This window comes from Pseudophryne corroboree, chromosome 2 (assembly GCF_028390025.1).
Source record: "Pseudophryne corroboree isolate aPseCor3 chromosome 2, aPseCor3.hap2, whole genome shotgun sequence".
In the NCBI taxonomy this organism is placed as follows: Eukaryota; Metazoa; Chordata; class Amphibia; order Anura; family Myobatrachidae; genus Pseudophryne; species Pseudophryne corroboree.
The window spans coordinates 475,769,361-475,841,449 of NC_086445.1; positions in this window are offsets into that span (position 1 = coordinate 475,769,361).

Here is a 72,089-nt window from a genome sequence, read left to right on the forward strand (position 1 = left end):
ATAAATAGAAGATATGGGTTGGGGTGTCTCAGGACAGGAGCCGTTAAAAAAGTCCTGTTTAAACGACTGGAAAGCATGCTCCGCCTGTGGTGGCCATTCAGATGGATCAGTACCCTTTCTCGTCAATGCCACAATGGGAACAACCAATTCTGAGAAGGCGTGATAGTTGGCAAAACCCAAAAACCTCTGGATAGCCTTCAGGTTAGTGGGTTGAGCCCAATCCAGGACTGACTGAAAATGTTTGGGTTCCATGAAGAACTTGTCAGGGAAAATTATATAACCTAAGGAGGACACCTCCGTGATATCAAATTCGCATTTCTCCAGTTTGGCGTAAAGATAATTCTCCCGCAACTTTGGAGCACCTGCCAAACATGGAGACGATGTTGTTCTGGGGACTCAGAATAGATTAAAATGTCATCCAAGTACACCACCACAAACCTCCCCAGGAAGTCGCGAAGGACATCATTTATCAGATCCTGGAACACCGCGGGGGCATTAGAAAGACCAAACGGCATCACAAGGTACTCATAGTTCCTGGATTTTGTACTAAAGGCCATTTTCCACTCATCCCCAGATCTTATTCAGATGATGTTGTATGCTCCCTTGAGGTCATTGCAAAGTTGGGTCAAACAACACGGAAATGAGGGGTAAAGAGTAGGTGTTTTCACTGTCATTTTATTCAGGGCACGATAATCAATGCAGGGTCGTAGAGAACCGTCCTTATTTCTGACAAAAAAGAACCCTGCACTCAAAGGAGACTTAAATGGCCTGATGAACCACTTTTTAAGACTATCTCACACGTAGTCGTCCAGGGCCTTGGTCTCTGGACCAGATAGTGCATAGAGTCTCTCCTTTGGTAACCGGGCATCAGGAACCAGATCTATAGTGCAATCATAGGAACGATGATGTGGAAGGGCATCCGCTTTACCTTTAGAAAATACATCTGCAAAATCCTGGTAAATGGCAGGAGAACCCACCGGAGCAACTACTGCGACTTGCACAGGACGAGTAATACATCTTATCGAGCAGTCAGTACCCAAACATGAAATCTCCCCTGACATCCAATCGATGGCCAGATTGTGGTTAGTGAGCCAGGGCTGACCCAAGACTAATGGAACAGCAGGTGAGTGGGTGAGAATGAGTACAATCTCCTCGGAGTGTAACACACCAATAGTCAACTGTAAAGGTGGAGTCTGGTGAGTAATCACCCCATAAGAAAGGGGGTTACCATCTAGACCTTGCATATTAATGGATCTATTGAGCTTGAGCTGTGGAATACTGAGTGTCTGGGCCAAAATTACATCCAAAATATTCCCAGCAGCTCCACTATCCACAAATGCAGATAAAGAAGAATCCCGAACCTCGAAAGATATCTTAGCAGGAACTAACAAAGAGTCATGTGAGGAGATAAGATGAAGTCCTAAGTGAACCCCCTCAAAGTTCACTTGGCCAGTGCGTTTCCCTGCTTGTTAGGGCAGAAACGTGTCACATGTCCCTTGCCGCTACAGTATAAACAGAGACCTAGATTCAGTCTCTGAGTTCTCTCTTCATAAGAGATTCTGGACAGACCCACTTGCATGGGTTCCTCTGCTTCCTCAGAGAGAGCATACACACATAAACTAGGCCTAAAACTTGCCCCTTTTTCAGTTCTCCATTCCCTGAGATGTCAATAGATCTTAATAGTAAGCTCCATGAGCTTTTCAAGAGTTCCAGGAACTGGGTACTGTATGAGATGAGACTATCTTTAATATGCTCTGATAAGCCGAGGTGAAACTGACTGCACAAGGCAGGATCAATCCAGCCACAATTGTTCGACCATCGGTGAAATTTCATACAAAACACTTTGGCGGGATTCTAACCTTGTCTTAATGCACGTAAATGGCTTTCGGCAGATGCCTCTCTGTCTGGGTCATCATACAAAAGACCTAAAGACTTAAAAAAGGCATCTACAGTGAGTAAGGTTGGATCATCTGCACTATGACCAAAGGCCCATGTATGTGGATCCCCCTGTAGTAAAGACATCACTATGCCCACCCGCTGAGACTCTGAACCTGAGGATCAGGCCTTAAATGAAAGTAAAGCTTACAACTCTCCCGGAAGTTAAAAAAGTATTTTCGGTTGCCCGAAAAGCGGTCATAGAGGTTCATCTTAGGTTCAGGAGAAGCACCCTGGGAAGTTCATGAGAGATCCTCCTGAGACCTAACCCGTAAGGAGAGATCCTGCACCATTTTAGTAAGATTCTGGATCTGAGTAGCCAGAATTTGGCTGGGATTTTGACCTTAGGATTCATAGAAAAAAACTCAAGGCCACTCTGTCTTGTGGCCAGTGATAATGTCTTGGGGTCTGTGATAATGTTATGAACTGAGTATCTGGAACTCTGGAGACTGGGTGGCAACTGGAGAGTTCCAGTACTCACATGTGGAGCTGCAGCTGGAATAGATAATTGCAGCTACATCTACTCTAGCCACCAACTCCATTATTCCTCTCAGTAGTCGATTGGTGCCTGCAGAGCTAGTCTTCTCCTTTAGCAGCCGCATTTGAATGGGCGAATTAGGTCTGCCCAGACTCCGATGCCCCCAGGTCTTACAAGGTAACAAGGCACTAACCGTGACTGAGAGTGAATAAGAGTAAGCTAACTAAGACTAAAGTGACTACAAATCAGTGAGAATACTGAGAAAATAGCAAACAGATTATGTGCAACACTGCCACCCAAACCCAAACACAAAAACTAAGGCAAGCGGCCGAACCACAGGATGCAACTCCATCGTGAATAAGCAAATAAAGGCTGTGCGGAAACCACGGCAGAAACAACACAACTGAAATAGAAATGGAGTATGCGGTCTCTGTCACAAAGTGCGGCAGAGCCGCTGGACTCACGGTGCCACGAGAGGTGCAAACAGAGACAAGCGGATGTCTGAGGTGTTCTGGAATCAGGCTTAATTCCACTGGAAGCTGAACAGGAGACAAGCTGAGCTCGATCCCTCCGACTGGATGCGGGGAACAGGAATACCAGGAGTAACAAGCTGGAACTCAAGAGTAACCAGAGGCTGGCAGACTGGCTCACAAGAAGCTATCACCGGCAGGGCTGCACTGTCCTGAACCTCATAAAAAGGCCCTGCCAACCAATTAAGGGAGAACCAGGCAGCCCAGCCCACCCAGACCCTGATTAAACCAGCTGCTACTTGGCGCGCTGAGTGCGGCATCCCGGCTGCTTAGTAACTGCTGGGACTGAATTACAGAGCGGCCGCCTGGCGTCTCTGGTCGCCTGGCAACTGGCCGGACCAGGACACCCGTGCGGCGGAAGTGACGCGCCGGCCCCATTGCATAGCACTGGCCGGGAGACGGCGTGTCCTGTCACCGCCGCAGCGGCTGACAACTGGCCCTGTCTTGTATGCTGTAAAAATACAGGAGTACAGTGAAAATAAATGTACACTAACCCTGTCCTGTATGCTGTAAAAATTCAGGGGTGCTGTTTTTAAAATAAATGTACACTGGCCCTGTCTTGTATGCTGTAAAAATTCAGGAGTGCTGTTGTTAAAATAAATGTAAACTGGCCCTGTCTTGTATGCTGTAAAAATTCAGTGGTGCAATGAAAAATGTATACTGGCCCTGTCTTTTATGCTGAAAAGATTCAGGGGTGCTGTTGTTAAAATAAATGTACACTGACCCTGTTTTGTATTCTGTAAAAATTCAGGGAGTGCAGTGAAAATAAATGTACACTGGCCCTGTCCTGCATGCTGTAAAAATACAGGGGGGCTATTGTTAAAATAAAAGTACACTGGTCCTGTCTTGTATGCTGTAAAAATACATGGGTGCTGTTAATATAAAGGGGTGCTGGCCCTGTTTTGTATGTAAAATTCAGGGTTGTTGTGAAAATACAGGGGTGCTGGCACTGTCTTGTATGCTGTAAAATACAGGGGTGCAGTGAAAATAAATGTACACTGGCCCTGTCTTGTATGCTGTAAAAATTAAAGGGTGCAGTGAAAATAAATGTACACTAACCCTGTCTTGTATGCTGTAAAAATTCAGGGGTGCTGTTGTTAAAATAAATGTACACTGGCCCTGTCTTTTTTGCTGTAAACATTCAGGGGTGCAGTGAAAATAATGTACACTGGCCCTGTCCTGTATGCTGTAAAAATGCTGGGGTGTTGTTAAAATTAAAGTACACTGGCCCTGACTTGTACGCTGTAAAAATACATTGATGCTGTGAATATAAAGGTGTGCTGGCCCTGTCTTGTATTTAAAATTACAGCGATGTTGTGAAAATACAGGGGTGCTGGCCCTGTCCTGTATGCTGTAAAAATACAGGGGTGCTGTTGTTAAAATAAAAGTACACTGGCCCTGTCTTGTGTGCTGCAAAACATTTTTGGGGAAAATAGTTAAAGATCGGGAACCACTTCCAGTTCCTAGTACTAGTGCTGAAGCTGCTGCTGCCACCAGTCATGACATTGACGGTGCAATTCCATCAACATCATCTGCTAAGGCCAATGCCCAATGTCATAGAGGGCATGTAAACTCCAAGAAGCATAAATTAAGAACCAACATTTTTTTTATCTGAGACGAAACGTAAAATTGAAAATATGCCATTCACGACACGAAGTGGAAAGGAAAGGCTAAGGCCTTGGCTTATGTTCATGACTGGTGGATCAGCTTCTCATTAAGATGGAAGCCCTCCTCCCTCTCGAAAAATTAAAAAAATAAAGCTTGTTAAAGCACAGGAAAAAACAATTGTGTATTCAGAGATGTCACAAATTCCCAAGGAGAGTCCAAGTGTGTCCGCGTTTGCGATGTCTATGTTAGACCTTCACAACACTGTATGGGAAGAGGAGGCTTCTAGCAACATTTGCACACCCTCTGCAAGTGCTGTGAGGAGCATCGCCATTCCAGTTGCTTATATTGAGATCGAGGATGTCACTGTAGAAGTACACCAGGATGAGGAGGATATTGGTGTAGCTGGCATTGAGGAGGAAGTTGACGATGAGGATTCTGATGGTGATGTGGTTTGTTTGACTAAGGCACCAGTAGATACATTTGTTGTCCATGGGATGAAAAAGCCCATTGTCATGCCTGGGAAAAATATTTAAAAAAGCCACCTCCTTGGTGTGGTATTATTTCTCCACATATTCGGACAACAGGTGTCAAGCCATGTGCTGCCTTTGTCAATCTATAATAAGTAGGGGTAAGGATGTTAACCACCTAGGAACATCTTTCCTTAAACGTCACTTCAGCACTCCAATGACTGGCTCCAATCAGTCAACCTTAATTTTTATTTCTTTTTAATGTTCCACATTTTGGGATTATTTATTTACAAGATGCGCATTTGTTGTACAGGGTTCTATTCCTTTTGGCAAACTCAAAAAGGCACGTTTTGAGTTTGCCCAAAAGGCATGTGGACAACTCCCCAAATTTATGGAGGAAGATGCTCTGGTCAGATGAGACTAAAATTGAACTTTTCAGCCACTAAGGAAAATGCTATGTTTAGCGCAAACCCAACACTACCCATCACCCCAAGAACACCATCCCCACAGTGAAACATAGTGGTGACAGCATCATGCTGTGGGGATGTTTTTCAGCAGCAGGGACTGGGAAACTGTTTCGAGTCGAGGGAAGATGGATGGTGCTAAATGCAGGGATATTTTTGAGCAAAACCTGTTTCAGTCTGCCTGTGATTTGAGATTGGGACGGAGGTTCACCTTCCAGCAGGACAATGACCCGAAGCATACTGCTAAAGCAACAGTAGTGATTTAAGAGGAAACATTTAAATGTGTTGGCATGGCCTAGTCAAAACCCAGATCTCAATCCAATTGGGAATCTGTGGTCATACCTGAAGATTGCTGTTCACAAGCGGAAACCATCCATCATGAAGGAGCTGGAGCAGTTTTGCCTTGAGGAATGGGCAAAAATCCCAGTGGCGAGATGTGGCAAGCTCATAGAGACTTATCCAAAGTGACTTGCAGCTATAATTGCCGCAAAAGGTGGCTCTACAAAGTACTGACTTTAGGAGGGTGAATAGTTATGCACGCAAACGTTTTCTGTTATTTTATCCTATTTGTTGTTTGCTTCACAATAAAAAAAAACATCTTCAAAGTTGCTGCCATGTTCTGTGAATGAAATGATGCAAACCTTCAAACAATCCATTTTAATTCCAGGTTGTGAGTCATCAAAACATGAAAAAAAAGCAAAGGGGGGGGGGGGGGGGGGGATTGCATGGGTTTTCTCAGAGTATTCCAGTTTTCTCCCACAATCAAAAAATATAATGGTAGGTTTATTGGCTCCCTAGACAATAATTATTAACCCTAGTGTTTAAGTGTGAACATGTATGCGTGTAAAGAACAGACTGAATGGGAAAAGTGTTTCTTATCTGCTGTCACATTCTATGTATCTTTGTTTCTATGTAACTTTGGGGAGAGAATTGTGGATCTGACAATAATAATGATAAGGATTATGAATGATTTGTAGTCGAAAAAGCTAAAGAGGATGATGTTGAATGCTTAAAAGTAAGCCAGTGACCAGTGGTCTCATCTCATGCTCATGATGAGCACAGTGTCATGTTTGACCAAAAGACTAAACAATTTACCTCTGCCATATGGGAATAAGGTTACCCAACAAAGGTAACATTTTTTCAAGGCATCTTTAGTCTTGACAAATGTACAGTAAGTAAAAGTAGGGACAGTAACCATCTAGACACGTCCTCTCTGTTAAATTATTTTCAGTAATTTGATTCTAGTGTTTCAGCAAAAGGAGTTCCATCACTTGTAATGGTAGATGGAACTACTGTAGTTCTATCTTTGCTACAGCCCTGCACAGTAATTCAAGCAGAGAAGCCTGCCACCCATGTCAATAGATGATGCGAGCAGCACTAGTGTCACTGATGAGCTGCATCCACCTCTCCTTACTCAGGTCCTGGTGGCTCCATGGTCCTCCTTCGCCTGCGGCTCCCCCTTCTGGTACTCATACATGCTGTGTCTGTCAGCTGCTGTCCGTCCCCTCCTCATGTCCTAGTGGCTATCATTTTCTGGCATGGTGTATTTGATGTCATGCCATCACTGCTGCTGAAATGAAGAAAGGCCATAAGGAGCTGCAGGCTCTGTGCATGCTGAAGCCAAGATGAGAGGGGGCTGGAGGGACACAAAGAGGTGGGGGAGCTGTGACAGAGGCAGGAACTCTGTGTAGATTAAGTGTATAAGGAGCAATTCTACTGTGGGCATTATGTGTATTAGGGGCACTACTGTGGGCATTATGTGTATAAGTGACAATGCTGTGGGTGTTATGTGTTAGGCAATACTACTGTGGGCATTATGTGTAAGGGCACTGCTACTGTGTGCATTGTGTATTAGGGGCACAACTACTGTGGGCATTATGTTTATAAGGGGCACTACTGTTGTTTATATATGTATAAGTGGTACAACTGTCGGCATAACGTGTAGGGGCACTACTACTATGGGCATTATGTTTATAAGCAGCACTAGCACTTTGAGCATTATGTGTAAGGGGCACTACTACTGTGAGCATTGTATATTAAGGGCACTATTACTGTGGGCATTGTGTATTAGGGACACTACTGTGTGGTGTAACATGTATAAGAGGCAGACTGGGTAGCGTAACGTGGATAAGGGACACTACTGAGTGATGTAATGTAAATAAGTGGCGCTACTGCATGTTGCACTGTCAATAAGAGGCACTGCTATGTGGTGTAATATTAATCTGGGCACTACATGCCGTGTAATGTTAATACAACTGTGCTATTGCATGGTATCATTTTACTTGGAAGTACTATTGTGTGACCATGCCCATTCCTTGTGAGACCACACCCCTATTTTGCAATGCACCTCTTTGGTGCACACTGTCCCTTTGTGAAGTATGGTATATAGGGCACAAATTTATAGTTTGCAGGGAGGTGCCACAAACACTAGCACTAGTCATGGTGCTGCCTAATGGGAGGAAGGTGGTGTCAGGGGAGATTAGTTCCATCCCCTCTCCAGGACCACTTTAAGTCCTGTGTGCATGTATATATAAAGCTGTGACCAGACTCTGAGTGCCGCCGCTTGCTGGGCTTACTGTACATATATATATATATATATATATATATATTAGAGATGAGCAGGTTTGGTCGTCCCCCCCCCCCAAACTTCCTGAGCTAGGATCCAAAATGAGGCAAAACGTCATCCTCCCACTGTCTGATTTGAACAGGTTTTGGATTCTATATAAATCCCCAGTGATCTTGCCGTCTTCACTCCGGCATTGGAGAGTGTACTGGACAGAAGTATCCGTCTAAGTACTGGGTGGTATGGCATGGGGGGGTGCTCTCTGTCTACTGTATCTGAAAAAGGGGTGCTCTCTCTGTCTGCTGTATCTGAAAAAGGGGTGTTCTATCTGCTGTATCAGAAAAAGGGGTGCTCTATCTGTCTGCTATATCTGAAAAAGGAGGGCTCTCTCTTTGCTGTATCTGAAAAAGGGGTGCTCTGTCTGCTGTATCTGAAAGGGGTGATCTTTCCATCCATCCAGGGGCTCTTTCCCAGTGTAAAATTAATATAATAAAAACTAAAAACAAAAAGCCTAAATTCTGAAAAAAATATTTTTTTTTGTTTGTGCTGTACCCCAGTGTACTATACAATTTTTATTTTATTTTCATAAGTATTGTGACACTACTGGTCAAACTGCAGTATATTATTCCCTACTAATACACAAATTGTGCAACGCTGTCGGTGAAATCAACCACAGCGTGTAGTTATTATTATATATATTTCTGACTCATTTGTGTGGCACTGTCGGTGAAGTCTACTGAAGTGTGTAATTATTATTATTATATGTATTTCTGGCTCATTTATACGATGCTGTCGGTAAAGTCATCCACAGTGTGTAATTATTATTATATATATTTCTGACTCATTTGTGTGATGCTGTCGGTAAAGGTAACCACAGTATGTAATTATTATTATTATTATTATTATTATTATTATTATATTTCTGACTCATTTGTGCGATGCTGTCGGTAAAGTCAACTGCAGTGTGTAATTTTTATTATATATATTTCTGACTTATTTGTGTGATGCTGTCGGTAAAGTCAACCGCAGTGTGCAATTAGTATACATATTTCTGACTCATTTGTCACTGTCTGTGAAGTCAACCACAGTTTGTAATTATTTATATATATTTCTGATTCATTTATGTGACACTGTCGGTGAAGGTCAACCCCACTTTGTGTTGATAGAAATGGAGGCTACTACTAGTGCTGAAGCTGCTGCCACTAGTCATGACATTGACAATGCAAGTCTGTCAACGTCATCTGCTAAGACAGATGCCCAGGGGCATAGAGGGCTTAAGTAAGGGTATGTAAAATCATTTAATTTTAGAGTGGTAAAGAAAAAACAATCAAAAGAAAAGTTAGCTGCAGAAGCAGTAAGACAAACTGTGCATTCAGAATCCTAACCATCAGACATTCTTGAGTAACATTTAGGGGTGTCCACGTCAGCTATGTGGGATGTGCCACGTGTTTGTGCAGCCCACTTCTGTCGCTTAGCTTAGTCATTCAGCTACCTCGGAGCAACCTTTGGCCTAAACTGGATGAAAACAATATTGTGAGCTGTGAGGTGTTCAAAATAGACTGGAAGTGAGGGGAATTGAATGTTATTGAGGTTAATAATACTGTACGAACAAATATAACCCCAAATTCTGTGATTTTAGCTGTTTTTATGATTTTTCAAAAAAAATGCAGATCTGAAACCAAAACCCACAAGGGTGGTTTTAGCAAAACCAATACAGATCCAAAACACAAAACCGGAAAGACGGGCCGGCGCTCACGCCCAATTTGTTTGTGTGTGTGTTTGGTGTGTGTGTGTAACAAATCAGGGGCTATCACCGTGTAAACTAGAGATGTGCAGCGGGCACTTTTCGTGTTTTGGTATTGGTTCTATCCTCGTGTTTTGGATCTGGTTTGGTTTTGCCAAAACCACCCTTTCGAGTTTTGGTTTTGGATCTGGATGATTTTTGCAAAAATATAAAAATGGCTAAAATCACATAATTTGGGGGTAATTTTGATCTTACGGTATTATTAACCTCAAGAACATTCATTTTCACTTATTTCCAGTCTATTCTGAACACCTCACACCTCACAATATTGTTTTTAGACCAAAAGGTTGCACCGAGGTGGCTGTATGACTAAGCTAAGCGACACAAGTGTGCGGTACATACACCTGGCCCATCTAGGAGTGGCACTGCAATGGCAGACAGGATGGCAAATTTAAACAATAGGCCTCAAACAGCACATGATGCAAAGAAGAAAAAGGTGCAAGGAGGTAGCTGGATGGCTAAGCTAAGCGACACAAGTGTGCGGCACAAACATCTGGCCAATCTAGGAGTGGCACTGCAATGGCAGACAGGATGCCACTTAAAAAAACTAGTCCCGAAACAGCACATGATGCAAAGAAGAAAAAGAGGTGCAAGATGGAATTGTCCTTGGGCCCTCCCACCCACCCTTATGTTGTATAAACAGGACATGACACAGGACACTACCACTGGTCTGATGTAGCCCAACAGGTTGTTATAATTGTTATACTGCAGCAGTGGATATATAGCAGCAGCGTATATCGTCACTGGAATTATTGATGACACAGGACACTACCACTGGTCTGATGCAGCCCAACAGGTTGTTATAATTGTTATACTGCGGCAGTGGATATATATAGCAGCAGCAGCGTATATCGTTACTGGAATTACTGATATATATACTGGAATTACTGATATATGGCAGCAGAGAAAACCAACACTGTGAATGGCTGGAGTGATACAGCACAATACACTCAATACACTGGACTGGTCTGCACAACACAGCACCACTTTACAGCTACACTGGATATATCTGCCTGGACTGATACAGCACAATACACTGACTACACAGGACTGGTCTGCACACAGCACCACTTTACAGCTACACTGGATATATGGACTGGACTGAGCAGCACAACACTTGCCACCCCACTTTCCAGCCTCAATAAACAGACACTGAGCACACTGAATACACGTCCTCTCACTCTCCGAGACTGGAGTGAAAATGACTGCGACGCGCGGCTCCTTATATGGAATCCAAATCCTGCGAGAATCCGACAGCGGGATGATGACATTTTGCCGCGTTCGGGTTTCGAGTCAAGAGGAAATCCGGACTCGGAAGGCAAAGTTCGGGGGGGGGGGGGGGAGAACCGAACCCGCTCATCTCTAATATATATATATATATATATATATATATTCAGTACATTGATAATTGATATACAGTGCTTTCCAACACCTGAACAGAACAAAACCAGCATTATCTTGTCTAAGTGATCATTTCATATTGCAATTAAAATGTTTTATTTCAATTTAAGACAAGTTTAACATCAATATGACATACACTGACAGATGTAACTTTCAATTTAAGATTAACTGTAAAAATGTAAGCTTATTGAGCTTCATGTAATGCGCACGCAGAGTTTAGCCTTGTGCTTGCGCATTATGATCCGTACACATTCACAGTCGGTCGATAATCGTCAGCCTTGCGAATTCGCTCAACAGTGATCAGGTCTGAATTAGGCCCACTATACCACAGCAGTATACCTGGAGGTGAATAGTGGTGCATTAAACATAAAGAATACCAGACAAAATAACACAGCAATACACATGGGTAAATAGCGGTGCATTACGAATAGAAAAAAAACAGACAAAATACCACAGCACTACACTGGGCTGACTATAAAGTGCATTTATATAGATGAAAATCACCAGGCAACAGTATGTGTAACACCGAGGGGGGGTGGGTATGTCTAAGTGGTTGAGAGAGGTATCACAGATGTTTGGTGACTATGTGATGGACCTTTCCCCTGAAATGTTTCTTCCTGTACTTTGTACTGTAGTAACATGATAAGAGAGGTAGGATAGATTGATACAAAACAGGAGTGAGTCAGCAATTCCAACAGGATATCTTTTTATTGAGCGGCAATGAACTCTGGATTGAACATGTTGAACATGTTGATCGGTTAATTGGCATGAAATATGAATAATCACAAAAAGAATAATTTGGGCATAAAAGATGAGCAAAGATAAGACAATTGGCTACAGTTCACACCACAAATGAGCTTTCAATATGCAAAAGATAATTAATTTAAATCACAAAAGAATGGCAGAATATTATTGGAATCAAGGTTGAACATATTAAGTAGATTCACAGATATTGGCATAGGATAATTGGAATCACAGTCTATAATGTGGTGATGAGAAGAGTAATGAAAAACACATTTAGCAATAGCAAACACTAACTTTCTAGCTTTACCTAACCAAGGTATGACGTTGGAGCTCTATTATACTTCTGCAGTGTCACAGTGTATGGGGAAATACTGGGTGGTAACGGAGACAAATGTTCACAGTTCTATTCAAAGAGGATGTAGCTAGCGTAGGGATGGTAGGGTCTCTTGACAGATTCAACTCGCTTAACAATAAGGGTCTTTTCAGTGGAACAAACTGTCTCTTTCATGTTTACTTAAACTTGACACAAATGTCTTTCAGAATGAATGTCTGCAACACAACTCAGTCTTACATATTCTCACAGTCTCAATGTGGGAGGGGAAGAGGGTTGCTTTAATAACCTCTTTGTGGGATGTGGCGTTGCGGTGTTTAACTTATGGAATGTGGTACTATGCCATCCGTGCATTTTAACTGCTGGTGATAATGGTTTCTTAGACTGGGTATAAAACTTGCCAGGGGTTTTGGTTACTTAGTCACTCATGTACTCACTCATACCATTTTAAGCAGAGGTATCCCTTGCTGTACCAGTCCTTAATGGTTCATCACAGTCAAAAGATGGCCGTGGCATCCACGCCATCTCAACACCCATTCAATTGGCACTTGGCTTTCCGGCAGCACCCCGATGCTTGTACTACTGCATCACTGCTCTCACCACTCAGCATCCCATGGCTGGCATTTGTCTTTAGCTCCCGCTCTGCTCTGTGTGCAGCATACATCCCAGCACCTCCTGTCTCTCACATAACTCCTTCCTCTTCCCACAAGGTTCTTTGTACCCAGGCTGCCCCTGCCCAATCAGCGTTCCGCATCCAGACCATGCGATCCGACCAGGGTCCCTGCCTTAACTCGTGCTGTGCCGCATTCTACCTTTGTGCTGCTGTTGACCTGTAAGTATTTTCTTAAAGGGGCATACACACCATTTTCTGGGCTACCACATACAGTATATACACATATAGTGAATAGCAGTGCGACATACGAGAAGTGTATAAACAGGTTGTGAAGGACTCGTGAGCTCCAAACAAGGCAGAGATGCGCCAACTAACCTCTTTTCTCATCAAGCGATGAGCTGATCACAAAAGGGTGGAACTGGGAGTTTCTGAAGTGACATCAACATCGGACAGGTCAGAGCGATATATTGTTTGTCATCTGGTATGCCTGATATACTGAAAATTGTTGACAATATCATCTGATTGAGCTGATTGCATAACCAACCTAAAGACGTAATGAATGACTCGCTAGAGCACACAACAGTTTGTACACACTGGGCCTAATTCAGATCTGATTGCAGCAGCAAATTTGTTAGCTAATGGGCAAAACCATGTGCACTGCAGGGGGGAGGGGGGCAGATATACCATGTGCAGAGAGAGTTAGATTTCGGTGGGGCGTGTTCAAACTGAAATCTAAATTGCAGCGTAAAAATAAAGCAGCCAGTATTTACCCTGCACAGAAACAAAATAACCCACCCAAATCTAACTCTCTCTGCAAATGTTATATCTGCCCCCCCCCCCTGCAGTGCACATGGTTTTGCCCATTAGCTAACAAATTAGCTGCTGCGATCAGATCTGAATTATCCGCACTGAAAGATGTGAATGATTTTAGAGTCTCGATCCATCAGAATCGGGCACATTGTTATAAAAATTGTCTAATGTGTACCCAGCTTAATACTGTTGTTGCCTGTAATTTACTGTATTCAATATAAAACTCCTACACTTACACATAAAGCTATTAACAAGACTACATTAACATACCTCTCTTTGAGTATGCCTAAGCATTTCCCAACTCAACCTCTTCGCTCTGTGCAAGATCAGCATCTCCCATCCACTTTCATTACCTGTTCCCATTCAAAGCTACAGGACTTTTTTGGAGGCTTCACTCACTCTGTGGAATGCCCTCCCACGCACAACATGATTTTCTTCCACTTTCCATATCATCAAGAATTCACTGGAATTTTACTGTATGTCTTCAGACAAGCTTATCAAATGTCACAAAACATCCATAAGCTACTATACTTAATTACCTACCCTCTGCATGGGAAGCGGCGGTTGATATACCGATGCTAAGATGCCTAAGGATGCCGCAATGCCAGCATTTAGATACCAACGCTGCACGGGATACCAGCGTCACAATATTGACAGCCAGAATCCCAAATGTCCATCCCGTGGGACATGCTGGCGTCCTGCTGTGGGTTGGGGGGGCGGGGGGATGTTTAGGTTTAGGCAGGAGAATAGGGGTTAGGGGTAAAATGTGGGGATGGGAATGTTAGGGTTAGGAACCAGGGAGGTAAGGTTAGGGTTAGGCACATAGAAGGGGAGGTTAGGTTTAGGCACCAAGCTGGGAGGGTTAGGTTTAGGCAGTGGGTAAGGAAGGGTTAGGGTTAGGCAACAACTGGGAGGGTTAGGTACCCACAAGAGAGGGTTAGGGTAGGGTGAAGAGGAGGGTTAGGGTACTTCAGAGGGGGCTGTCGGGATTCTGAAGGACAGGATGCCACTGTTGGTATTCTGACCGCCGCTATCCCGTCCATCGAGAAATCATACTGAACCCCCCTGCACAGTTTGAACAGACCTTACATAAATTCTCTTTCTACATTCACAGCAATATTGCTGTGTTGCCAACCAAGGACCTTTGCAATCTCTGTGGACTAATTTGCAATACTGTATATAGCACTTATCCTCATGTATCAAATGCCTATGTCCCTATAGATTCTAAACTTGCAATCAGAGCCATCTTGCTTCTTTGAATGTTTAGCTCCCATTTATAAAGCTCAATGCTGGCACTATGGGGGTAATTTAGACTTGATCATAAATGTGTTAAATTTAGCACATCTACGATCACTTTCACAGACATGCGGGGGGACGCCCAGCACAGGGCTGGTCCGCCCTGCATATCTGGCTCTTTCTTAGTGGTACTGAGTGTCTAAAAATGGGTGTGGTCACGTGCTGTGAGGGGGCGTGGCCACATGCTGCTAGTGGGAGTGGCTACATGACACTAGCAGCAGGGCCACATCACAGCACCTTTTTTGGAGGGAATCTGGAGGCAATGCTAAAAATATATAATGATATCTCCAGTATAATAGAAATATATAATGCCCCTAATTTAATAACAATATATAGTAATGCCTCTATTATAACAGGAAAATACAGCCACTGTCACACTCCCAGTAATCCTGACAAAGTGGGAGGAGCCGTCATGCTGCCAAGCACCATGGTCTTGTTGCTTTGTGGCACATTATAATTGTGGTAATGGCAAAGTGTGTGCCAGGTGGTACTGCGTACCCACTGCCAAATTCTTAAGGGTACTCAGAACCCGAGCATACCCGCATACTTGCACCGCTGCCTCCAACACATACTGGGCCTTATTCTGAGTCACATTTACTGCATATTGTTGATATGTGTACACTACAGTATTCTGTGGTGTACAAATATGTTAAACAGTAGACACCAGCCGAAAGAAATTTGGTAGACTTAGCAAGGAGCTTCTATTTATTATAGTGCACAGATTGGATACACACCTACACACTCTTGCCAATCCATGCTGGTCACGTATTTATTCAGTGCTTATTGTTGCATCAATTATTGTCCGATGTCTTTGCCCTCAAACCCATTTGTTTTTTCTTATCTGCAGTATTGTACTAATTAAAGAGCAGGGTCAAAGATTAACTTAGCTGTGTGTAAAACAACAGCTGATGTTTTAGAGTTTATAGAATTCAAGATCGAAGATTACGTTGAGCTCAATTTGCAGCAATATTGTCACGTCCCTACGGTGTGGGAGCCACACACAGGGCATTATTCAGGTTTAGATTATTTAATATGTTTTTCATCATCAGAAACTCCAGTCCTCCCGTATTGAGTACTTTATCACACAAATTGCCCATTCCATTGGCGTATTTATAATGGGTTCAGTGTGTGCGGCACACACTCTGTACCCATTTTTTTCAATACTTACCCACATTAGCAGCAGCAGCACTGCAGAAATCCCCAGGTAAAGAACATCACTGGGAAAATGGCCACAATTTTTCCGGAGACAAGCACCTGCACCCTAGACTTTGGGACAGCACTAGGGTCCCCTAGTGACCCTGGTGCCCAGTGTCTACAGAGTAGATGACTAGAGAGGAGGGGGCCCAAACTGAGTCTGCACAAAGACCACCTCCTCTCTTGAACTGCCCCCGGCCCATGCCCACACTTCTGTGTAAGCTGACAGAACTTAGGTCTGAATTGCAGTTAATTTTACCAGAATGTACTGGACACAATTTGAGATAGCGCTAAAAACTATTTTAAAATAGAAACATTCAAAGTTTAATATACAGATAAATATTCATTCATAAATGTATATCATACATAAAAATTACTGTTGCAACAAATAAAATTAAATACACCAGAGTTGAGATAGGGCAAATGGCAACACAGCTGATTTTGCTAGATTACTTCTTGAAATGCTGGGAATATTATTTGAAGAAAAGCCTGACTCCTAGGGAGGTTTTAGTACCAAAGTTACCAGTTCCACTTGAATGAGTCCTCCAATAGGTTAGCACTCCTGTAGGAAGTGGAGATCCTCTTACTGGTGGATTTCCCCATACCGGTACTGTGCTATAAAAGATGGACCAAGGCAAGGTCCTGTCAATGTTCTCCAGGATAATATCCCAATGGACTGCAGTTCCCAATTCGTGGATCAGGCTGATCTCAGAGATTCAAGGTCCCAGGTGATAAGACTTTATATTCAGCAGCTTGAAGATTAACAGCATCTGTCAGTGCCATTTTCTACCTTGGTAGTTTCCTTTACAATTTGAGATAGGCTAACCAGAAGTTTTAATAAGCTTTTTAAACTACCCATGACAAAAAAAAAAAAAATGAAATTACTTTATGATCCATCTCAATTTCATTGAACCTGGACAAACAGGAAGATGCTGTGGGTCACTTAGCTGTTATTACTGACTGCTTGAACACAGACACCTTTCATTAATTGAATTCGATCTCCATGTGTTGTCTTAATTTATTATTTATTATTATTATTATTATTATTATTTATTACCAGTTATTTATATAGCGCATACATATTCCACAGCGCTTTACAGAGAATATTTGACCATTCACATCAGTCCCTGCACCAGAGGAGCTTACAATCTATATTCCCTCCCACATTTATACGCACACACACATTCACACTAGGGTTAATTTTTGTTGGGATCTAATTACCCTAACAGTATATTTTTGGATGGTGGGTGGAAACCGGAGTACCCGGAGGAAACCCACGCAAGTACAGGGAGAATATACAAACTCCACACAGTTAGGGCCATGGTGGGACTCCAACCCATTACCTCAGTGCTGTGAGGCAGTAATGCTAACCATTACACCATCTGTACTGCCCAATATTAATGCCAATATTATGATGAATAGCCTCAGGGCTTGCGAAGACTGGAATGCCATCAGACTCCGTACAGCACAGGCCTCCTTTAGTGTTGCTATTAAGGAGACCTTATACAAAATATGCTATCACTGGTACTTAATGCCCACAAAACTGCACACCATTTTCCCCCGTACATCCAATCTTTGCTGGAGACAATGTAGGGAGTTTGGCACTTTCCATCACATCTATTGTTCATGCCCTGTTTCTCAGCAATTCTATACAGTTACCTGGTCTCTGCTCACTTCTGAATTGGGTCTGTCACCTCTTTTGACCCAACAGTGGCTCTGGTCAGCTGCCCGGTCCACCAAAAATCTAAACCCTGTGACAGACTGTTGATGCATGTCTGCAGTGCAGCCAAAACACTAATAGCAAAAAAATGGAAACAATCTGCCCCCCCGACCAAACTTGCTCTGATTCATCAGCTGGGTTTGTTGTTTCCATTAAATATACCACTTGTATTAAGAATGGTATGGTCCACAAGTTTCATAAGATCTCAAACCCTTATTTTCAGTTTATGAATTCTACACTTCCAGGCGTACATTAATCTGCCTATTAAACCTCTAATGGAATTGGCACTTGAGGGGAGATGTACTAAGCCTTGGAGAGTGATAAAGTGGAGAGAAATAAAGTACTGGCCAGTCAGCTCCTAACTGCCACGTTACAGGCTGTGTTTGAAAAATGACAATTTATCATAATTTATCTCTCTCCACTTTATCCCTCTCCAAGGTTTAGTACATCTGCCCCTTGTAGTCTCTTCTGACTTCTCTTCTTTCATGTCTTTTCTCTTCCTCCCTACCTTTTGCCGTTTTCTTACCTCATTCCTTCTTCTCTCACTTCTTACTTTTTCTATTCTTATTTTCATTCTTCATACTCCCTTCTATTTTTACATATTTTAAATACCTATTGTGGGTAAAATGTGACAATGTCGCTTTCTTTTTCTTCACTTAGCTTTGGTAATCCACGATTTTTAACAGTATTATTTTTACCATTTTATATTCTACTCTCTTTATACTGTTCTGCTTTACCAATTGAAAAATATAAAACCCAACAACAATCTTGTGTTAACTACACTATATATATATATATATATATATATATATATATATATATATATAATTGTTTTCATTTCTGGTGCTTTTTCTTAAATTATTTATACTTCCTTCTATGCTTGTGATTTCCCCCTTTTCTCCTGGGTTACTCTTTGTATGGTTATATTTGTAGTTGTACAAAAAAAAGCAACTAAAGACAAAACAGCAAAAAATAGCTGTTGTTTTGATGGCTACAATAAACAGAATACTTGAAAATAATTTCAATTGGCTATTAAATTCCTGCAGTGGAAAACTAGCAGATTATCTGTTCGATGCAGCAAGGAAACTATTCTCAGTGGTGAAGCTTGGCTTTCTTTCACAGAGGCAATGACTCAACTTGCCCCCCTACCATCCCTCAAAAGATTGTCATTGTAAAGACTGAAATGTTTAAAGGGTGAGGCCAAATCCCATTGCATACAGATGCCAGCTCCTGTTGTATTTACTCTATGGTCCTGGAGTGTGTTCACTTCAAATAAAGAATGCATGCTGCCTGTACTACACTACCCAACCCACCATATAGTGGCATCATCATATGACGAAGAGATCATCACGATGACCAACATATAATGTAGAGTGCATTAAAGTGACCATCATCTCATAATAAAGCATCAGTGATGGGCAAACTGTATCAATGACCTCCATGCAATACAGAATAGGTGTGACAGCCATATAATACAGAAAGCACGAGTTACCATTATAAAATACAGAGTTGTTACAATCGCATTGCCTCATCAATAATTAACCCTACCTCAAAAACATTAACTACCCTAGTATTATTGTAACAACCCTATTCAATATTATAACTATAATTAACTTCTTTCTACAGTAGTCATTACCTCCATAATTACCATTACTGATTAAGCCCAATGTGCACTATGCCCACCCTGTCTCTAGTACAGCTGCAACTGAGATATACTGTATATATGATTCTGAAACGCCGTATTTACTATGTTGTGTACAGTATGCAGGTCTTGACACTTGTGCAGTCTGCTAAAAATAGTAAGATCCGTACACAGACGGAATTGTGTGCAACTCAGGCCCTGTTGTTTGGCTATATAATAGCAAATACATACAGTACTTCCCTGGACTGTAGAGATGTTACATTGATTTTGTTCTAGCTTTTATTATCCCTTCATAATATACTTCTGCTGGAACTTTGGCTTTAAGAAACACCTACTGACACCATGCACATTAGCAGATACTGTATGTATGGCTTTAATATAGCTATAGCCAAAATAAATCAAATTTACATTGGTTCCGCATTTTCTGGATTCTTTTGCTGATTTACTGTACTATTAAATCATTTACCTCCGAACATCTTGAGGCTTGGAGATAACCTACAGTATAGTTACTAAAATATGTTGTAAAACAGTAATCCTCAGTTAATTGAAATACTGAGTAGGAGAGATGAACTGCTGAGGTCAGGGCTGGAGCAAGCTCTGGGGGTGCCCTAGGTTATTGCCCCACCTTTATTTTTGAAAATTACCTTCATTTAGCTCTGCAACAGGCACAGGGGGGTATATTTACTAAGGTCCCGATTTAATATGAGTTTGTATTTTTCTTCTAAGTGTGATCACGGGAATTTACTAAACGCAAATCTCGGCAGTGTTTGGGCTATTCGTATTGGTTTTTTTGGCAGAGTTCACAAATACGAATGAATAGACCATTGGTCAAATACGGCTGTTATTTTATACAACTCGGTTATTTACTAAGAATTCGTATTCTCAATCACTGCCGACAATAGCCAAACACTGCCGGGAAAGCATAGAATTCATAAAAAAAAGGAGCTTTCAAATAGACCTGCTTTTTGCTGGCGTGTTCAGATAGTCATGCACGGATCAGTGAGATCTGTGCATGCTAATCTGTGTAAAAGGGTCTGAAATAGTTAAGAATCATAAAAAACAAATTGCGTGGGGTCCCCTCTCCTATGTATAACCAGCCTTGAGCTCTTTGAGCCAGTCCTGGTTGTTTAAATACCGGGGAAAAATTTACTGGGGTCCTCCCGTATTTAGACAACCAGCACCGGGCTCTTGGGCCGGCCCTGGTTCCAAAAATATGGGTGACCAAAGACGTAGGGGTCCCCAGTATTTTTAAAACCAGCACTGGGCTCCACTAGCCAGGGAGATAATGCCACAGCCAGGGGACACATTTATATTGGTCCCTGCGGCCGTGGCATTACCCCCCCCCCCCCAACTAGTCATCCCTGGACGGGGTTCCCTGGAGGAATAAGGACCCCTTAAATCAAGTACCAGCATGCGGGGAAATAACGGGCCTGCTGGTACCTGTAGTTCAACAAAAAAAGAAATACCCAAATAAAAATAAGACACACACACACACACACACACACACACACACACCGTGATAGTGCAAATTTATTAAAACACACTTACACACTCATACATACTTACCTACATCCCACGCCGCCCAATCACATCCCCTTCTCCATGTAGAATCCAAACGTTTACCTGTAAAACCAAAATTCCAATATACTCACCTATTATCCAGTGATGTTCTGTCCTCTTCGTTCCTGCAGTAATCCACGGCCTTGTCAAAAATTAAAAAACGAAAGCCCGATCCACACCACTAAAGGGGTTCCATGTTTACACATGGAACCCCTTTCCCCGAATGCCGGGACCCCCGTGACTCCTGTCACTGGAGATCCCAGCAGCCAATCAGGGAGCGCCACATCATGGCTCTCTCCTGATTGGCTGTGCGCTACTAGCCTGTCAATCAGGAGTAGCGCACCGGCTAGAATGGAGGATCGCGCTCCTCCATTCTAGCCTATGATGGGAACTTTGCGGTCTGCAGTTAATCGCAAAGTTAAACACTGCCCGACAATACGAATAAAATCGACATAGTACTGTATAATACGAAAAACCAAAACTCGGCAGCTTAGTAAATTCCCGAAAATGATTACAAAAAGTTGCAGAAAAATACGTCCGTTAAAATTCGAGTTTAAACTCCCACCAATTCGTCAGAACACAAATCTTAGTAAATATACCCCAGTCTGTCTTTTCTGATTCCCCTCCATCTCTCAGCAGAAAGGACCAGGCCGCTGAAACTAATAGTAAATGGCCTTTTTTCAATGGTCTGATGTTGTGCTGATTTTCCTCAAAGAAAAAAAATATTATCACACTGTGTTATGTCTATTTATAAACTTGAGCCTTTTTGCATACATCAGCCCCATTATCGCAGCTTGTATTTGCTGAGAAATGTCAATTAGTCATATATACATTGCCTACATAAAATCATTTTTTTTTTTTTTAAACTCAAGTGAATCATTGTTAATACTTCCTTTTAGACCTGTGTAACTGGAAATTTCAACTTATTTAGTCTCAATGTAAATCATTATTTTTAATGGTGCTGTTAGGTACTATAAGTAATTTTGTGAAAAGTGAACCCGGAGATAAATTATAATTTCAACTTCCAGTTATTTTAAGCTTTAGATTCATAATCCTCAGGTTATTATATATCCGTAACTTTCCAAAAAATTCACTTTAAACTCAAAATAATTTTAAGTGAATTGTATTTAACAAAATAAAGCACACTTTCAGTAGTAGAAGGTACACTTAAATATTGTTAAATACAGTTCCAGAAATGTGTGACGTGTTGCATTAAGGTAGATTCTAGAAGTGGTGAACATCTAACAACACTGCTGTCATTCTTGATTTATAGAAACACTTGACTCTTATGGTTTAAGTAAACACTTAATTTGCATGTTTTTCCAATAACAGTTTATATACAAATTTCATGTGTTCAATTTAATGGATTATAATCTGGCTCTGCTAGATTCACATCACTATTACATTGCCGTTTCATGCCTGTAGTACCATGTCTCACCACTGTGTTGTATTATTTACTGTGCTTTTTTGCAGCCTGCTGCAAAACGTGTTGCTTTATGTTTGTTTTCAGTTCAGTAAAGTGTTTGACAGCATGCTGATCACAGCTCCTGGTCTCCATGTACGTTTGTATGCCTGAGCACATACACCGACACTACAGTCTCTACATTTATTTGGGATTCGGTGAAAGCCGGACCGGACCAAGTTCCGGAACGCCGGACGAGACCTGCTCCCTGCAGCGACCCCTGTCGCTGAGGAGCTTTGTAAGCGCCCGATACCCCATTTATTTTGTGCTTCTCTGTGCTTTTTAAGTTTGTGTTTTTTAGTAATAAGAGCACTTATAGAAATGAGTTGCTCATTTATACATATAATCTAGCTGTATTGGCCACACTATCAGTATCTTTGTGCCCTTAGTGCTGGGTGTTGGTTTTGGGAAAGCTTCAGCACAGGGACCCAGGATCTACCCTGTTTAGTCTCATAAATGTAAGAAATAAGTGTGATACAGTAAGTGGAAACAATCCTCAACCTACAGTGGCACCACTCACACACATTACTTACTGTACATGCCAACTCCCATCTCCCATGGTGCACTAGCTGTGAACAGACTGCACATTATAGGCTGCTGCGAAGGAGGAGGTGGGTACTGTCTGTCTGACATGCTGAGAAGCCAGGCAAGAACCACACCAGTATTCACAGACTTCCAATTCAGCCAATACATGCAGACACTCTGGACATCCAACAACACACTAAGCAGTATCTGCAGATATGAAATGATGCACTGAACAGCTTATTTAAGAAATAAGGTGTGAGCACAAACTTCCATTGTTTATCTAGTGTTTCACTTTTTTATACCACAAGGTGCAAGCTTTAAAGTTTAACATTATAATGTTGACAGATACTTTCTGAGTGTAAAATTATATAGCGAGTTTATAAACATAGCTAAAAACAATGTGACTTTGATACAGTTGTCTGACAGACAAGTTCACAGGAAATTAACAGTTATTTATTGTCCTCTATAAACTCTTTGGTGAAGAATTGCTGGAGGCACAAGTCCCAATATGAAAAGGTGTGTGCGGGAATAGTGCCAAAAGTCAGAATTTCCAATAAGGAAACAGCTAATGTACAGCTGACAATTCAACACTGGTGGTGGGCTATGAGGGTTAGAAAGCTACCACAGACAGTTCAGCCATGAGCAACCTTTCTCCAGGCAAGAATTGCACCTGTGGTAGAGATGTCTCATATGAGGGTGGCCTGATGAATATGTAAGGGGATGTGGTGACATCTGATGGCATATCAGGTTTGAATGTCTGATGGTTTTATAAAAGGCAAGTGTTTAGCTTCAATGGGAATTTGAATGGAGTCTGGAGTGAACATGGGTGTGGCAGATGAGTATATGAGTAGTATGATGGCATGTGGGGGAGGCTGATGTTATATAGTTAGATCTGAGGGACATGTAAGGAACATGGTAAAGTGTGATCTGATACAGTTGTTCCATAAAGAAGTTCTGTACAAAAAAATCATTTTTTTTTTCATATCTGTCCACTTTGGGAAACATAATACTCTTAAAGGACAAAAGATTAGGTAGGTTTTTGTGTGGGAGGCGGAGGCGCTGAGCTGAGTCTTTGCTCCTGGTGAAAGAAAAACATGACATGGGCTTGTCAAAGTAAAAGAGTCATACAATGATGATAATGATGGTATAATGTACATATCATATGATGTAATCTTTTCTTTATATCTGCTATGTGTCATGAATTTGAGCAGGCTTCTGCTTAGTGTGATAAAAGCAATGGAAGTTTGTTTGAGGGCAGGTGTATATGTCCAAGATTTCTGTCCTATGAGTTTTAAACCCCAGGAAATGGACTGTTTATGCAAAGCTGACTTTATTGGAGAAGGATAATTAGTGCTGACATCTGCATGGGTGTAAAAAAAAAGCCTGTCAGGCTGGACTGGAAGTTGCTCATTGCCTGGGTAGCAAGCTGTTGGCTTGCAGAGAGAGGCAACATTACTAGTTGAAGTGAGTACTGTGTTGAACTGCTGATTTGGTGAGTTGGACTGCAGGTCCTTCCAGTGGCGGATTTAGCGGGGGGTGATTAGGGCGAACGCACCCCCTACACATACCGGCACCGGGATGGAGGCCGGGTCCCGCCGCGGTGTTGGGAACGAGGTGGAGAGCGGTGCAGCGCGGCGGGGGAAGGGGAGAGAGAGAGAGCGTCCTCACGCGCATACAGCAGCTGAGCGGCCTCTGTTCTGACCATGCCCCCTCCTTCCTGTACGCGCGTCAGGACACTCTCTCTCACCCCGTCCCCCGCCGCGCTGCCCGCTCTCCACCTCGTTCCCAATGCCGCCGCGGCACCCGGCCTCCATCCGACTCCTCATGCTGCTGGCTGCAGCAGGTGTCACTGTCTGCCAGCCATGTCTCCTACCCTCCAAACTTTAAGTAAGTGTGTGTGTGTGTGTGTGTGTGTGTGTGTGTGCCCCCTCTGTGTTCCATGTCTCCCCCCTCCGCTCCTAGCTAAAGTGCCTGTGTTCCATGTCTCCCCCCTCTTCTCCTAACTAAAGTGTATGTGTCCCTGCATTATTTTGGCTCATTCAGTGTACTGTAATGTGAATTTCGGCTCATACATTGTGCTATAATGTGAATTTCGGCTCATTCAGTGTGCTATAACGTGAATTTTGGCTCATTCTGCGTGCTATAATTTGAATTTCGGCTCATTCAGTGTGCTATAATGTGAAATTTGGCTCATTCTGCGTGCTATAACGTGAATTTTGGCTCATTCAGTGTGCTATAATGTGCATTTCGGCTCATTCTGCGTGCTATGATGTGTATTTCGTCTCATTCTGCGTGCTATGATGTGCATTTCGGCTCATTCAGTGTGCTATGATGTGCATTTCGGCTCATTCAGTGTGCTATGATGTGAATTTCGGCTCATTCTGCGTGCTATAACGTAAATTTTGGCTCATTCTGCGTGCTATAATGTGAATTTTGGCTCATTCTGCGTGCTATAACGTAAATTTTGGCTCATTCTACGTGCTATAATGTGAATTTCGGCTCATACAGTGTGCTATAATGTGAATTTTGGATCATACTGTGTGCTACAATGTGAATTTCGGCTCATTCAGTGTGCTATAATGTGAATTTTGGATCATACTGTGTGCTACAATGTGAATTTCAGCTCATAAAGTGTGCTATAATGTGAATTTCGGCTCATTCTGTGTGCTGTAGAAACAGAATTTGTCGGCAGATAAGAACCACTTGGCCCATCTAGTCTGCCCCTTTTTTTTTACATTATTTTTTATCTCTAACCTTATCTGATCCTTATTTCTTTGTAAGGAGATCCTTATGTCTATCCCATGCATGTTTAAATTGCCCTACTGTCTTAGCCTCTACCACCTCTGATGGAAGGAATGGCGATTCGCCAGTCTGTATCACCAGTGCGCAGGGTTCTCTCCACTAACTGGCAACATTTTATTAGTAATGGCAACAATAGGAAATTTAGAAGTGAACAGGAAGGGCATTACTAAGTGGGAGGGGCTATGATTAGGGGGAGGAGTCATAATTCTTAAACCGCCCCCCCTAAAAGTTAAGTCTAGATCCGCCACTGGGTCCTTCTCACACATAGAGAAGAATGGAATCGCTCAAAATGCCGACAGTCAGTATCCCAACATCAGAATCCCAACACTGCTTGGAATGCCGGTGACTAGGGACACATTCTGCAACTAGGGACACAATCCTGGCACCAGAATCCCGATCGCCGCGTTCCCAATTGACTGTTTGCCGGGCTGCCGATCAGGGAAGCCACACGGACCAGGAGGGTACGGTTTAGGCTGCAGGGAAGGGGGAGTTAGGCACCCCTGAGAGGGTTAAGGTTAGCCTGGGGGGGTAGGTTTAGGAGTGGTTAGGTTTACGCACTACCGGGGAGGGTTAGGATTAGGCTGCAGGAAGTAAGGATTAGGGGGCCTTGGTGAAAGGTAATTATACTGACCTTTCTACTGATGGGATTCTCAACATCATCTGCTGTCTAAATTTTGACCGCCGGCATCCCGAGTGCCGGCATATGGAACCAAACCCGAGATAAAACCTTTGTGTATACTTAGTGCTCAGAAGGGCTAGGATTTATGTTTATGTTTTGTTTTACTTTTGCTGCAATAAAATTAGCAGATGCTATTTGCACCAAGAAAGTACATCCATCTACCCCAGGAGACAGCCTCCTTACCCCGATCTGCTCACATTGGAAATAAAATGTATTCATATTATCTACAATAGACTAAAATATTAAAAGTATATACTAAGAAACAATAATAAATTTAGCTACAGTATGGTCCATTTTCCATTCTAAGTAACTAAATCATAATGAACTAACCAATAGATAGCCTACCTACCAACAAAAAAAAATCCCACCTACAAAAAATACCCTAAATGCATTGCATGGAATATGTGCCAAGTTTCAAAAATGTATGACATAAACTTGAGTTCAATCATTTCTCTGTCTCTTTTTCGGTAGCCAAAATATCTGTTATATTAATTAAATCACCTGATATATTAATGAAATGGATCCTATATACTTAAATTGTGCCCTACTGATTCTGTCTAAATATATTTTACAAAAGATGGGGGGGGAGCTGTGTGATAAGTATGATCTTGTTTTAATTTACTTTGCAAAGTTAGTCTATTGTTTATTCATCATCTGTACCTTGTCCTCAGATTTCAAGAAATTAACAGCATCCCCAATGTGAACATCTTTTCTTTTTGAGATGCTAAACAAAGACATAATATTTGACTCTACACACACTTGATTGGCTTAGCATCTCTCAAATAATCTAATCGACTTCAACAAATATGAAACAAGATGAGCAACCTTTACAAATACTACATAATTAATATCTAGTTATCATGTTATTCAAAATTGCTCTAAGAACTGACAAGTGCCTGAATCTACTATATACATATAAAACATGTGGTTTTAATGAACTTTTATTATAAAATATTTAGTTTTTAATAGGTTTAGTCTTAGTTTCTTTTAGCTCAAAGATCACATCTGGTCTGTGATCAAATCATTTTGAATTTAACAACTACAGTAGGAGACAATTCTGACACAAATGTAAAAATAACTACTACTAATAGGATGGCATTAAATGAATAACAATAGTGACAGTGAGGAAGCTTCATTAAATGTAATAGAGGGTTTGCTTAGATAGTGGTCTAGAATATATACTGTACAGTTCATATTTTTTTCTCAAACACCTATCCTCAAATTGTGCAAAATAGCCCCATTTGGCGCACCATGGACTTTGCGACTAAGTTGTATCATTTGCCTCACCACACATCATTTCATAAAATATGTATCTTTATTGCATCACTACTGTGACAAAATTACAATGCATGGCTACCTTTGGATACTGGTTCTGGTATTCCATGGAGCTGCTGTGTACAACTGAAATGCTACCCTGGGTAAAAAGGCAAAATACAGAGGACTGATACGAGTGATCTGCGCCATGCCTGACTGTCAGGGTCATCCTAACGTATGGGCACACTGTGCAGCAGCCCAAGGCTTCACGATATTAGGGACCTTCCGGCAGGAGTGACAGGAGTGAGCTGGTGCCTTTGTAGTTTCTTAGAAGGACAGTAGAGAATGCTGCCCAGCAGCTCTGATTTTGAATTATTCATGATCAGGGCAGCCAGGCAAATTTCTAACCTGCCTCCCAACATGTAGCCTGACAGTAAATGGCGATCAGAATGCTGATTGGTGGATGGCTAGAGAGCTTACAGCCATTCGCTGTATGGAAGCATATGGAGAGATGGCATGGGACTGGGGGAGGGATAAGCTTTAATTTTTATTTTTATTTATCCACGTGAATTGGTAGAAAAGGGCCCCAATGCATTGCTTTGCCTACAATGCTGTTAAGATGGCACTGCTCACAGTAGACATCTTTGTGCTTATTCTGGTACTTACTACTAATTCTTCTGCAATAAAATGTCTATTCCTTAGTGCTTAGGAGACTGAAAGTAACTTTGTGGCTATGATGCAAACAAGATGCTACATTTCGGAAAAATGACAAAGGTCCAGGAATTGTTACCCATGGCGGAGTGTCATGACAGACATCTCATGCCATAGGGCACAAAATGGATAGCTGTTTGATGATACATTCTGTATATTATGAATATTGACATTATACAATTTAACAATATATAACCCTATATAGTCATAAATTTATTTTTGCAGAAAAAGGACTGTCCACAGAAAGAGAGAGAATGTACACTTGTCAAGCACCCGTGATCTCCGACATCCTGTTGCTATTAATGGAAGAAAGCTACTCAGGGCAGCCTCCAGCATTAGTCAGCTTTAGGCATCTGCCTAAGGGTGCTGGCCAATGAAGGGTTCTGCTGAATCTGTTATCTGTAACAAGCTGCATCTGCTATATGCTACTTTGTGCTAGCCTAGCAGCAGCTGCAGGTCTAACCAGCCGCAGCCGCCGCTTTCAGTCACTTTACTGGCACTACACTGTCACTGCAGTGCTTGGTCTCCTCTACTCTGCCACTTCCGGCTGGGCCGCCTGTCAACACTGACAGGCTTACAGTGTGTCTCCAGCCCCCACCCCTTTCCCTCTGATCTCTCAGTCCCATAGCACCTCCACTTTCAGAGATGAAGATCAGGGTTGTCAGTCTGGCTGGTGCTGAGGAGAGTTACTGTTAAAAACAAGCATTGGGGCAGATGTATTAACCTGGAGAAGGCATAAGGAAGTTATAAACCAGTGATATGTGCAAGGTGATAAATGCACCAGCCAATCAAATCCTAACTGTTAATTTACATATTGGAGCTGATTGGCTGGTGCCTTTACCACCTTGCACATATCACTGGTTTATCACTTCCTTATGCCTTCTCCAGGTTAATACATCTACCCCATTGTTTGGAAGCCAGCAGCGTGGTGTCAGCCCAGCAACAAACTTTGGGTCAGATGTATTAACCTGGAGAAGGCATAAGGAAGTGATAAACCAGTGATATGTGCAAGGTGATAAAGGCACCAGCCAATCAGATCCTAACTGTTAATTTACATATTGGAGCTGATTGGCTGGTGTCTTTATCACCTTGCACATATCACTGGTTTATCACTTCCTTATGCCTTCTCCAGGTTAATACATCTGCCCCTTTGTGTGCTGTGTGTAGATATTTCTTGAAAATATATTTATTGAGAGATAAACATGGTACAAAAAGAGAATAAAGCAGAGGCACGGATTGCATTACTGCAATCGGACCACAGTCCACAATGACTAGATACATAATACAACAAATAAAAGATGTATACAGTCCTCAAAGAGGCATATCAACTGTTTCAATTATTTGGACATATAGCATAAGCATATGATGTGGGAGATCTGTAACGTAGAAGCGCTATCAATAGGTACAGTAAATAAGAGAGTCATTAGAAAGGGGGACGCCTCCTTCCAGAACAGCCATGTTATACCATGTGGTCAGGTGAACTATCCTACGAATATGATTTTCTTTCCACTGCTGACAGGGATAGGATATAGGGCAACCAAATATGAAAAAAAATTGTGCACTAGGTTCGGCATCTAGGGAACATTTGACCCAATCCATCTGGTAAACATAAGCAAGTCTGGGGAGCATAAGTGATAGCGAAATAGGGTCGTTATGTATCCATTTAGAGGAGATCATTTTCTTGGACACAGCTGCTACTTTTGTCAGTAATAATCGATGACCCACAGTAGGTTTAGGAACCATAGATGGGGTATAATGATTCCACAAGTCCCAGGGAATAGTCACTGCAAAACATGATTCACATACTGCAGGACTGTACAGCAATCCAAATTGAGTGAACAATGGGGGTCATTCTGAGTTGATCGCTTGCTAGCTGTTTTTAGCAGCCGTGCAAATGCATAGTCGCCGCCCAACTTGTGTGCATGTTATCAGGCCAACATCTCCAGGGTACATAAACTTTTGATCAGGGTCATTTGGGTAGTTTCTGTTGTCATTATGATTTAAAAAGAGTAAACACAGTTGTTTGACAATAAATGGCTTCACCCAACCACTAACCATGAGTGAAAGAAAAGTTTGTGAGTTATCATTCGTATTCTCTGACAAATGGCCAGAAAAAAACAAATTCTGCTAGGGTATGTAAACTTATGAGCACAACTGTATATCCATGATTATATGAGAGCAGGTAACATGACTTTCATTAATTCTCATTTTTATATTCAAGGCTGTCAGTGTACCATTAACAATATAGACATTTTCGTTAACATTGAGTTAACTTGTTGGAATTGCTCTTTATTTTATGGATTTATTTTTAAAAGTTATATATACAGTACATTTTTTACTTAATAAATGCTTATATTTGTGTTCACACAGTAGTACTCAGAATTTAATAAATTTGTTTACATTTTCATTTGGATCTTATTGTTGGTCTAGACATACAGATGTGCCCTTATACCGCTACCCAGCCATTCTGCACATTATGGTGTGAGACACATGGCATGACTTCATCATGGGCATCGATTCCTGGACTTTCATACTTAGGGGCATATTTAGTAATGAGTGATATTCTTGTTTTCACTCATTACTAATCTTAAATGCTGATCCATACACGAAGACAGGAGCTGATTGGTTTTAGCACTATTTAAGATTAGCAACGAGTGACTACAAGAATATCACTCATTATTAAAAATGCCCCTTATTTCTGAATTTAGGGGGTAATTCAGATCTGATAGCAGCAGCAAATTTGTTAGCTAATGGGCAAGACCATATGCACTGCGGGGGGGAGGCAGATATAACATATGCAAAGAGAGTTAGATTTGGGTGGGGTGTGTTAAAACTGAAATCTAAATTGCAGTGTAAAAGCAAAGCAGCCAGTATTTACTCTGCACAGAAACAATATAACCCCCCCCAAATATAACTATCTCTGTTTATGTTATATCTGCCCCCCTTCCCCACCCCACCTTACAGTGCACATGGTTTTGCCCATTAGCTAACAAATTTGCTGCTGCGATCAGATCTGAATTAGGCCCTTCATTTCTTTGCTGCACAATAGCTGTACCCAAGGATGCTAATAGTGTCCTGAGCATTAAGGATTAGTATTTTTGACGCAATGAGGTTTGTAAAAAGGGGTGGTCTTCAGTATGCCGGCGGTCGGGCTCCCGGCGACCAGCATACCGGCGCCGGGAGCCCGGCAGCCGGCATACTGACACTTATTCTCCCTCGTGGGGGTCCACGACCCCCCTGGAGGGAGAATAAAATAGTTTGGCGCGCGTAGCGCGCCACCGTGCCCGTAGCGTGGCGAGCGCAGCGAGCCCGCAAGGGGCTCATTTGCGCTCGCCATACTGTCGGTAAGCCGGCGGCCGGCATCCCGGCGCCGGTATGCTGGTCGCCGGGAGGCCGGCCGCCGGCAGATCGTAGTGAACCCATAAAAAGATGCTAATCAAGCACAATGCTCTGTGGTGCAATGTATGGTCTAGCTCACTCATATTGGTCCCAGTAGTGGATCTTGCCACGGGCAAGCAGGACTTTTGCCCGGGGCGCCGCCTTCCGGAGAGCGCCGGCGCCATCCGGAGGGCGCCGCACCATGGCAAGATCCGCTGCTGCTGTGCCCCCCGCTGCTGCTGCCGCTGCCCCCCCCTGCTGTGAAGGGAACTAGATGCGTAGCGTCTAGTTTCCCTTCGTGGAGAGGACATTTACTGTGCGGTGCGCGATGCCTTTTACCCAGGTTGGCTACTGTGTGCAATATGAGTGCTAGTGTCCAGGGTTTTCATACATTGTACTTTTTTGCATTAGTTGTGCAAATTCAGGACAAGTCTGTGTGGTGGGAAGCATGATATTGCTGCTGATGCCAATCTGATCCACTCAAAACGGCCAATTGGTGGACATCAATGATCAGTGACCCCTCAGGGAATCATAATAATCCTGCATGTTAAAAATCCTTGACTCAATCCTGCAATCCCATGTTTGCTGTTAGACCCGGGTATTACATCTTCTGCATGCTTGAAAGAACTGCCCATTGACAGTTCTAATGGGCAGCCGGTAATTTTGATAGTTAAGCCACTAAAGGATTCCCACGCTTTTGATGTCCATTGTATGATTATTTGTGTATTGTTTATTATGGATTACAATTTTTAAAAACTGTACTTCGTTATATGTATATTTCTCTTATTTTTCCCTGTGGGATTATTATGTATATGAAAAATTTAAGTACAATAGACTCCAAAAAGGATACGGTGACCCTTTATATTTCTATTTATGTTTTATCGCTTATTTGAGTGATTCACACCCCTTTCTTCTATACATACATTGGGCCTTATTCTGAGTCAACTGCTGACATCCTTGTGTCTGTGACCTTATGCTAATGCCGCTACAGAGCTCTTCACTGGTGTACATCCATGTGTCCATGAGGCATCTAACCACAGGAATTATTATAAATTAATTATTAAATATCTCAGTCCTAAATTGGACTATTCCCAGCGTATTGTACTGCTAAGGTCTTGTGTAATATTTATAATGAATTGTAAATGCAGTTTTTGTACAATAAAATATTCCTATATCTTTGTCTGTGTCTGAGTTTCTTTGACTGTACGTAATAAGGATGTATGTAAAGCTGTGTGGGGCTAGGTGGAATTGGTAAAGAGTGTTGGATGCATCCGTAGGGTTATAACGGACGCTATTTCTAAATATTTCTCTCTTTGGGAGGAGTATGGAAGAACGGTTAGAGGTGAATCTACTGTCAACATTAGGCTGGTAGTGTTCCATTTGCCCAGAGCTACAATATTGGGTATTCCCAGGTGGTCCCCCACTAGGTACTGACTCAGCCCTACACTTTATGGCTTCCAAGATCAGATGTGATTGGGCACATGCTGTTATGATTCCAGCACTCTGGTCTGAGGAGATTTTATAACAAGGACCTGAGCACTGGAACGTAATGCTGGGAAAGGAAGCGGGAATGGAAAATAGCCCCTGGCCCCCTAACTCCGTTGTCTCGCCCGTGCTGTCAGAAATCCCTTGCGAGACTATGGTTGCTTGAGCCCATGGCAGCCGCGTTTGAAGGGCGGATTACGTCTGCCCAACTCCGATGCCCCCTCAGGTCTTAATGGGAGACAAAGGGAAATCCGAGACAGGGTGATAACAAGGGGCCCTCTAACTCAGCAACAAGGCCAGGGGCTACAAGGTAACTTAAAACTAGAATATGTGCGGAAATACCGCCAGGGAAAAGGACAACCAAAATACCACTTGTCCACTCTCCTACCCGGCACCGCCGAGTTCCGGAGAGGACTTGTGGAAGCGGAACCCTCCGCAAATGCTCCGAAACAGAATACAAAAAATATAGCGGGCTGAGCCGCAGCACACGGCAGAGCCGCAACTCACGAACACCACACGAGATTCTCAGGCGACCGTGGCAGACAATAGAGGACCAGAGACTTCTTGGGATGAGATGATAACTCCAAGATTCGGGAACTCTGAAGACAGGAATGACCGGACACAGCAGGACAGGAACTGATGTTCAGCAAACCTAAGCAGCATGCAGGAAGCTATTACCGGCGTCTGTGTGAAGCACTGAGAAAGTATTTAACAAGGAGTCCTCCAATCAGATGTTACAGAGCCAGATTATCAACATGCCGTGCAGCTGCCAGGCTGCATGAGCAGGACAAGTGTGTGTGTGATTTATTTGATTGACCCTGCAACGGGGAACGCGGTCCGCCCGTGGCGTCCCCGTTGCTAGGGTCCGGGCGGCTAAGCACGCCTGGCATCCCTGCGTTGCTAGGGAGCCGGCGGCTACGCACGCACGGCATCCCAGCGTTGCTAGGGACCCGGCGGCTAGCCCGCTCGGCGTCCCTAGTAGCTAGGCGCCGGGCCGCGAGGACATCGCGGACCCCGGCGCCTAACACATGCAGTGTTGTATGGTAGTAGGTCACTGATTTTGATATAGAAGTCTCCAGGATCATTGATGAGAGTTCAAAGAAAGGTATAGGAAGTAGATAGAGGGTCGGATAGAAAAGGGGGGACAAGAAACAAAAGGTGGATCTGCTTTTGGTGCTAGATAATGTTCTGTCGTACTCGTCAGTGGAACTACCCCAAGTGGAGTGGGTTAATTAAATCACAAATGAGAGTCCACTAGGCATAGATAACAGAGGGTAGACCCCTAGAAGTGAGATGAAGAGGTGCCTTGGTCTCAGGTTATGTAGAAAATTCTATTGTCAAGGTGATACTGAATGTGAAGGAAAAACAATCTGTGGTATGCATTCAATTTTCCCACAGTATATTTGACACAGGATATGGTAGTATACAGAAGAAGCAGACATCTGGACCGTTTGTTCCTTTGAGAAATGATGCATAGGGTACTTATTCTTAGGTCCATATACATGTGGAAAGCACTTCTAATCAAACAGACACATTTGTACACTTATCAAAATCAGAATCAGCTTTATTGGCCAGGTGTACTCACGTACACTAGGAAATTTTTGCTGTACAGTGCATTGTCAAGCAGCAACATGAAGGGAGAATACATAGCATAAGAAGAGGGAAAAACGTAGCATACATTACAAACATTACACGTATGAGTTCATACTGCACATTGCAACCGTACGATAAACTTGACATGTTAGACATACTATATATATTAGACTTTTAATATATTGTTAAGCTGGTGGACAGCTGGTAGGAAGAAAGGATTTGGTTGACTTTGTGGGAATAGACCTGTAGCATCTTCCTAATGGAAGCGGTTCAAACAGTTTGTGACCTGGGTGCTGCATATCTGCCACGATTTTCTCCACTCGCTTCCTGACCCATGACTGGTATAATTCCTGGACGGGAGGGAGGTCAGCCCCAACAATCTTTTCAGCTCTCCTCACCACCCATTGCAGCCTCCATCTGTCATTCTCATTGGCAGCTCCATACCAGACTGTGATCGAGGAACATAGGACCGATTCTGCGATCGCTGTGTAGAAGAATAGCAGCAGCTTCTGCGGGATGTTGAATTTCCTGAGTTGCCTCAGAAAGAACATCCGCTGCTGGGCCTACTTTACGACAGAGCTTATGTGGGGTCTCCATTTGAGGTCTCGGAAAATTTTTGACCGTAGTAATTTGAAGGAGTTGACCCACGAAACCACGCTGTAGGCTATTACGAGTGGTTGCATGGCAGTGGGTTTCCGTCTGAAGTCCACCACAGTCTTAACTGTTTTGAGGGGAATTAGGTCAAGGTTGTTCCTGCCGCACCACTGCATTAGCCGGTCCACTTCGCGTCTGTATGCAGATTCATCTTCGTTCTAGATTAAGCCGATGATGGTGGTGTCGTCTGCGAATTTTATCATTTTTACTGATTGCTCAGCCGAGGTGTAGTTGTTGGTATATAGAGAGAAGAGCAGGGGGAGAGGACACATCCTTCAGGGGCACCCATGCTGATCGTGCGCCCACTAGATGTGAATGACCTGGCTTTCATCACCTGTTTCTTTGCTGTCAGTAAGTCGACGATCCAGAAGCATGTTTATTCTGGGACCCCTAAGGAGAGGAGTGTGGCTTTCAGGATACTGGGGATGATTGTGCTGAATGCCGAACTGAAGTTGACAAATAGGACCCTCGCATAAGAGCCCGGTCAGTCTAAGTGCTGTAGGATGTAGTGCAGCCCCAAGTTAACTGCGTCCTCAATACTCCTGTTTCCTTGGTATGCGAACTGCAGGGGGTCTAGGTGGGTGTTAGTCGCTTCTCTCAGGAGTTTCAGCACCAGCCGTTCAAACACTTTCATTTCCACAGATGTTAGTGCGATTGGCTTTTAGGTCTTTTGCAGCTTGCGCTCTTTGGAACCGGGACGATTGTTGAACGTTTAAACCAGGAGGGAACCTTGCACATCTCCAGTTAGGTGTTGAAGATCCTGGAGAAGATGGGGGTGAGCTGAACAGCACAGTTCTTTAGGGCAGATGGCGATACTCCGTCCGGGCCTGTGGCTTTTCTAGGTTTGACCCTTCTGAACATTCCTTTTACCTCCTTCTGATCCACCTGCAGTGCCTGAAAGTGGGGACCAGGATAGGGGAGTGGGTGGTCAGCTTCGGCCGGAACAAGGGTATGACTGGGACAGGGGGCCTCCTTCTCAAATCTGCAGTAAAAGTTGTACAGCTTGTCCGCCAGTTCCTGGTGCATGACAGTGGGTTTTCAGGTTTTCTTGTAGCTGGTTATGGCTTGCACACCTCTCCAAACTGATGCAGGGTCGATAGCCGAAAGGTTGTTAGTCAGTTTGTTGGAGAATCATTTTTTAGCCAGCCTGATTTCGTGTGTCAGGGAGTTCCTAGCCTGTTTGTACAGGGCCCTGGCCCCGCTGCTGTATGCCTCCTCCTTTGTCCGTTGAAGCTTTCTGAGCTGGGAGTTGAACCAAGGATTGTTGTTATTGAAGATGCAGACTGTTTTTATTATCACACGTGTCCTTGCAGAAGCTGATGTAGGATGTCGCTACATCAGCCAGGTCATTCAGGTCAGTAGCAGAAGTTTCAAAAACTCTCTAATGTGGCACTCAAAACATGCCTGAAACTTCAGATTTTTTTTCGCTTGTCCAGCGCTTGATGGACCTGACTACAGGCTTTTCCATCCTCAGCTTCTGGATGTATGTCGGGAGCAGGTGGACTATGCAGTGGTCAGAGAGGCCTAGGGCTGCGTGGAGGATGGACCGGTAAGCTGTCTTGATGGAGGTATAGCAGTGGTCCAGGGTTTGTCCCTACCTGGTATGTCACTTGACTTGCTGCTTGTAAGTCAAGTGCCATACCAGGGAGGGGTGAACCCTGGATCAGTGCTATACAGAGTAGAGGGATCAGTGTTCCTATATTACCGAGGTGTAATCACTGCCGTGTCTCTGCTAGAGACCTTATAACAGATTCGCCCAGTAACGTACACAGTGTCAATCCACAAAAAAAGGGGTACATATAAATCTGGGCTGTACTGTACCCACCCACCGTTTGGTCCGGTGAGTTAAACAGTATGTAGGGTAGGTCCCCTGGTGCACTGGAGTTCCTGTGGTTTGCTGCTGGGAAGATGCGTTTCACCCACGATTCCAGGTTTGATCACTTCCTGTGGGACCCATCATCCTGGTGGAGCCTTAAATGCATCACTGTGAACTGCGAGTATGGACTTTATTGAGATGTGTGTACTGCATTATCCTGAATGCCTCCCTTTGGGTGACATGTGTCTCAGGCGGGGAGACGGACAACGCCTCCCTGGAAGTGACATATGTATAAAGTTGGGCAGCACCTGATTGCCTAGTTTGGGCATTAATGTTAAAAAAAAGTTGCTACCCGTTCTAGCAGGGTGAAAAGATAATTAAAGAATACAGCAAAAAAAAGTGGATCAATATCCATTGTGCAGCATTGTCATGCTCCATATTCACATATGGAAGATAATGAAAATAGCAAGAGTTTAGGTTTTGCGGGTGAGTGACCCTCGTAACAATAGTATCAAATGGCCCAGAAGGTGGGGATGTAATGGAAATGAGTTATTTTCTTGACAGTGTGTAGAATAATAGTTATAACTCAGGAGAGTAAGATGTCCCCATATGCCTAGGGTTGGCCATACATCTTTAGTGCATGGGAACTGGGTAGCTGTTGTGTTAATATGCAATCCTTAGTGTAATCACTACCCTTAAAATGACACTACAAAATGCCTAGAGGCTAAAAAATTCTTTTGAAGGGTTCAAACGGTGTCAGATGCACCGTATGTGTAAAAACCTTCGGTAAAACATTGATAGAGGGTGAAAATGGAGATAGTGAGGGGAAAGTCAATAAGGGAAAAAATTGAGGAAGCGTAGGGGGAAGGGTTTTGTTGGGGGGTTTGTATGACTGTTTATTGTGTAATTAGTGCGGTAAGTGGATCTAGTGATGATGAGAAGGAAGTTCGGTCCTGAGGGTGAGAAAAAACAACAGTTGAAAATGATTATGTTGTAAGCCTGATTGTGTGTGTAAAAAAGGGGTTATGTTGATAGAGTGAAGTATTAAAATAGTGGTGGACACTGATGATGTGGAAGTTGGGTTCCATTAAGTTTTCCCATGAATTGTGTAGGGTTTATGATAAAAAATGGTGAAAGTGGATATGCACCCCTGGGGCAGTGGGTAGTGATGTGTGAGGGGAGCCTTTGATGTGTGAGGGGAGCCTATGAGTGTTGGGAAATATGTCCATTTTGATCCATTCAAATGAAGCTGCCATAGTTTATGAACTCATTAAAACCTTCCGGTTTCAGAGCTCCCAGGCGAAAGGTCCACTCGCTTTCTTTCTTCAAGAGTTCTTGTGTCAAGTTGCCACCCCTAATGCCCAAATGTATCTGCTCTAGGCCAATATCCTCATGTCTTGGGTAGAATATGGTGTTTTTGAAAATGTCTGGCTACCGAGGTAAATTTCCTAATTTTGGTTAGATCCAAGCTGGCGTTGCATATATTGCTGGAGTGTTCTAAGGCTCTCTGTTTCAGGGCTCTTCAGGTCATGCCCACATACTTGAGGCCACACATACATACCAGACAGTATATAGGCCCTCATTCCGAGTTGTTCGCTCGCAAGCTGCTTTTAGCAGCTTTGCACACGCTAAACCGCCGCCTACTGGGAGTGAATCTTAGCTTATCAAAATTGCGAACGAAAGATTCGCAATATTGTGAAAAGACTTCTCTGTGCAGTTTCTGAGTAGCTCGAGACTTACTCTGCCAGTGCGATCAGTTCAGTGCTTGTCGTTCCTGGTTTGACGTCACAAACACACCCAGCGTTCGCCCAGACACTCCTCCGTTTCTCCAGCCACTCCCGCGTTTTTCCCAGAAACGGTAGCGTTTTTTCACACACTCCCATAAAACGGCCAATTTCCGCCCAGAAACACCCACTTACTGTCAATCACATTCCGATCACCAGAACGAAGAAAAAACCTCGTAATGCCGTGAGTAAAATACCTAACTGCATAGCAAATTTACTTGGCGCAGCCGCACTGCGGACATTGCGCATGCCCATTAGCGACTAATCGCTCCGTTGCGAGAAAAAAATAACGAGCGAACAACTCGGAATGACCCCCATAATTCCACTGGTGTTGCAATTGATGTATCGTCTGATTATGATCTGTTGCCCATATTTATCCTCCACCGTGTTGGTTTTGAAAATTTGGGAACAGGTTTTACATGAGCCACAGGGAAGTGTTCCAGTCATCTTATTTGGTCTTGCAGGATGTTTTGTTTAGTGATTCCTTACTAGATGGCCTTTAGGAGATAACATTTTAACTGTATCCTATTAAAAGTTACTTTTTAATCTCCTCACTAATTCATTTTGTTTCTCAAAGGTTGCGCCAAAAAGAAGTCTTCTTTCTTCTTTCTTGTTTGTGTATACTCAGTAAGAAATTATTGACTTCATTGTGCACCACCAACGGATATGATAGAGACAGGTGGGTCTCAATATCAATGAAATGTTGGTTTTTGACTACTACTCCTTATGATATTCTCCATGATCAGTACGGAATCAAATTAATCTTGCACAATATTAAAGGTGTCTTTGAAAATGTTGCTCATCTATACTTGCTGTCAAAAAGACAAAAGTTAATCATCAAAAGCTAGGATACAGAATAACAAGTATAATTTTGTTTTTATTTTATACACAAATTATATTATTTATATATACAGTAGTCGAAGTATGCTTCTGTAGGGCTGTATTTCATAATTACAATTGTCCATACCCACCAACCATACTATTACACATTCCTTATTTAAAATGTTTTGATTGAAATATGGACCCATATCACGTTTTCATTTTGCAAGATACAGTGTATACAGATTCACAGAACAAACATGGATAGCTGTGGGCTTTTACATCCATTTAGAGCATTTCACTGGCCATATACTGTAGTACATACTTTGGAAATAAAAGTTTGCCCAAGCACTGTCTTATGTCATTTCTATTTTTTTTTTCAATAATTGAAACAATGCAGAGTTTATTCCAAAGTATTAAATTAGGAGCATCTAGGAAAAGTACAATATAGTCTATTTTGATTTAACTATAAAAAATAAAAATAAAAATCTTATTTGTTTGGCAAACTTTAAGATAGATAATGTATCCATCACTTAAAGACACTAGGTAGGAACTGTCTTTACGGTAAAACACAGAATATATATGTAAGTCTTTCAAATGATTTTAGGTGAAAATAGTGTGCAATTTAATCACGTGGACCAAGTAAAAAACAAAATTGCAAACAATTACCTTAAAGGTTAAAAAAGATGAAAGGAAGTGCATAAATCAGACAAGAAATGATTTTCTTATAGGAATTGCAGTGGATTGAATAAAAGTTGCAGATTGGCTAAAATAACTAGTGAGATTTTTGTTGGGAAAGAGCAAAGCCAAATAAAAATATTTAGAAATTGTATATTACAGGGTGTGAATCATAGGGTCGACCACACTTAGATCGACCACTATTGGTCGACAGTAAGGTCGACATGGTTTCTAGGGGATCATGGTCTCTATGTCGACATGTACAAGGTCGACATGACAAAAAGTCAACATGAGTTTTTTTTTTTTTTTTTTTTTTATTGGTGTAGTTTTCTCCGTAGAGTGACCTTGAATCCCAATTAGTGCACCGTTTCCCCTCGCATCACTCGCTTCGCTCGCCATGCTTCGGACAGGTTACCGTTCCCAATTGTAGTCCATGTGGATCGTAAACATACCATATTGCATTGGTAGCAATAAAACAAAGACTTCTTTCCTCTAGGACAAACAAAAGTTTTTGAGTGCCTTAAAAAACAGTATGCAATTGTCATAGATCTTGATAAGATTGCAAGGTCTTATTACTGAATAGTACCTTTTTAGTATGATGCGAAGAACACCATTCTTCATGGTGGGGATGACATTGCCTCTCTGGTGGGCATTACCAAAACTGAAAAGTTCCACTCATCAGACCTTCTGATTCCTCGCAAATCTTTTTTCCACATTTCAGTAGTATCTTCTATGTGGATTTTTGCAAATTCCTTGTCGGTAGTGATACAGTATGTGTGGTTTTTTATGTCTATTTGTTTGTTTGTTTTGAGCCAGTGATACGTCATTACAACCCAGTGACACTTATAACCCTCTCATAAAGGCTCTTTTAGTGCGATGCCTTGAAGACTGTAGACCCATGTGTATTATCTGGTATCTGTAGGTTATCTGATGTCATAGCTGGTTTCATTGTGTTTTTTCTAATGACTGCTCTTCTTTTCTGAAAACTACAGTATAATTAGGGTGGAAGCATGGGGTGTGGATCATCAAATCGACAGTATCTAGGTCGACAATGTTTAGGTCGACCACTATAGGTCGACAGTCACTAGGTCGACATGGATGGAAGGTCGACAGGGTTTCTAGGTCGACATGTGGTAAGTCGACAGGTCTAAAGGTCGACATGAGGTTGTTGTTTTTTTGTGTGTCATTTTCTTCGTAAAGTGACCGGGAACCCCAATTAGTGCACCGTGTCCCCTCGCATGGCTCCCTTCAGGTAAGGTGACTCGCTCCGCTACCGCTTCGCTTGGCACAGATTACAGTTCCAATCGTAGTATACGTGGATCATAAAGTATGAAAAAGTTCAAAAAAAGAAAAAAAATGCGAAAAACTCATGTCGACCTTTTGACCTGTCGACCTAGCACATGTTGACCTAGAAACCCTGTCGATCTTCCATCCATCTCGACCTAGTGACTGTCGACCTATAGCGGTCGACCTAAACATTGTCGACCTTCAGACCGGATCCCGGAAGCATGATCTCGGCAGTGTGACTGTAGTTTCATACTACTTCCATGTCTATCCAAAAAACTCTGCTGAGAACTGTAGGATGTTCAATGCCTTTGCAATTCAATTCCCTGAATTAATACATCTCTATAATGAAATATCTTGTTTCTCTTGAAAGCTGTTTCATCTTCATTGTTAAACCTTATTGTAAAGTCTATACTATAATATAAGTTCACACTAATAAAATGCATATTCGCAATTCATTTGACCATGTGTTAATCTATTGCTCAAATGGAGTCTAAACAAATTGTGACATTGAAGTATTGTTTTACACCTACAGTATGGAAATTTAAGTTTACATTTACAAGAAGTATGAATTTAATCACTTATGGTTTTCACTTTTAGAGATGTGTGGAAATGTTTTGTGATATTTAAATTGATATTGCATTTTATTTCTTTTTACATATTTCAATTTGTGGTAACTCAGAGCTGAAAAATATAATCCAGTGGTTCACAGACTGGGTGCCAGGGTACTAACAGGGGTGCCATGGGTTGGTGGTCACTGGCCAATTCAAATTATTTATGGTCAATGTGAAAAGAAAAAACAGTGCTAGTGGCTAAAAATCATAAAATATGTGGATAAACAGGAGTGCAAATCTGTCCAACATCACATAACTTATTTATTAAGTATGGCAGAAAAGCACAATTTCCGAAATGTTATATTTTTTTCAGAATTTCTTAATAATAAACTTTTGGCCTAGGGGTGCTGTGATTCAAGAAAGTTTGGGAAACACTGATCAAATCGATTTTCAATTCAGAATCTGCAGAAAAATCATGTACAAATATATTGTAGACTGGATAATTATAAGGCACTGTATGTTGTTGTGTAGTGCTGATAACATCTAACTCATAGTATCATTGACAGATTACAAAAAATATTCATAGAGAAACCACAGTCATACTGTATTTATTGTCAACAAACAGCCAAATCAAATAGCTACATCCATAAGTCCTCAGAGATCCTAGCTCACTATTTCTTATTTTAAAGACCTTCTACTAACTAATATGGGACGAAAAAATCAAGGGAAATGGAAAATGCATGAACCATTATAAAGGTATACGGTCAATGACAATTTTAATCCAGTAAAGGTTAATCTACTGTGTGGAATATATTTACAGTAGGAGTTGGTAAAATATCACATTCAATAATATTTCCATGTTCAAAACAGCAGCAGCCAACATAATTTTATAGCAATTCTCCTAGAGTGCTATAGAACCCCTATGAAGGTTACATCCATGGTCAATGATATTTCTGATTCTTTTATATTTCTTTATCAATTTAATATTTGGACAATCATTCCTGACCACTCAACAAAAGCCAATTGTTCTCAATTTTTTACAGGATATTTTTTTAAGGTATGAATAATATCTATATCTCGTATTATAATGTGAAAAAGTTATGAAAGCAAAGATCATGAAACCTCTTACATATACACTGATCAATACCTATAGTTAAGTTTGAAATTGTTTTAGTGGAATGTTCATGACTTTGGTTACACTTTCACCCTCATATTATTTTATTATAACTAGAGATGAACGGGGATGGTTCTCTGAGAACCAAACCCACCCGAACATTGAGATCCGAGCTGGGAGCCCAGCTCAGGTTTTCCCACCAGCCTTGGATCTGAAAGCGAGGCAAAACATAATTATCCCGCTGTCAGATTCCCATGGGTTTTGGAGTCTATATAAGTCATTATGCATCTGCGCCATCTTCACTCCGGCATTGGAGATTGCACAGTGTACATGTGCTGCCTGTCTGTGCTGTGTGCTATTCTTTAAGGGGGGAGGCTGTCTGAACTTATGGAAGGGGCTGCTGTGGTTCTCTGATGTACACAAAGGGCTTCTGCAGGGGTGCTCTGTCCATAAAATGGGTGCTTTGGGTGTCCATAAACTGGGGCTGTACATTCTTTAAGGGGCTGTCTGAAGGAAGGGGCTGCTATTGTATTCTGGTGTACACAAGTGGATGCTTTAGGGGTGCTCTGTCCATAAACTGGGGTTGTCTGACTGAAAGGGGCTCCTTCACAGGTGCAGTGTGATAAATAATAATACATATTTCTGACTCATGTGTGTGACACTGTAATTGCAGGTGTATGATGTAAAAAATAATACATATTTCTGACTCATTTGTGTGACACTGTCAGTAAAGCTAAACTGCAGTGTGTAATAATATATATTTCTGACTCATTTGTGCAACAATGTAACCACCGGTGTGTGAAAAAAATATATAATATGTATTTCTGACTCATGTGTGCAACATTGTAACCGCCGGTGTGAGATATATAAAAAATAATAATACATATTTCTGACACATTTGTGTGACACTGTCAGTGAAGCTAAACCATAGTATGCAATAATATATATTTCTGACTCATTTGTGTAAAACTGTAACCGTAGTGTGTGATATAAAAATAATACATATTTCTGCCTCATTTGTGCGACACTGTTGCTTTACCCCACTTTGTGTTGATATAAATAGAGGACATACAATTGAAAGATCAATAACCACGTACTACTACTAGTGCTCAAGCTGCTGCAACTAGTAATGACAATGCAAGTCCGTCAACATCATCAGCTAAGGCCGATGCCCAATGGCGTAGAGGGAATGTAACATCAAAGAAGCAATATTTTACAGCCCTAAATGAAAACAAATAATGTTAGCTGATGAGAAATTTAAAATTGGCAAATTACCATTCCCTACACAAAGAGGCAAGGAAAGGCTAAGGCTTTTGCCTGTGTTTATAACTGGTAGTTCTGCATCCCATAATGATGATGTAAGCCCTCCTCCCTGTAAAATAATTTAAAAAATGAAACTTGTTAAGGCACAGGAACAAAATGTGCATTCAGAAATATTACCAATCCCCAAGGAGAGTCCAAGTGTGTCCGCAGTTGCAATGTATACACCAGAACTTTCCAATACTATATGGGAAGAGGAGGCTCATTCCACCATTCGCATGCCCTCTGTAAGTGTTGGGAGGAACAGTGCCAGTCGATGTGCTGACATTGAGATTGAGGATGTCTCTGTAGAAGTTCACCAGGATGAGGTGTAGCTGGCACTAATGAGAATGTTGATGATGGGGATTTTGATGATGGGGATGTGATTTGTTTAACTAATGCACCAATGGAGGCAGTTGTTGCCTATGGTACGAAAAAGCCAATTTTCATGCCTGGGCACCAGACAAAAAAATCCACCTCTTCTGTGTGGAATTATTTCTTCACAAACCTGGACAATAACTGTCTAGCCATCTGTAGCCTTTGTAAGACCTATGTAAGTAGAGGTAACCACCTAGGAACCTCCTCCCTGTTATGCCACATTCAGCGCATACATCACAGGTTGTTGACACATTCAGAAACTTCAGCGAAGAACATAACCAGTCCAGTGATACCTAGTTCCCTTTTCTCTGTTGGATCCAAGTGCCTGCAGTCCCCACCACCAACACCCTCATTGTCAATTTCCTCCTCAATAAGGATCGGAAGTAGTCCTGTATTCAATTTCATAGCCATGACTGACTCCTCTCCTATCTGGGATTCCTCCGGAGGATCAGTTGCAGTCACCCAGTTGCAAAGCGGATTACTGAGGCCATATCAACGTGCATCCAGTATCCACCATTAGTGCAATGAGACTTAGACAGGTGGTTTACGTACTGTCTCCCCAGAACCAAATCCCATCTAGATTCCACTTAACTAGACAAGCAATTTCCAGCCTGTACAAGGAATTTAAACAAAAGTGTTATTAGTGTCTGCAGAAATGCCAGTGTACCCACTGTCCACTTAACCATGTGTATGTGGACAAGTGGAACAGGGCAAACTAAAGACTACATAACTGTGACAGCCCACTGGGTAGATGTATTGCCTTCCGCAGCTAAAACAGCAGCATCTCGCAAATGCCAACTCATTCAGAGGTAGGATACACTGAGTCTCACCGGTTACAGTAAGAGGCACAATGCTGAGAATCTTAGTAAAACTCAGGGAAATCATGGCAAAATGGCTCACCCCACTTGGACTCTTCTCAAGATTTGTGATATCTGACAATGCCACCAATATTGTGAAAGCATTATATTTGGCCAAATTTCCAAAACATTCCATGTTTTGATAACACAATTAATTTGGTGGTGCAGAAATCCACCTGAGTCAAGCGCAGTGGAGAATAATTTACGTGTTGTGCAAGGTTCTTAAACCCTTTAAAGTTGCCACATGTGAAGTTAGTTCAGACACTGCCAGCTTGAGTCAGGTTATTCCCCTCATCAGGGTTTTTCAAAAGTGGCTGGAGAAAGTGAAGGAGGAGCTGAAATGGGGCAATTCTGCTAGGTATGTTGGACTTGTAGATGAAGCCCTTTATTCACTTTGCCATGATTCAAGGGTCATCAATCTCTTAATCAGATCAGTATATTTTAGCGACCATATTTGTTCCTGGATTTATAGTCCATGCGGAAAGTATTCACAGCGCTTCACTTTTTCCACATTTTGTCTTGTTACAGCCTTATTCCAAAATGGAATAAATACATTTTTCCCTCCAATTTCTACACACAATACCCCATAATGACAACATGAAAAAAGTTTTTTAGAGATTTTTGCCAAATGTATTAAAAATTAAAAAAAACTAAGAATTCATATGTACATAAGTATTCACAGCCTTTGTCATGAAGCTCAAATTTGAGCTCAGGTGAATCCTGTTTCCACTGATCATCCTTGAGATATTCCTACAGCTTAATTGGAGTCCACCTGTGGTAAATTCAGTTGATTGGACATGATTTGGAAAGGCACACACCTGTGTATATAAGGTCCCACGCTTGAAAATGCATGTCCTAGCATAAACCAAGCATGAAGTCAAACTAATTGTCTGTAGACCTCCAAGACAGGATTGTCTTGAGGCACAAATTTAGGGAAGGGTACAGAAAAATATCTGCTGTTTTGAAGGTCCCAATGAGCACAGTGGCCTCCATCATCCATAAATGGAAGAAGTTCAGAACCACCAGGACTCTTCCTAGAGCTGGCCGGCCGTATTAACTGAGCGATCGAGAGAGAAGGTCCTTAGTCAGGGAGGTGACCAAGAACCCAATGATCACTCTATCAGAGCTACAGCATTCCTCTGTGTAGAGAGGAGAACCTTCCAGAAGGACAACCATCTCAGAAGCAATCCACCAATCAGGCTTGTATGGTAGAGTGGCCAGGCGGAAGCCACTTCTTAGTAAAAAGCACATGGCAGCCCATCTGGAGTTTGCCAAAATGCACCTGAAGGACTCTCAGACCATGAGAAACAAAATTCTCTGGTCTGATGAGACAAAGATTGAACCATTTGGTGTGAATACCAGGCATCATGTTTGGAGGAAACCAGGCACCACTCATCACCAGGCCAATACCATCCCTTACAGTGAAGCATGGTGGTGACTGCACCATGCTGTGGGGATGTTTTTCAGTGGTAGGAACAGGGAGACTAGTCAAGATAGAGTGCACCAACACTTTCCATCCAACCTGATGGAGTTTGAAAGGTGCTTCAAAGAGGAATGGGTGAAACTGCCCAAAGATAGGTGTGCCAAGCTTGTGGCAACATATTCAAAAAGACTTGAGTCTGTAATTTCTGCCAAAGGTGCATCAACAAAGTCTTAAGCAAAGGCTGTGAATACTTATGTACATGTGATTTCTTAGTTTTTTATTTTTAATAAATTTGCAAAATTCTCAAAAAAACTTTTTTCACGTTGTCATTATGGGGTATTGTGTGAAGAATTTTGAGGGAAAAAATTTATTTATTCCATTTTGGAATAAGGCTGTAACATAACAAAATGTGGAAAAAGTGAAGCGCTGTAAATACTTTCCGGATGCACTGTAAGTCATATGTTGTGTCTTTCTTTCCAACAGGCACAAATCTGCAGAGATGCAAAGAGCTGTTGGTAAGAAAACTGTCAGCTCAAGTGGCACGTGACACGGCATCATCCCCTACTAAATTTTCTCTGGTAACTGCGGCTGCAAGGAAAAAAAATAATTTTCCAAAGAGACCCACTGACTCAGGAAAGACTTTTCACATCTGGTCCGGATTAAATGAGTTGCCTACAATTACTGACATGTCTACTGTCACTACATATGATGCTTTCACTATTGAAAGAATGGTTGATGATTATTTCAGTGAAAACATCCAAATAGGCATGTCAGAAAGTCCATTTCAATACTGGCAGGGAAAATAGGCAATTTGGAGGCCCTTGCACAAACTGGTTTTATTTTATTTAAGTTGCCCACCCTCCAGTGTGTATTTAGACAACATTTTTAGCGCAGTCTGGAACCTTGTCAGCGATCGGCATAGGAGGTTACTTACCCAAAATGTGGAAAAGATTATGTTCATCAAAATGAATTACAAATTCCATGAGGAAGACCTTTACAAGCAATTACCTCCAAAATATACAGAGGGACATGTGATGGTGGATTCCAGTGGAGACGGATTAATAGTTTGTAAAGAAAAGGATGTACACACTGATTGAGATGAGGAATCGGATGCTGATGACGACATTTGTCCTATTTAAAGTACTAAAGACAGTTTGTGTACTGCCCATTGCCAGCTTGTTTTGTGGGGGTCCAAACAAACCAATTATTTCAGCAACAACTGACAGTCCCTGTGTCTGAAATGTTGGTTTGTTAAACTGTGCATGTCTTGTTTTATATATAACATAAGGGTGAATGGGAGGGCATTTCCATCTTGCAACTCTTTTCTTTACATTAAGTGCTTTTGGAGCATTTTTTTGGCATAGTTTATAAAACTGATATCCTGTCTGCCACTGCAGTGCCACTCCTAGTTATGTCACGTGTTTGTGCCACTAACTTCTGTCACTTAGCTTAGTCATTGAGGTTAATAATAATGTAGGAACAAAAACACCCCCAAAAAGTTATTTTAGCTGTTTTTATGATTTTTTATTTTTTTTTATTTTTTTTACAAATCCAGATCAAAAATGAAAACCCACAAGGGAACTTTTGGCAAAACCCAATCCAGATCCAATACACAAAGGAGGTCCAGATCCTAAACCAAAACCCGAAAAATGGCCCGGCGCACACTCTTAATTATAACTGGGTTTGAGAAAGGAAACAGTGCAGCAACCACAGATGGAATTATTTATTATAATAAAAGTTTGAAATAGAAATTAAAATGTGATCCATTAAAATTATTTTTTATACAGTAGGTACTTTTATTAGCAGAAAAGAATGAAGAAACAACTACATCTTAAAGCACAATGACATTTCATAATGATAGATGGCCAATTTACAGCTAATACAATAGCACATAAACTTTAAATATTAGAAAACAAACCTAATAATGAAAATTCTTATTCAGTATAAATTCTAAAAAATTGAAATTGATCTAATGAACTAAATAATGTAACACCAAGAGTTGCACAATAATAATCCCTCTAGAATTCAAATAATAACATCAAAGAAAATAAACCTAAAATATTATCAGTACTAATAAACTCCCGGGGACTAAATTTCCACAAATGTATACTGTATATTAATTTACTTAAAAAATGGTGAACAAATGTAACATACTGTATGTAGAGATGGGCAGTTTGTTTTTTCAAAAACTGAACACTTTCGAACTTGATGGGTCTGAGTGTTTGCGAGTCCCGAATAGGGTCTTCCAGCCAAGCTGGGATTCTAGAATGAAGCAAAACAACATTCTCCTGGAGTCAGATCTTGCGTATTTTGGATTTTCCTGTTGTCAGATCTCGCAGTTTTGGATTGCATATAAAAATCCCATGATCAATCACCATTACACACTGCATGGCAGCAACTAGGGGGTGCCTAAGGGGGCATCCACCCCTGGTGCAGGATTTGAGGGGGCGCCGGAGTTACAGAGGAGCAGGGTTTTTTGTTTTTGCATTTTTTTACTGGCAGTGCTATGTTTCTCCAGTGGGACAGCAGACGGCTTCTGGGGCAATGTCTAAGACCCACCTTTCTGCCCACAGCTGGCTCTAATGCTGTGCAGGTGAGCTCCACTACCTGGGATCCCTCCTATGCCGGCTACTGTCTTAAACTCTTTTCTTTGCCATGCAGTGCTGCGACTAGCATGCGCTTCAGGTTGCAAGCTATAGAAGAGAGCTGTCAGTGCTGTTTTTTTCAGCAGGCTATGATCCCGGTTGCCTGCCCAGCACCAACCAATAACAAGCTGCAGGCTACACACCATTGAGAGGACATGCTGCCCCAGGCTTTTGTTTGTTAACAGGTGCAGTCACCGATGTTGCAGAAATTAAAGGCTCACTTTGCTAGCTATCCACTTGACAGTGGAAACTAAGAGATTGGACAACCTCCAACTCTCACTGAATATAACTACAGCAGCTTTGTGGTGAATTTATAGACAGACTTTTTTATTGGCACTGTGCTCTCAGTTAGCAGTATCAACCTCCGCTTTGCCTCCTAGATTGGTGGATTTGGTGTAGCTTACAGGGGGATGTAGTGTAGTTATGTAGTGTACTATATAGGGTATGTAGTATAGTAATGTATTGCAGTATTTAGGGGCATGTAGTGCATTGATGCGGTGTAGCATGTAAGAGGATGCAGTGCAGTGGATAGGGGAATGTAGTGCAGTGATGTAGTGTTATGACATAATGCAGTGATATAGTGCAATGTATGGGGTCACACAGGGGTGCATGTAGTGGAACCTGCTGCTGAGGGGCATGTGAAGCTTAGGACATTTGGGGCACATAGTGGAAAATTGTCCAATAGTATCCCCTTTTTTTTCAACATTTTTTATAACCTGATTATTTTAGTCTAACAGGGTTTGTATTTTTTTGGATTATTATTATTATTATTATTATTATTTTTTTTGGGGGGGATTACTGCCTTGCCCCGGGTGATAAAAATCCTAATTTCGGCCCTGCATGCTGGATAATGGTTAGAGAGGATATGGGGTGGGGCTGGAGCACTGAGTTAAAAAAAAATGCCATTAGCACACTATCAGGTTGCCATTAGGGTACCATTAGGAGTTTGTTTAGGGTTAGAGATTATTAAGGAGCTAGCTGGAGACAGGAGTAGGTGCCTCAGAAGGGTGACTGGGTGCAGGCATTATTGTCAGTGTACTGTATGTATGTGTTTTTGTCACACTGCACACTCACGCCCTGTAAATGCAAACTGTGTTTGGTGCTGCAACAAATGTAAAAAAAAAAAAAATAGGATCATGTTTATTTAAGTGAACCTGCGCTCTTCTCTTTTTATTCTCAAGGAAATAATTTAGCAAAATTGCTATTCATATGTGTATGAGGCTGGGCAGAGACAGTATTGATTTCAAAATTATCTTTCCAAAACTACTTCGCTGTGTCTGAGCTGCACCCCAAGAAGGCTTCTTTTGAGTGTTCTCCCGTTTTAAAAAAATATAGCAATAATTTCAAAACAATATTTTTTCCTGCTTTCTAAAAAAACTAGTCTTTTCTACAGTAATTCAATGTGTTAAAAAAACAGTCTTCTTTTATAATCAAATTAAATAATTTACAGAGTGTGTTTTCCAGTGTCTGCATCCTAAAAACCATAAGGAGAAAAAAAATCTTTTTTTTTTGCTTGTGTCAACAAAATGTCAACAAACTTCTCCAGACTTTTAATAAAACTTAATGATAAAGGTAAAATTTGTTCCTTCATTCCATATCATATTGTACATTCACTTGGTGTCATAGCAGTTATGTTTAAAAACAGTAGCTTTACTCCAGTCCTGGTTTAAAAAAAATAAAACCAATCATGGACCAATCAATAGAAAAGCAGGAGCAACACAGTGCTGCAGCTACTATTAGTCATAGTACCTCTTCAACATCCAATAAAGGAAAGTCAAGGGAAAAGATGGTGTACGGGTTACCTCAAATCTAAACAGTATTTCACAATGTTGAAACATTACCTATAACTATGAAAGGAAAAGTTACCTGCAGAAAAACATAATATTGACAACATGCTATACACCACATGTAGTGGCGAGGCAAGGCTCAGGCAATGGACTTTCTTTGTGAGTGATGGTCTTGCTACTACTGTTTCATGCAAGATGAGGACAAACACATTGAGGCATCTTCTGTAACCTTGCATACAACACTTTGTTGCTCTGAAGAACACTAAGGGGTCTATTTACTAAGCCTTGGATGGAGATAAAGTCCCAGCCAATCGACTCCTAACTGTCATTTTTCAAACCCAGCCTGTGACATGGCAGTTAGGAGATGATTGGCTGGGACTTTATCTCCGTCGGATTTATCTCCATCCAAGGCTTAGTAAATAGACCCCCAAGGCTGAAGAACAAACAGACTTCAAAAATCCCTAAGGGAGTTTGAGGGTATCCACAAGTCTAAGTCTGATATTTCTGATTCTGACACTGTATTCCTAAAGAAGCCTCCATTTCTGTACCCTCTACAAATGTGAGGATGTGTAGTAGTAAAAGTAAAGCTGGTGATGGCTTAGACATGGAAATTAAGACTGTGGAAAAGCAACAGGATGAGGGGGATATTTGTGTATCTGATGCTAATAGTAGGATGTTCTTTCTGTCAAGGTCAGCCACCAGTGGTTGCAAATCCTAACATTTGTCAAGCCATCTGTACCATTTGTAGTGCCAAAGAAAGTAAATGTAGGGACGTTAAACATCTAGGAATCTTATCCATGTTACTGCAGCAAGTTCATGCAATTATTTTATTTATCAAAATCTGAAAAATCCTGCTAAATAATAACAAGCAGTCCAGGATCAGCTACCAGCAGCAAGTTGTCTTCCCTCATCCAATTTGCAAAGGCTAGCTCTATCCTACCCTATCCAGCATTCCCCATGTGAATCTTTGCATGCTAAGGCTTTTGTTGCTGTGGTTGAATCTTCACAGACTGGGCTACAAGAATACTTGTAGTTTCAAACAACTATTGACTGTGAAAAAAACACTTACAAAAGGAGCCATTTATGACAGTGCCATCCTGTTGCACAGCAGATCACTGAAACCATGGTGTTATATTAGCATTAGACCTGCATCCAATGTCCACCATCAATGCATCTGGTTTTAGACTATTAGTTGAGGTCATGTGTCCAAGCAACTCGATTCCATATTACCAATTACAATATAACAATTCCTCACTCCTCACCTGTTCTGGAAATTCAAACAAAAATGCATTCTTTGTAATAAGTATAAGAGAATACATAATAGAAGCTGAATGATCAAGAACATAATTAAATGATAGCTTTAGCTTTTATACTGAACTCTAACATTCTACAAAAAAAAGATTTTTAATGTCTTGTATAAAAACTTGGTTGACTATTAATGATCTCCTATGGTGTACAAAGGATCCAGAAGCTCTAGTAAGTTTGGCAGTACATGAGTATAATTTGTTAACCAAGAACTTATAAAACAGTAACTAAACTATTGAACCTACAGGTTACAGCAGCTTAAACTACTTGCAATAGAGGTGAGTAACAGAAAAATATCATACCTAGATACAGTTAGTTTCATCTTGACACAGGAAGGTCAACTGGATACTTGTGTTTTGCCAGACTGAATTGTTTGTTGAAGGGTTCTGTCACCCCTTGATAATTCTGTACCAGCTAGCTGCAGACAATAAGCTATTAATTGTACCTGTATATATCAATTGGTAATTGAGACATATAATGTAATTTCACCTCATATTGTGCAACAAAGCATTCTGAAAGAAATCCCTGTAAATGTGAGTAAACCTTAAAACCATCGTATGTATCCCTCTTACCCAGTACAGCTGACGAATGAATGCCTATTTTAGCTGCAATGAGCTTCTAAAATCCTGTGTGGGGAAAAAAGCATATCTACTAGCTTGGCAGAAACCTTGACATGTCACTGCTGCATGCTTAGCAAAATGGGAACAGGCCCTTATTATGCATAGAAACATTACCCTGGTCAAATGTAACATTTTAAACCCAGCTATTCTAACACCAGTTAATGATACTAATGAGTTTCAGTAAGAGAAATAGAGAGAGGAAAGTGTAATTCCTCATGATTGCTTAAAATATGTAGATGAAAAACCCACTCCAAGCATAGATTTGGAATAGGTACCTGTCCAGAACCCTGACTTAGTCTACTATGTTGGTTGTAGCTGCCATAGGTATTCAGTAGATGACACAAAAACTATTTTTGTCCACCTCTATTTTACCACCACACTCAGCACAGTAAGCAGAACTAAATGCACGAATAAAAGCATACCTACTGACACAAGAAAAACGTGTAAAAATATACATGGATAGTAGATATGCCTTTGGTGTGATGCATGATTTCAGAGAATTTTGGAAACAAAGAGACTTTATGACAGCAACAGCCAACTCAAGGGTACATACAGAATCTGTAAAGGAGTTACTACAAGTTATACAATTACCTACCCAGATTGCAGTCATTAAATGCCAAGCCCATATGACTGGACATGATGACATAACTAATGTAAATCAAAGAGCAGATGTTGCAGTAAAGGACACAGAACAAAGCAAAATTGTAAAAGCAACTGCTTGCATGTTTACTAATGATATATGTGTACAAAGTGAACAAACATTTATTGAAATGCAAAAAGCTTGTGATTTACAGGAAAGGCCCAAGTGGGAAAATGCAAAGTACATACAAGACAGTTAAGGTTTATGGTGAAACTCTGAAGGCATTGGCATAGATTTCCTATGGAATGACCCATGTAGGTAAGATGGTCATGATTAGTCTGATTCAGACTTACTGGTATGTTCCTAGCTTTACTGGTATGCTCCTAGATGGCCATGATTGGTCTGATTCAGACATACTGGTATGCTGTTTGTAATGCATAAGTTGCAGCCAGATACTGTGTTTCCTGTACTATCTGCTTGCAGAAAAAGCAGGACAGCCAGTTAAAATACCTTTACATCTTCCCCAAACCTTATTAAGTCAAACAACGAGAGAAAACACTCCCATAAAATTAATATCTGGATACATTTGAAGTGTTAGTATGATTGAAGCTATGTAAGAGAACAATCTTGACACCAATCAATGCACAAATGTTCGGAATGTAGGTTGGTTAGGAAAGTGAGATTGAGGGATCTGTAAGTAAAATTAAATATAAAAAGTTTCTTAAAAAGTGTCACGAACCGGTCTCTCACCTTTGCGGGTTCTGGGGTTCATCCGTTGCCAGTGCGGTTGCTCGCGGTGCTGTGCGCCCGTGTGGGGACGCGGCGTGATCAGTGGCACAGGTAATGCAGAGTCTGGGAACTGGGAGTGCGGGGACCAAATGGCCTAAGGCACTGCGGTGTGTCTGCTGTATAGGAGGTGGCCATGTTGTAGACCAAATAGGTAATACAGAGCACTTGTGAAAACACCTGTGGGCAGGTGTAAGCCAATCCCGTGCTTGTGCTGCCTTTAAGTAGGCTGGGATTATGTTACTCTGGGCCAGTGCTTTGTTGTATCAACGCTGTGCTCTAGCTCTGAGCTCTCTCCGTGCATTCCTGTGTGATTCCCGTGGTCCAGATATCGCCTCCGTTCCCAGAGGCCCGTCTGCAGCCTTCGCTGCTAAAGATCCACCGGCTTCCCGCTGTGCTGTCAGTTAATCACGCACCTACTGGTAACAATTGGATTCCCAGAGTCTTGCATGAGGAAACCCTGTCTGCCTGCCTTCAACCATACAGAGTTTGGAGGATTCCACTAACTTCAGCTGTTCGTTTGTTCTGCTCTGCATTTAACCCGTTCATCACTTATATCATCTGCTACAGTCTCACAGTGATCTCCGGAACTCGCAAGTAACCCAATTTAGTACTTTTACTTTCTATGTTGCCATTACAAGGATAATTCTTCACAGTCTCTCAGTTACCTCTCAAAACTTCATTGCAAATCCTCACAGTTATTTCTTCATGTCTGCATTACCCAGTTAAACACATTCTACAGTTCAGCATCAAAGCTTGTTTATATTTGGACAATTTAACATTTATTCTCCAGCCTGTTTTAAACGCAATTCCATGAACATTTCTTTTATTTTTTCTTTAAGATATATCCTGCATATTATTTCTATTATTCATGCAATACGTCAGTATACTATGGTGATTAATAACTTGCCATTTACCACTTTACTGAATTGTTATTTTCAATAAATATATGAAACGGAACTTTCTTCGTCCTCCCTGCTTTCTTCATACCCCAGCACCTACACCTGTGGTTGGTCCCGGGTTAACGGATTCACAAAAACACCCGGACCTGACAAAAAGTCTGTAGAGTAAAACTGTTTGCCGGTTACATAACCTGTGATATTCCTCAGGATATAAGGATGAGTCCCTTCCTGATGTCCCTTTGGCTCTGCAGCAGCTGTTGGGGACTAAAAAAAAGTGCAGTCAAACATGCCATTCAATCGCAGATGGCTGGTTTCATTAAGTGAACACACTAAGCTCTTCTCTTCATGGTAGTTTGCAGTCATTGGAGGGGGGGGGAGCTGACAGTAGGAGGGTGGAGATGCACTGGTACCCTTTGACTCAACTAGTGCAGTGGATGGGGACATACCTCACCACTGTTTATATATATATATATATATGACTAATATTTGGCAGTAAAATTATAGTTACAATAACCACCATCCATACTGCTTCTGCAATACAAAACTCCCTTTATGTACCATATACAACTTAGGGACAAGATCTTCCACTTATCTTTATGTTGTTTCATATGTATTCTATAAAGTTAGAATCTACATACCATCTGGTCCTTTTGTCGTGCCACACATTTCTCATTATATTATAGGATTATTTTCATTATTTTTTTCTACACTAATGTAAGCTGTTATCCATTAACGATGTACTTAGATTTTATCTGAGTTTAAACCTACTTCCATTCACCAATAATATACAACCTTTTTCTAATGAATCAAGTGTTACAGTCTGAAATACTAGAAATGATAACATTTTCCAATCATCACCCTCCTCCCCTATGTGGTCACTTTGGTGTACTTATCTTCAATGTGCCACTTAATAAGGTAGCAGGAATATTATGAAGCAAGCAGATCCCTGGGACTGACATCCACAAGGACCAATAACCTTAGGCCAAGGTCCAGTGGACACCAATTGCCTCTAGCAATTCAAGCAAGTACATGAAGTAGAACAACCAATGAAGTGCTTCCTCTGGGACAGCACTTACCTGTATTAAACACATTTGATTCTTTGATGGACATCCTTGGAAAGGGCTGCCATGTTGGCCGAAATGCATTGACTAGACTGCCTATTGGACATTGCACACAACTTGTCCAGCGCCTGGATTCTGCTCAGTTTGATACCACCTGGAGAAATGGCAGAGCCCCGACTGTGATAACATTTTGAACTCCTCAGCATGAGTAGTGGATGTGCTGCACCTGGAGATCAGTTAGGGAAACACTGGTTAATGTATCATCCAGTACACAGGGATTTTGTTTGGCTCCCTATTGACCACTGAACAAAAATAATATGATTTTAGCTGTCTTTAGCAATTTTTATGAAATCTAAAACCAAATCCAAATTTGAACTAAAATACCTAAGGGTGGTTTTGCGGAAAAAAAACAACTGAGGGTGGTTTTGCCAAAATCAGAACATGGGGGTCTATGGGGGTCTCTTACCATATGTACCACTGCTGTGTTTAAATACTTAACTAGCTCCTCTAGTATGGCTATAATTCAAGCTTTCATCTGATGTACATATGGTATAATGAGAGTGGTATAGAAGTTAGACAGTTAAAAGATGGACAGTGATTAGGTCGACACAATATAGTTGAAATTTAAAAGGTTGACAGAGTCAAAAGGTGCACAGTTAAAAGGTCAACGGCGTCAAAAAGTTGACACAAAAGAATTTGTGTAATTTTGTGTTTTTAAAAATGTTTACTCAAATTTGTTGAAATGCGTCCCCTCATGGGCTCTCTTTGCTCAACGCGCTTCACTCGCCACAAGGTTGCTAGTGTTGCTAGTTTGTGACATGGATAGTAAATGAGGCAAAGGTTCTAAAAGCATGAAAAACTCCTAAAAAAACATGTGTCAACTCTGTTGACCTTTTGACCCTGTTGAGCTTTTGACCCTGTCGAGCTTTTGACCCTGTCGAGCTTTTTTACCATCAACCTTTTGACCGTTTGCATCAGTCTAGATGCAGTTTGTCCTATGTGAGCAGTTGAGAGTTCTGTACACAACCGCTTTCAGTCAGACGTCTTAGACATGCCCATAACATGACCATCTTCATACATTCACTAAGCCACCTCCATAACACCACCCAGGAACAACAAACATGTTCTGTTACACAACTTCTGTGTGTGTCTGAAATCACAACTGTCATGCTACATGAACACAATTGAAATGCATGTGTGGTGCAACCTAGAGACAAGCGCAGTAAAAAAAAAAATATCAACTACAACCAACGTGGCAGTGTGTGCAACTCAGAAATAGACACAAAGTTCATTAAAAACAAGAGCTAACATTATCCAGTCCTCTCACACTCTCCAAGCTGCCAGTAGAATAGATGAAGTCCAATGAAGCAGGTGCCTTAAGTCACTGACTGGAAGCGCACTATAAAGTGACATTATCACTATTTGACATGATCCCAGCCAATCAACAACTGAAAGCAGCTCTATCCCAGGACTTAAACTTTTCTACTCCATATGAGTCTGGAAGAGGATAGTACAATGCGCTTGCTGATAAGCCCTTTCTGACAAGCAATGTGAGACTGAAGTAAGCGAAAGGGGAGGGTGGATGAGGAAGTGGGATGCCATTGCTCAATTCAAACCTGGGAATCCCAAGATTAATATTTTTTTAATCCAGAATCTCAGGATTACAAAACTGTGATGGAATTGGCTTCCCTAACTATATGCTAAAGGTATAGCCCTTGAAGAATAATGTCACTTATAAGGAGCTGAAGAAGATTCAAGTGTGTTATAGTAGAAGAGACAGGAGATCCAGAGGAGTGATGAAGGACAAGAGAAGAGACCCTTTGTATTCATCTTCAATGGGCCATGCCTTGTGTCTGACAATATGCAAAGGACTATAAGGGTTAATCAGAGTAGTTCACAAACCCCAAAAAAGTTAGCAATTGGGCAGAACCATGTTGCACTGCAGGTGGGGCAGATGTAACATGTGCAGAGAGAGTTAGCTTTGGGTGAGGTATTTTGTTTCTGTGCATGGTAAATACTGGCTGCTTTATTTTTACACTGCAATTTAGATTTCAGTTTGAACTCACCCCACCCAAATCTAACTCTCTCTGCACATGTTACATCTGCCCCACCTGCAGTGCAACCTGCTTTGGCCCAATTGCTAACCTTTTTGGTTTGCTAACAACTCTGAATAACCCCCTATATACAGTAATGTATGTCTGGCTCATTCAAGCGGATGACTCTGTGGAAAAAAGTACATGATAGTCAAGCTCTGCTAAAAATTATTTTACAAAGAGTTATATTGCAATGTTATGGTAACTCAAAATCAGAATCACTTTTTTGGCAAGTATATCAATGCACAATACACAATACACAGGAATTTGTTTCTGATAGCCACCGCTCTCAGACAGTATACATACATAACAAGACCAAAGCACACAAGGAGAACAGCAGCATGATAGGTATGTAGATACATGTGCCAGGTTGAATTGCAAATGGGATGGGCATTGAATTTATTAGAGTAGTTGCTTGGGGAGAAAACTGTTCCTGTGTCTGGCGGTTCTTGCCAGTCGCGAGCCATACCGCCTCCCTGTCGACAGCCTTCTGAACATGTCGTGAGCGGGGTGGGAGTAATCACCGATGATCCTTTCCACCCGCTTAGTAACCCTTGCACGATATATATACTCAATCGCCGGGAGATTTGTCCCTATGATTTTTTCCGCTGGCCCCACTATTTGCTGTAGTCTCTTCATGTCATGAGTTAAGACCGAGCCAAACCACACTATTATCGAGGTGCAGATAATGGATTGGATAATAGCTGAGTAAAAGAGCACCAGGAATTCCTGTTGCAGTTTGAACTTCCTAAGTTGGCCTAAGAAGTACAGCCTCTGCTGGCCTTATCCCACATTGCCGTCGATGTTGGCCTTCCACTTCAGATCCCTAGCAATCATGAAGCCTAAAAATCTAAAGGATTCAACTACCGCTACCGCACTTCCCGCAACTGTTAGCGGGGGGAGTGTAGGTGGATGCTTCCTGAAGTCTATGATCATCTCAACCATCTTTGATGCATTTAACTGTAGATTGTTAGCGCTGCACCAGGTGACCAGCTGATCTACCTCATTCCTGTAGGCAGTCTCCTCTCCCTCTGTGATCAGGCCAATTAGCAAATTAGCAAATCATCCGCAAATTTAAGGAGTTTCACCAACATGTTCTTGGAGATGCTGTCATTGGTGTAAAGAGAAAAGAGGAAGGGGGAAAGAACACACCCCTGGGGGGTGTCCGTGCTGGTTGACCTTACGTCCGAGGAGAATTTCCCCATCCTGACTCTGTTCCTGCTTCGCTAGGAAGTTCAACACCCAGGAGCATAGCCTACCACAGACACCTAGTCTGTGCATTTTCAATTGCAGCAGACCAGGAATGATAATGTTGAATGCAGAGCTGAAGTCCATGAACAGTAACCTCGCATAACCTACAGGCTAGTCCACGTGCTGCAAGATGGTATGCAGACCTAAATTCACCACATCCTCTGCCGATCTATTAGCCATGTAGGCAAACTGGAGAGGGTCAAGGAGGGGACCTACTGTGGACATTAGATGGGTCAGTACCAGTCAATCCAATGTCTTCATCGCCACCGATGTTAGTGCTACCAGCCTGTAGTTGTTCAGGCTCACAGGAGCAGCAGGTTTCTTTGGCACTGGGATGATGTTCGAGCGCTTGAAGCAGGCTGGCACCACTCCAGTACCAAGCAACTTGTTGAAGATAGCCGTGAAGACTGGAGCCAGCTGTGCGGCCCAAGTTTTTAGGGTGGATGGAGATATATATCCCTTCAGGCCCCGATGCCTTCCTAGGCTTCAGTCTGCTGAAAAGCTTGGTTACTTCCACAACATCCACGTGAGGAATGGACACGGCGCTTAGTGAGCACTAGGGAGCTTCCAACCCAGCAGAATGAGGCAGGGCATTGCAGTGCTTCTCAAACCTGCAGTAGAAGTGGTTCAGGTCCTCCGCCAGCTTTTGGCTGTAGCCAGCGCAGGGGGTGGAGCCCTTGTAGTTAGTGGCAGCCTTTAGGCCCTTCCATACTGACCGAGGGTAATTTGCTGAGAAATTGGACACAAGCTTGTTGGCATAGCGTTTTTTTTTTTGCTGCCCTGATCTCTTTGGATAGGGTATTCCTGGTCTGTCTGTAACTAAGAACTAAACTATAAAAGGCCCACATACTGTAGATGGTTTTCAAGCACTCGGAATTGCTAATTAACAAACTGTATGATACTTTCTCTTTGTCCACTCCAGAGTATTTATACACTGCTCAACATTCTAGCTATTTTAGCTCTTCCTAGCTTGTTCGCGGAATGATATTATAAACAGTTGTGTTACTGAATTAATTATTCAAGAACAGAGACCTGTCAGCATCCTTAATATATCAATTTATTCATATATGAAAAAAATGAGGTCTACCACTTCACCCACACATTTCCAAAATCACACTCCTGAATTTTAATTATCATTGCTAGTATAGGAAAGGTTGTTTATAGAAATCTACACTTTATTAAGTCTTTATACTGGAAAGATAGAGCTATTCTCTCCCGCAGAGAAGCTCTGCTGATATTGCCTAGAGAAACAAGCCAATCTTTTTTCTAATGCCATGCTACAGCAGGTGATAAATAACTGGAGATTTTTGTCATACATATTAGCATGTAAAAAAGAAAAGCACTTCAATAATCTAAATATAATTTAAATAGCCCATTTTTTTTAACCCTTTTATGCATGTCTTCTGTAGATTTATTTTTATGGGTTGTTTTTCCACATCGTTATCTAATTTTGTACTGCAGCTGTAACCTGCTGTGATATAAGACCTGCCACTTGCTGTGCAGTGGCCTGCCAAGCTGCAGTTAATAAACAACACATTGTTTTACTGTACTGCTGGACGTGGTTCTTCCCAAGTTGCACAATTTGCATTTGGAACACTCCCTCCCCTCCCATCCCCTCCACCATCCCCCTAGAAGTCCTGCATTTGCACATGCTATGCACGGAGTGGTAGCCCTAGTTAAAGTCATCATGCCCATTTTAGCCAGCAGAGAAGTGAGCATGGGCCACATGTGAATACATTGTGACTCTGAAGCTGAAGTGATCATGATGAAGACCTATGAAGCTCCATGCTGATGTTGCTGGCAAAGTGAAGTTATGTTGCAAAGGTAGACGCTAAGTCACGTCTGAAAAGACTCTCTTAAAGTGGGGCACTCTGACATACCTACAATACCTTTGATATTGAGATAATGTTTAAAACTTAACTTTTAATGATTAACGAATAAGACTGCAGTGACAATCAACTCCACAACATGGTAAAAAGGCGAAATATGAAGATATAATATGCACAGACAAAATATGCACAGACAAAACATAATTAAAAATGTCCACAGGTTTGATAATTCTTTCTTGGCCTCAGCCAATGATCATGCAATGAAGTTCAGTTGTCCTTATATTGAAGGAAGAAAATAGACAGGCAAGGTTCCTGAGGGTGTTTTCTGGATTCTGCTGCCTAGCATTTGCCTCAGCATTGAATACTGGGTGAGAGATCCCTACTAGCACCAGCCTTTGGAAAAGCAGAAGATTACCTGGGATATGCAGGTACGTGACTTCGTTTCTGCTTTCGGCTGATGGCTAAAATAGCCAGCGCAGCTGATGAGAGAACTACTTACACAGAAATGGAATATGGAGGAAAGGATGTGTTGGAAGCAAGTTGTATGTGGACTGAAAAATGTAGGGTTAATAATTCTAACCCTAATGGTATAGAAATACTAGTGTAACAATTCAGTCTCTTCCTATGCAGCAACTAAACAGGGAAGAAAACAGTGTTGCAGAATCTGAAACACAATTAATTACATATATATCTATTTCACATGTATCGTTTCACATGCCAGCCTTTGTAATCCAGGCTGCTGCTACAATCACCTCTCTAAACGATTGTGTGTCAGTGCATAAACCACATTTTAAATATAATGTAGCAATATGAACATTTGTGAATTTGGATGTATAAAAACATACATATGATACCCCTATCTACACCATAACATACCATCCCTCTCAATCCCCATATAAACAATGCTGTCCCTGGACTTTTGTGACTAGACACTATCTCTGCTTTTGTCACTGACATACACAGATGAGAACCAGTTATGAACAATATAAACAAAGCATGATTTTAAATAACATAAACCACCATGGTAAACCTGTGTGAGGGGCGTCCCGCTGTGCGCAATTTGCGGGGCCACCTAGAACCTCCTTTCGACATACGTTTCACCATGGGGGGGCTTGCTCACAAAAAGGAACAGCTCACAGTAAGGTCAGAACAGCCTGGAGACTCAAAATGAGTTAAAGTAGTAGAATATTAGCACAAACTCATTGATGTTGGGAACCATTATCAGCCCACTATTGATGGAAAAACCATCATCCATCAACCAACAGACCATTGATGTTCTCCAAACATTGATGGTCGATGGGCAACCCTACTCTCAGAATCTTCTGGCAAGAACCCGCATTGCCAGATTCAGTCATTTCAAATGTCTAGTAACCCAAACCAAATAATACATGATTAGATTTTAATTTAATGCAAGTTAGATAACAAAGGGAAATGTCTCAAACGTTGTGGTTGAAACATTACTTCAAATCTTACCTCCTTCTCCATACACCATACTTGATTAATGTAATACTATTTGTTGAAGCTTCATATATGTTTAATTTACTATATGTCATGATAATAGTGAGGAGACTTAACAACTGTTCTTATAAGATGTGTCAAGTTTGTACGATTAAATATTTTATTACATGGTAATTTATGCACATATATAGTATATGCTTAGCTGTGCCACATACAACTTGGTTGGTACAAATGTCATTCCCACTAAAAGTGTTTTGAATATGGCTGTTTATCAGCAGTTTATGAGAGCGAGGGGAGAATAAGGCTTTGCAGATTGTGACTATTAATGGAGCACAACTGTAAATACACTTGAATATTTAAATGTTTTTATTATGCCCCATTGTATAATACATCATGTTCTATTCTCCGCCATCAACATGTATTTGCAAAAATCTATTGTTGTTTGGACGTACTGTGCAATGTGACCACTGTAAATGCTCACAGGAGAGGATTAGGATGGAAAATCAGCCTGCAAAAACTTCTGAGAGCAGCCCTAAATTAGGGTGAGATCTGTGATGGGGTTGTGATCTTTCTCCTGGAAAGTTGAACACTTTAGACCTTCTTACTCCTACTAGCCCCAGCATTACATTGATACCACACCCCCACACACATTATTTTTAAACCATCACACATATTATAACAATCCCATTACACACACAGTAAAATAATACGTTCACACAAACACATTATATTAAAATCACCCATCCTACACACACATTATATTAACAAACCTCCCAAAATTTCAGACAACACATTTTGGACTTAATGGGTGGGATTCAATTCTTTTCACCCCTTTCCACACCCGTTCTGTTTCTGCCCTCAAGGACGTTGTATCATTATTTCAGCTCGCTACCCCCGGAGTAGCGGGCCACCTAACCCTTTACACAGCTAAACTTGATTACTATGGTTGCAATATGCATGATAACGGAGATCATTTTAGAAAGGAACTTGAGTGTGATATTTCATTTGAATCTCACCCAATGTATGCACACACATTGGGATACATTATTTTTATGTCATCACAATACACTTATATTAATAACTCCACTACCACTCGCCTACCGGATCTGAAGAGACATGCTGTGCACAAACCTGGTTTTGTGAATAGGAAGTCTTGTGAGATGAAACGTGTTGGTATCTTGTTCTTGGTCTCTCCTTATAGTGGACTCTGTGGTGCAAGGACTTTACTGATATGACTGCTTCTATACCAAGATAAGCCATTTTTAATACTGGGTAATGTATAATCTTGTTGTATTGTGTTATTTAAGATTAAACTATCTGTGTCAAAACTTCACTTATTGGGAATTTTTTATTTCCTTCATGAAGCTCATCACATGCCCTATTACATTGCTGAACACTAGAGGGAGCACTATATTGATATTTCAAAAATAAATTCTTCACAATCTGGTACACAATAATTGCACATTTCACAAGATCTAAGTAGTTCGAAGTACTACATTAGATTGCTTTATTTCTCCTCTGTTGGTTTACATGAGCATGTTGAAGGTTTATGGCAGCAACAGGACTTAAATCGGACCTCTTCCATGGAACCTTATAAGTGGATGTAAAGCCTAAAAGTTTATTTGTTTGGAACACATGTTATCTCCTAGCTCACTATACAGTCACCAGTACTTGCTATACTATCATTCACATGTTTTTATTATGTACAGGAATTTCTCATCTGATCGCCAATCGTATCCGCTAAAACACTGCTGCCTCATTTTATCTCAAGGAAGTGTAATTTGTGATTTCATAGTTATATATGGTTTGTATAATTTTCTTGCAAGCAGTAAGAAACTGTTTTAAACTAGGTTCTTGGACATATCTTGAGAAGGCACGCACTCTTCAAAACACCAAATTCTTTCTCTTATAAATATTTAGCTGTTTAATGTACCATTATAAGCAAACAATTTTATACTTGCACCACATTGAGACACTCATGCCCTATTCTTCTTTTTTGTCAATTTAGTTTTCTCTGTGTCCCATCACACATTACCTCTCTACATGGCTCTTAAATGTCCCTTCAATCTCTCCATGCTCCCCTTTTATGCTTTCGCAACTCTCAAGATGTACCTTATGTGCCATGAAATGACTCCAGATCTTTGTGTGCCATGAGAACCCTCCACATGACCCTTTAATAATTACCCATTTTGTGGAATATTATCCTAGTGATGATGGCAATCTCAGCCATGGTAACAATGATTCTTTCCCCTATTGCACCCCCATACTGACGTTCACCTTGGAAGAAGTAATAAAAACACCACCCGACCTGATGCATCGCACAGTGGAACAGATCTCTCATACAGTTAGGACAGTAAGTCAGTCTTTTCTATAGATTATTTTAAATCTATATTTAAATCTACATTTTTTTGTCCCAGGCTAGGAGATAATGGAAAGGGGGCAAATGAATGAAGGCAGGGCTTGCTGCTACACTACTAAATACACAGTCAAAGGTTTTGCATCTGTTATTGTAAGAGTTAAGTTGCCCATACACTAGACGACCTGTAAATAATGAGTTCTTGTTAACGATTTCCCTTGAACTCCCCTGGCAGCTCCCCTGCAGTCCTTGGGAAATGATATAGTACAATACACATGATATATCTTAAAGAAATATCTTAAGATCTGGAAGTGGCTACATCCAGGAGCATGCTGTCGTTGACAATAGCTTCATATCTTCCCTGCAGCAGTGAAGATCAGAAGCTCCGACCAACGATCAGCGAGACTGCGCAGCATGATCGTTATCATTCATGGACACTGAACGTTCTGTATTATGAATGATCTGTCGTTCCGATCCATCGGAAATGGCCAAATGGCTCATAATATCAATGTATGGGCACCTTAAGTTATATATAGGTAGACAAACCAGGTAGGTACATTATTGTTACACTTTACAGAAAATATATAATGAGAGCAAACAGGCAACTTTCTTTATATCTCCTAAGAAAACTTTATGAGTAATAAGTCTTACTCTGGTATGGGATTCTGCTCCGGGGAAGCAATCATTACTTAGAAAAACTAGAGTTATTTTCCAGATGATGAAACATTTTCCAGTGTGGGTCTGGAAAATATGAGTTTTTCAAAATCATTCATAAGAGATATGTGCTTGCTGTATTCCTGATGTGCATTATATATTCAGTGAACAATATCACAAATGTTCCTTGTGTGCTACAAAATGATCTGAATGGTTTTGTCACATATGGTTTATGTCTAGTCCAGTTCTATTCAATGAAGTGCAATGCTTACATTGTAAACATAAAGACAGAAGGCTAACCATGATAATTAGGGAAACTTACAGTATAATAATAACAACAACTGTGCTCTAAATCTATACAGTACAAAAATGTTTTTATAGAAGTGACCCCCAGCTTCAGTAGTGATTTATCTGTTAGTAATAGATTCTCAAAACAGCAGCTGTAAGAAGAACCTGCAGACAGAACATCTTTATATTGTTTGCGGTTCTCACAATTCATTTTCTTTTGCAAATTAGTTTTTTTACAGATTTGGTTCATGTGGGTAAATATGATTCTACTGTACATCTAACCCTCACTTTGAAAGAAATAAGTTGAGCTTTGAAACAGCAAGGTTGAATGCATGTGCACCCAGACATTATCTAGGTCAGTGGTAGCCAACCCTGGATCTCGAGAGCTACCAACAGTTCACGTTTTCCAGCTCACCTAACAGGTGCACACAGGTGTAGTCATTACTAACTGACATATTTTAAAAGATCCACAGGTGGAGTTAATTACTTCACTTGTGATTCTATTAGGAGACCTGGAAAATGTGAACTGTTGGTAGCTCTCGAGGACCAAGGTTGGCTACCCTTGATCTAGGTAATCACAATTACTGTATGAAAATAAGTGCATTTACATTATGTTCAGTAGGCTACAACAGGTGTTTATATTTAGATACAGTGCAGTGCACTGGGGAGTGGCACAGTCCCTGCCCCACAGCCCTTGCTTCTGGGTAGCAGAGTGTCTGGAATGGAACTCTGCAGCCATGATGGCTTTTGTAGCGCCAGCCACTCAGGGCATGTACCCTGCAGTGTGAACAGTGACTTAGAGTGTCCTCAGGACAAACCAGGCAGTGCTGCATTCCAGGGCTGGCGGCAGTGTGCTATGGTGGCATGGCCACCACAGGGCACACTGCCATCCTGTTACACTGTTATTTAGATAGTATACACACTTAGGGGCTAGTTCAGAGTTGCAAGCAAGTCTGCCACAGATATTGCTCATTGTATGCTCCAAAATAAATCCAGAACTTCTCATAAATTTAGAGTTGCATGCAGCTCTGCAATCTCACTGCCCCATTTATCTGCTTTGTAGAGCTAGCCATCACCACTATCATTGCGGACTTGCTGCAGTATGTTCAATACTGAATTGCATATAATTCCACCTACATACCCATAAATACCCTTGAACCATTTAGGCCACTCAGTTGCACATTCAGCAGCAATGGTGCCCATACATTTGTGCAATAGGGCATACAATCCTTCAATTTCGACAGCATCTGTGAGAGAAATCGAAGGATTGTATGCACATTTAAGGTACCATGTGACGCGATGCGCAGGCACGCCGCTCGAATATCGCATCTCATGATAGTATGTGCTGCCCTTAATAGTTATCGCATCGCAGTGCGATTGCATGTGTTTTTTAAAACACATGCAATATATATCGCACTGCAATGTGCGATGGGTACCTGCCGGGAGCGGCCTGAGGCCGCTCCCACTCGGCGGTGACATGCCCATCACGTGATTACCATGCAATCTATTGCATGATCGCATGGTAATCACTTTGGCAGTTCAGGTGCGATTTAATCGCACCTGAACTGCCGGTGCGATGCCCCGCGATGTTGCATCGCGGGGCATCACACAAGTGTATGGGCACCATAAGATAGGAATGAGATGAGTGCAACTCTGATTCTCTCTTATATGTGTGTGCTCTGCTCTGATATATTCTAGTTGCTAAAAATTAAGATTTTGTCCTGAGTGCAGACTTGCATATAAATCTGCATCAGGCCCATAATATAGAATAGAATAGAACAGTGGTTCCCAAACTTGAATTATTATGCCCTAGAGTATCAGAATTTTATTTCACAGCACCACTAAGGCCAAAAGTTTCTTATTGAAAAACTAAGAACGAAATATTAAATTAAGTAAATTGTGTTTATATGTCATCCTTAGGGTCAGTTATATGGTGAGGGACAGGATTTACTTCCGTTTGTACACATATTTTATGATTGACAGCCACCAACACTGGTTTTACTCTGTAACATTGACCATAAATAATTTATTTTGGTCCTATAGCACCAATCCAGGGCAACCCTGCAAGTGCTCAGAGCACCCCAGGGTGTCACAGCACAGCTTTGGGAACCCCTGGCATACAGCAAGTGTTGAGATAGGGCTTCACAGCGTTAATACTAGTAAATGCAAATTCCTGTTACTCAAGTTGCACAGAATTTTAATAAGGTAGTAAAATGGCACACACAACACAGAGAATAGTGTGTTGACAGTTATAAATAAATGTGAAAGTCACATTTACCGTATGAAATTCAATTAAATATAAACAAAAATGCAAATTAAATTAAACAAAAACATATGTTATTTTCCCTTTTAAAAATCAAATGAGAATTTTTTTCCTTCTTGCAGTCATAATTAAGCTACTGTATCAATTAAGTAACCTGCAGTCATAATTAAGCTACTGTATCAATTAAGTAATGTAAAATGATTATTCCAACATCATATTCAGTAATACACTAGCCACACTAATGATTTATGGAGTCAGATCACTATCACTGCATCACTGCATCATCATCAACAAGTTATTGTCTCATTTATTATATAGCATCTCTAGCCCTCCAGCAAGAGATATGCTTTTGCATCAGCATCTTGCATTACTTTGGTCACAATTATGTGAATATGTCCTTATTATACTTAGCCTACGTGCACCCGAGCCCTACAGTATTCAAATCATCATATTAAGGGAATTACAGAATGTAAACACTGTTTTAATGAATAATGTGCCCATCAATGACCTAAGGTTATTGTTTAGTAAAGTTTGTTACTGCACATTTAGACAATATTCAGGCTTATTTCATACATGCAGACAAACAATGGTAGTTGCTCGGTCATTCCTGGAGATAATTATGTACCAGGTGCTGGAAAGGGGGAGGGGTCACAGACAAACAGGCAGAGAGGGGTGAAGGGGGGGTTGCAAATCCCACCCCTACATTTCCCTTCTGCACACTAAAAATTACCTGTAACCATACCTGAACCTATCTGGTAATAGAAATTCAGAGAATTAGTTTACACATGTTTGCAAACACATGTTTAAGCTGCTGAGCGACTTCAAGTCTTCTCCGATGTCAGCAGTCCTAACATTACATAATAGCAGTGCCCACATGTGGGTGGCTCCTGGGTAAGTTAGCTCTCTGTCTGGATGTGTTTTAGTAATAGCCTTTATCATGAGGCCTACTGTGACAAATTACATGGCCCTATGTGGGCACTGCTATAATGTAGTGTTAGGACTGCTGACATCGGAGAGGCCTTGAAGTGGCTCAGCAACTGAAACGTGTGTTTGCAAACATGTGCAAACTAATTCTCTGAATTTCTATTACCAGATAGGTTCAGGTATGGTTACAGGTAATTCTTAGTGTGCTGAAGGGAAATGTAGGGGTGGGATTTGCAAACCCCCCCCCCCCCCCCATCTGTTTATTTCATACAATGATGATGTAATGTGAATATCAAAGCAGGTACATTCTTTACTTATCAAGGTATGCAGTTTTAGCTATACATATGCTGCTTTTAAAGCCCAAACAATTGGAGTATTTCCACAACCCTTTGAGGGAGTAACGCTGTTACTTTAACTCTTTCTATTACTGTCTATTTATCTCTTCAAATCTCATGACTGCGACATCATACAATTTCTTTTGGCCCTTTTTCTATTATCTTTATAAAGTGCAATGAAGGTTCTTGTCAGAAGCATGTGCCCAAATGCATATTATTTTGTGGAAGTCGATAAACATGAATGGGGACGAGATTTCTAAATGAAGGCAAAAAAAAATGTTTCATTTGTAGAGTACCTGTGTGCGGCAAGTCATTTCTTTATTCACTTGTAGATAGCAACCTAGAATCCTTGCTAATCTAGAATTCTCCAAATGCTGATGTAGAGGTGCATTTGTATAAAGGAAACAGAAATTAGGTATATGAAAACTAAATGGGGCTGATCCTGATTTGTATGCAATGCCAATGTTCATGGAAATTAGTGATTTTTTTGTGACTGTCCATGCATCTAAATCTCTAAAAAGTCACACGGCACATGGACCCGCAGGGTCTGCTGACAGATTCGTAGGACATACTCTGAAATTGTGCTTTCTGGACGGTGACTGTGAGGTGGCTAGACGGATGAACAGAGATATTGTGGCACTGCAAATACATTTATAATAGATTTAAAGAGTTGGATTATCACAGGCTCGGTGTTACCAGCATGCAGGGTGTTGGCAAGAATCTGCTCTTACTCCGGCACGCTTTCCTTGGCAGCACTTTTTCTTCTTCCCTCCTTCTCACCGCAGCAGAGAGAGGCAAGGAAAACTTACCCTTACCCAGACAGACAAAGTGTCACACAGAATCAATGTATGTAAAAGGGCTTTTTAATTTATTTCTAGACACCCTGAATAAAGGCCAGAATGGGTCACTGCAATTAAAGGAACATATGGCATGCATTTATCAAATCCCATCAAATACGGGAATCACTAATACCTACTTAATGGTTGTCAATTATTTATACTTAGCAGTTTTTCAATCCTGTCTAAAGATCAATTCACAATCATATCTACTTAACAATTCACAATCAAATGTACTTAGCAGTTCACAATCATATTTACTTAATCATGGAATTCTCTAGTCACATACAATCCTATACACTCTCAGTATGGTTTGGTTCAATTAAACTGAAATAGATGAAAAGTCCAGAACACAATGGGGTCGATTCTATTCGGCAACTAATGAATAGCGCCGGGAATTAGCTCCC